Consider the following 72089-nt stretch of genomic DNA (forward strand, 5'->3'; position numbering starts at 1 on the left):
TGCCCTTCACAAAGCCATGCTGACTGTCCCTGATCAGACCATGATTCTCTAAATGCCCACAGATCCTATCACTAAGAATCTTTTCCAACAGCTTTCCCACCACAGACATAAGGCTCACTGGTCTATAATCACCTGGACTATCCCTACTACCTTTTTTGAACAAGGGGACAACATTCGCCTCCCTCCAATCCTCCAGTACCATTCCCGTGGACAACGAGGACATAAAGATCCCAGCCAGAGTCTCAGCAATCTCTTCTCTCGCCTCGTGGAGCAGCCTGGGGAATATTCCATCAGGCCCTGGGGACTAATCCGTCCTAATGTATTTTAACAACTCCAACACCTCCTCTCCCTTAATATCAACATGCTCCAGAACATCAACCTCACTCATATTGTCCTCACCATCATCAAGTTCTCTCTCATTGGTGAATACCAAAGAGAAGTATTTATTGAGGACCTCGTTCACTTCCACAGCCTCCAGGCACATCTTCCCACCTTTATCTCTAATCGGTCCTACCTTCACTCCTGTCATCCTTTTTTTCTTCACATAATTGAAGAATGCCTTGGGGTTTTCCTTTACCCTACTTGCCAAGGCCTTCTCATGCCCCCTTCTTGCTCTTCTCAGCCCCTTATTAAGCTCCTTTCTTGCTTCCCTATACTCCTCAATAGACCCATCTGATCCTTGCTTCCTAAACCTCATGTATGCTGCCTTTTCCATCTGACTAGATTATCCACCTCACTTGTCACCCATGGTTCCTTCACCCTACCATTCTTTATCTTCCTCACCGGGACAAATTTATCCCTAACATCCTGCAAGAGATCTCTAAACATCAACCACATGTCCATAGTGCATTTCCCTGCAAAAACATCATCCCAATTCACACTCACAAGTTCTAGCTTTAAAGCCTCATAATTTGCCCTTCCCCAATTAAAAATTTTCCTGTCCTCTCTGATTCTATCCTTTTCCAAGATAATGCTAAAGGCCAGGGAGCGGTGGTCACTGTCCGCCAGATGCTCACCCACTGAGAGATCTGTGACCTGACCCGGTTCATTACCTAGTACTAGATCTAGTATGGCATTCCCCCTTGTTGGCCTGTCCACATACTGTGACAGGAATCCGTCCTGAACCAACTTAACAAACTCTGCACCATCCAAACCTTTGTAACTAATTTCCTTTCGTAATTTTAAATGCTGTATTTTTGATGTACGAGAACTGAATCTCTTGTTTGGGTATTGTTTAGTCTAGGTTGGAATATGAATAACCTTGAAACTAATTGGCGCAATCACCGGGTTTTTTGGGGGTTGTTCGTAGTATTTAACTGGAGGAGGAGAAGACGGTGGTGCGACGCATCGTGCGGCCTCTCCAGTGATGAATATCTGTTGTCTGTCAAGTAAGATGCCATGCACAATTCTGATTTGATTGAGGCAGACGTGAGAGCACCGAGGAACATCTGGTGAAACTTCTGAAACACCTGTTTCATTGCCGCCACTACTGTGTGATCCGAAATCTCCGGAGGGGAAGGCCCCAAATCCTCGGCTTTGCTTGTTGCTCGGCAGCCGGGGCGGGGTCAAAGCACTCGGCAGAGATGGTGCTCAGTGCTCGGTGTCGGAGGGCTGGTCAGAGGCTCAAAGTTTTCGGACAGACTCAGAGTCGGACGGTGGTCGGGTGCTTCCAGGATGCTGCATCGGCAAGTTTGTGGCACAGGAAGCTCATGGCAGGGAGAGTTTCTCCCTTCTACCATCTGCGTGAGATGTTGGGGCTATCGGGACTTTGATACTTTTTTTAACCGTGCCCATGGTCTGCTCTTATCAAATTATGGTATTGCTTTGCACTGTTGTAACTATATGTTATAATTATGTGGTTTTTGTCAGTTTTAGTCTTGGTCTGTCTTGTGTTTCTGTGATATCATACTAGTGGAACATTGTATCATTTTTAATGCATGAATTTCTAAATGACAATAAACGAGGTCTGAGTGTCCCCATAATTTAATAATCTAATCTAGTTCGTAAATGCCGACTTTCTATTGGTCGGTTTTCTTTCTTTGGGAGGTGGACGGGGGTATGGTTTTTTTTCCCAGAAGTTGTTTTTGAATTTTTTGCCAAATTGTTGCTTGGTTACCATTTCTCAAGGTTTATGGCTTGGTTTTTAACTTACATTTTAACTCACATTTAAATAATATTAAAAATGGACCAAAGTATTAATTCACTCAGTTTTAACGAGAAAGGGTTAAATCACCCCTTTAAACGTAATAAGATTTTTGCTTATATTAAGAACTTTAAGGTCCCTATTATTCTTTTACAAGAAACTCACATACGCAAATGTGATAATCTACGTTTTTTTAGCCATTGGAATGGACTTTGTTTTCACTCTTCTTTTCAGGCCAAATCTAGAGGAGTTTCAATTCTTATAGATAATACACCTCCCTTTGTCCAACATAAAGTAGTGTCTGATACTAATGGACATTTTGTTATAGTTTCAAGAAAAATAGATAATAAATTAATAGGATTTGCCAATGTGTATGCCCCAAATGTAGATGATCCAGGATTCTTTGAATGTTTTTTTTTTCATTTTTACCAGATCTGAATCTTCATTCTTTGGTGATGGGAGGAGACTTCAACTGTTGGCTAGACCCAATTTTAGACCGATCATCTTCTAAACCAGCGTCTCTTAATAAATCAGCTTTGTTTATTCAATCCTTTTTATTGAAGTGTTGTATAGTTGATGTTTGGCGTTTTTTTATATCCTTTAAATAGGGAATATTTGGTTTTTTTCCCATGTTCCTCATACATATTCCAGGATTGATTATTTTTTTATCGATAGTCAAATGATTTCATCAGTTCGTTCCTATGAATATAAAGAGATTGCTGTTTCAGATCATGCTCCTATATTTCTATCTTTAAAACTCCCTGGTCTTCCTCAAACCAACAGATTTTGGCATTTTAATACAACTTTGTTATCTGATAAGGAATTTTTAAAATTTCTAGAGAAGCATATTATTTTGTTTTTTGAAGGGAATAAAAAGGAAGAGACATCTGATCTTATTCATGGGATACTTTCAAGATCTATATTAGAGGACAAATTATTTCTTATGCTGTGAATGTTAAGAATAAAGCTAATAAAGAAAGAATTGAACAAGTGAATCAATTGAAACAATTAGATCAAAAATATGCTATAGTTCCAGATCCTGTTTTATATAAAAGACGAGTTGAAGTTAAAACTAAATATGATCTTCTATTAACACATCCAATTGAAACTCAACTCCTAAAAGATAAAACTCAATTTTACATTCACGGAGATTTAAATCAGGATAGTATTGGCCAACCAATTAAAAACCTCTGTAGCTAAATGACAAATTAAAGAAATTTGCACAATTAATGATGATAGGACAACTGATTACTCTGAAATAAATGATACCATTACAGAATTCTGTTCTAAACTTTACAGTTCTGATTCTCCTACAGATAATACTGTAATGACTAATTTTCCAGATCAATTAAATATCCCTGCACTTTCTGCAGATAATTGCAAACAGATGGATCAACCCATTTCTTATGAGGAAATCGCCGAGGCTAAACATTCATTACAGTCGGGGAAGGCTCCGGGTCCAGATGGGTTTTCTGGAGAATTTTATAAGGCTTTTTCTTCATTAATTATACCGCAGTTATACTTAGTCTTTTTGTATTCTTTCAAATTGGGTAGTTTGCCTCAATCTTTTTATGAAGCTTCTATTTCACTTATCCTAAAAAAGAACAAGGATCCAACTGAATGCTCTTCATATAGGCCAATTTTATTACTCAATGTTGATACTAAAATTCTTTCTAAAGTTCTGGCTCGTAGGATTGAAAATATTTTACCTTCTATTATTTCTGACGATCAGACTGGACTTATTAGAAACCGACATTCCCATTTTAATATACACCATGTATTAAGTGTTACTTACTCTCCTTCTTAGGAGATAGCGGAATGTGTAATATCCTTAGATGCTGAGAAGGCCTTCAAACGGGTTGAATGGAATTATTTATTTAAAACCTTAGAAAATTTTAATTTTGGACCAGATTTTATTCAATGGATTAAATTACTTTATTTATCTCCTTCTACTTGGGTTCTTACTAATTTTCAAAATTCCAAACCATTTAAACTTCACCGCTGAACTAGAAAAGGATGTCCATTGAGTCCCTTGCTTTTTGATCTAGCTTTAGAACCCCTTGCCATTGCTTTTCGAGAATCTAATGATAGAAACATAGAAACATAGAAAATAGGTGCAGGAGTAGGCCATTCGGCCCTTCGAGCCTGCACCGCCATTTATTATGATCATGGCTGATCATCCAACTCAGAACCCAGCCTTCCCTCCATACCCCCTGACCCCTGTAGCCACAAGGGCCATATCTAACTTCCTTTTAAACATAGCTAATGAACTGGCCTCAACAGTTTGCTGTGGCAGAGAATTCCACAGATTCACCACTCTCTGTGTGAAGAAGTTTTTCCTAACCTCGGTCCTAAAAGGCTTCCCCTCTATCCTCAAACTGTGACCCCTCGTTCTACACCTCCCCAACATCGGGAACAATCTTCCTGCATCTAGCCTGTCCAATCCCTTTAGGATCTTATACGTTTCAATACGATAATTACGGTATTTTAAGGAGAGGCATCACCCACAAAATCTCACTTTACGGTGATGATATATTGTCTTTTATCTCTAATGTTGAGACCTCGTTACCTTGCGTACTTTCTTTACTCTCCCGTTTTAGCCAGTTTTCAGGATATAAATTGAACCTACATAAGAGTGAATTATTTCCTTTAAATAATTTGGTATCAATTAATACTAATCTTCCTTTTAAAATTGTAAGGAATCAATTTACTTATTTGGGTGTAACAATCACTAAGAATTACAAACACCTGTTTAAAGAAAACTTTTTTACTTTATTGAACCATGTAAAAAAGATATTATTAAATTGGTCACCTCTTTCAATATTGTTGATTGGACGAATTAATTCTACTAAGATGAATATTCTACCTAAATTTATATATCTTTTTCAGGCATTACCTATTTTAATTCCTAAATCCTTTTTTGACTCTCTTGAATCTATTTTATCCTCCTATATATGGAAAAATAAACGTCCTCGTTTAAATAAAGTTCATCTTTGAAAACCTTAAAAGTCTGGAGGTTTAGCCTTACCTAATTTTAGGTTTTATTACTGGACAGTTAATATACCATATCTTACTTTTTGGCTATATTATATTAATCATGTAAACTGTCCGATATGGGTTTCTTCAGAAGCTAACTCTGTTAATAAATTTTCTATTATTTCTCTTCTTGTATACTCACTTCCTTTATTTGTAAGTAAACTAACTGATAATTTAATAGTTAAACACACTCTGAGGATCTGGATACAATTTAGAAAACATTTTGTTTTATTGAGATTTTCCCTTTCTAGTCCCCTTTATTCTAATTTTTTTAAACCTTCCATTACTGATTTAGTTTTTAAAGAATGAGGCAGGTTGGGTATTAAATATTTTTGGGATCTGTTTTTTGGAGGAAATATTTTTTTCATTTGAGCAATTGTCAGCTAAATATAGCTTACCCAAAACTCACTTTTTTAGATATACAAATCAGAGACTTTCTAAAATCTCAATTATGGACATTTCCTATAAGCTCAGATAAGAACTTCCTAGACATAATTTTTAATTTGACACCTTTTCATAATGGTTCAATATCTAATATTTATGGTATGTTACTGGAGATGAGGAATGTTCCTTTAGACAAAATTAAGAATCTCTGGGAACGCAATTTACAGACATCAATATCTGAGGAAACTTGGAATGAAATTTTTAAACTGGTTAATACTTCATCGTTATGTGCTGGCCACTCCCTCATACAATTTAAGGTGGTACATAGAATCCATATGACTAAAGATAAGCTATCTCATTTTTATTCGGATACATCTCCCTACTGTGACAGATGTAATAATGGAGAAGCTTCATTAATTCATATGTTTTGGACTTGTCCATGTCTTGAAAAATATTGGAAGGAAGTTTTTCAAACTTGTTCTTAACTTTTCAAAGTCAATTTCAAGCCTCATCCTCTGATGGCCCTATTCAGTATTGTTGCAGGACAGGATATCAAGCTGAAGACATCTGATTTACATATTTTGGCCTTTAGCTCTCTTATAGCTAGGAGGGCGCTTTTGTTTAAATGGAAAGATGTTTCTCCTCCTACTCATGCTCAATGGTTATGCGACGTTATGTCATGCTTAGATTTAGAGAAGATTTGTTGTTCAACTTCTGAGTCTCATCAAGACTTTCAAACATTGTGGGGACCCTTTCTGAATTATTTTCAAAACTTTCAAAACCCTCAATTCGTTGTTTAAATTTAGACATTGGCTATTATTAATTTTTATTACACAAGAAGGTATTTTACTTAATAAACAGCTTCAATCTTGGTAGGGGTTAGACTCTTTTTTATAATAAATTAGTATATTTCAATATAACTTTGACTAACCTACATGAATATGGGTTAATGAGATTGTTATTATGAATAGATATAATGTAATTGAAGTTTTTTTTTACCTTTATATATTCCTGTACACTGCATTCTTCTATGTAGAAACTAATAAAAATATTGAAAAAGGAGAGGTTTGTCTGGCCCCAGTATGTAAACTCACCAGGCTGGGCCAAATTGTTGTGGGGCCTAGACTAATAGAAGTAGTTGGTGTTGTAACTAGAGCTTCTGGCATTAAGGGTGCAAAGGTCAGCTAAATGCAGGCATTCTCAGGGAGTTGAGCAAAGGGATAGTGCTGGTGGTAGGGAACCTTTGTCGTAATGACCCTTTGCTGAAAAAATCACCAGTTATTGAAATTCCAGAACAAAAACAAAAGATTCTAGGAATGCTCAGTATTTGCAACCTGATTTGAAAGTAATTGTAACCTTGATTGCTTTGTTCGATGCTACACAGCAAGCATTCACTCCATGCTCTCCACCATCTCCTCTCTGCAATTTAAAGCATGTTGGTACTCTTAATCTTTCCAATTCTGATTGTTGACTCTTTGTCTCCACTGCTGATGCCAGAGCTGCTGGATGCTTTCAATATCCTTGGTATTTATGTGCAGCCAGCAGAAATAAACCTTGTTCTTATTGACTACCCACAGAACAATACTTTTATATTATAATTGGATTTCCAGCAATAACAAGACTAGAAATCTATCAACCCTGTTTTGAGCTCATACATTTAAAGATAATGACAGGTCCAACCGTTGCAGAAAAAAAACTGGACAGGATAAATTGGAATACAGTTGTTAAATTTCATACTCTTGTATTTATGACTGCTGTCTGGACAAAGCCATAATATAACTTCTAAGATGTCTTTATTTACCATAGATTTATTTTAGCAGAACAAAATTCACATCTATGGGTAACGCTGAAGACATTTGACATCTGGATGATGGAATTGAGGCTACATTTGTGGGTGATAGTTGTAGAGGGAGCTTCACTCTGTTTCTGACCCCGGAAGTGTGTGATAGGACGATGTAGAGGGAGATTCTATGGTTGAGGGGCTGATAGTACTGAAGAAGTAGGGAATTTGTAGAAGGACTTGGACAGATTAGGACAATGGGCAAAGAACTGGGAGATGGAATACCGTGTAGGGAAGTGTATGGTCATGTACTTTGGTAGAGGGAATAAAGCTGTGGACTATTCTCTAAACAGGGAGTGAATTCAGAAATTGGAGATGCAGAGACTTGGGAAGCAGAGGTTGATAGGTTCTTGATTAGTAAGGGCATCAAAGTTACAAGGGGAGAACGGAAAAATGGGGGGGAGGTGAAGAAAAATAAATCGGCCCATAGCAGAACAGACCGGATGGGCTGAATGGCCTAATTCTGCTCTTCTATCTTATGAACAGTTTTCATTGATTTCTCATGAATCAGGTTCCCCTACTCATTAAAAGTAGGTCAGATCCCATCAACAGAATGTATATTACCCATTATTAATATTATTCTGTAATACAAGTTATATCTTTGATCAACATTGATTAAAAAATAAACTCCATTTGCAATGTTTATTTGTTTTATTAATTTGAGTTAATAGCTGCTACTGTCTGTATTGTTATCAAATGCTAGGTATAAATACTTATTCCAAATTACAACCTTTATAGAATAGAATGCAGATAAGCCGATAAAATAATCACGGAAAGAAATAATTTTCCATTAATTAATATGGAGTTGATTCTGAGCTAACTACAGCTAGGGGAGCATTCAGTGTAGAGAATTAATTGGAAGCATTGCAGTCAAAGCAATTTCCTTCTGGTTAGACTCGTCACTCCCTGACAGTCAAATGAAAATGATATAGATTCTCTGTGTGGAGCACTTAGTTAAAGTCTGGCATTATTAAGTTAGAGGATGAATATATTTCCCTCCAGTCACTGGAACTGATTTAATTGGTGACTTGAGATGGTTGATCAGGAAGGACAATTACTTTGATTCCTTCCTGAAACTGCACTGTAGCAACAGAAGCTGAAAACTCTTTTCGAAGTCACAAACATTTTTTTTCATGAGGTGCTTCTTCTGCTGCAAGGCAAGTATATTACTCTAAATGCTCTACAATAGTTTGTAAAGCAACTTCAGAGGCAATTCTATCAATCACCTTGTTTTGGGCCTGAGGTCAAAATATAGGAAAAGTCAGGTAAGGATGGTAGATTTCCTTTGGTAAAATATGTTAATAAGCCAAATGGATTTGAAGAAGAAACATGTAGTTTATCATTCAGATACACCTTTTTCTATTCCAGATTTAAGTTCACCAAATTTCAGTTTGCAGCTGCCGAGTTGAGATTTGAACTGGCTACTTTGAATTGATTGACTATGCTTATAGATAGCGCATTCAGCAAATGAACGACTCTGTAAGTGTAAACACAGAATAATCTGCAGATGCTTTAAAAGATCAAAGCAACACCTTCAGTACGCTGGATGAACTCAGCAGGTCGGGCAGCATCAGTCAGAAACGATGAGTCGATATTTCAGGCCGGAACCCTTCGTCAGGACTGAAGAATGACAGATGTGGAATGGATTTGAAGAATGTTTGTAGCGTCAGTTGATAGACCAGTAATTTGAAAGACAAAGGGGTGGGGTAGGGGAAGCATTGACGTCATAGCCCTGAAAACAGTGGGTGGTAGAAGAAGGAGGCAGAACCATGAGGGAGCTGGGGGAGGGGGTAGAGTGAAATAGGGATAGAGGAATGGAGGGGGAGGGAATTACTGGAAGTTGGAGAAAAAATTCTCCCGGTAGCCACCCACTTCAACTCTGCTTCCCATTCCCATTCAGATACGTCCATACATGGCCTCCTTTACTGCCATGATGAGGCTAAACTCAGGTTGGAGGAGCAACACCTCACATACCGTCTAGGTAGTCTCCAGCCCTTGGTATGAACATAGAATTCTCCAACTTCTGGTAATTCCCTCCCCCTCCCTTCCTCTATCCCTATTTCACTCTACCCCCTCCCCCAGCTTCCTCGTGGTTCCGCCTCCTCCCTCTTCCACCCACTGTTTTCAGGGCTATGACGTCAATGCTTCCCCTCCCCCATCCATTTGTCTTTCAAATTACTGGTGTATCAACTGACGCTACAAGCATTCTTCAAATCCATTCCACATCTGTCATTCTTCAGTCCTGACAAAGAGTTCCAGCCTGAAACGTCGACTCATCGTTTCTGACTGATGCTACCCGACCTGCTGAGTTCATCCAGTGTACTGAAAGTGTTGCTTTGACTCTGTAAATGTATTTCTCAAAGTCCTACTGCTTTTTACTCACTTTTCATCAACACAATTACTTTACTTTTCAGAACTCAAATACTCAAATCTGAATAACTGCACAGAGAATAACGTATATGATAACCTGGGATGTGTGTACTGTGTGTCAAAGAGCCAGCTTTTGCAACACCATTCTAAAATACTTTTACCCAAGTTTTCAGTAACTTTTAGAAATACTAAAATCCAGAAGTTGTTTGCATACACAAGATAAAGGTTTGGCTTGGCTCAGGAACTGAAGCCAGGTGCTGGTATGTTTGAAAACTTCTTTCATTTAATAAATTCTCACATTGCAATTATTGAACTTGTATTAATGAGTTGACACAGAAACCAGATAGGAAATTTTTATTCTGTACCTCAAATTTTTGGTAGTTATTTCTGAATTCCTGTAAGGGAAAATTTTTGTTACCAATTGTAAACATACAGGGAAGGGGGAAGGCTCCAGTCCAAATCTATTATCTTGCATTGTTGGTACAGTAGTGTAAGACTACATTACCTATTATAATCATGAATAATAAACTATGTAACTGAGTATACATTGTGTCTGTCTTCAGTGCTGTCTTCTACTACTAAGCTGTGTGCGATTGGAACTTGTGCTTTATACTTTGGGGGATTTGTTTGGGGGAGTTTGCAGTTGATGATGCATGTGTTCCTGGATTCTGGTTACCTTTTTTTTGCTGTTTCTGAGCAGATTGATCAGGGCAATCAATGAGAACTGGGACGCTTCTGTGAAGAATAGCCTTGCAGCCTGCTGCGGCGTGGCACTGTACTAAACTACACTGACTACTTCTGGTTTGATGTTTGATATTCTATGTGTTGTTCGCTCACTTTTTGCCGTTTGCACAATTTGTTCTTTTTTTCACACATTGGGTGTTTGGTGTTTTCTTGAATGGTTTCCATGATGTTTCTTCATTTAGTGTCTGCCTGCAGAAGGTTCCATTCTCAGCATTGTATTCTGTATACATACTTCGATAATAAATATACTTTGAATCTTTGAACATACATCCTATATCATTTATGTATTATTTCCCTTCAAGATACTGCTCTCTCTTAATTCAATCATGCTATCACAACCAAATTCATCACATTTTTTTCCAATTTATGCTTCAATAAATCATATGGTTATATAATTGCATAGCTAATGCATTATTCTAGCTTAGCTTTCTCTCAGAATATGTTCTCCCTGAGTCAAATCCTGCAAAATGATACTGATGTATTTATCAACTAGAGCATAGAACATAGAACAGAGAACAGTACAGCCTGGAACGGGCCCTTTGGCCCATAATGTCATTGTGAACCAGTTAAAAAGTAAATCAAAAAACCCGAAAAGCTAATCCCTCCTACCTACATGATGTCCATATCCCTCTACTTTCCTCATATTCACGTGCTTATCTAAACGTCTCTTCAGCTTCTGGTAAGATGGCAGCGCATATACATGCAGCGGCCTCTTGGAGGCCAATCAAATGTGGTTTTTTTCATTATTAAATGAGTTTTTATACATAGTAAGACTATTCTTGACTCCAATAACTACATGTACAGCAAACCTACCACATCAGTGAGTTGGGCATTGTTTGGAGTAGCCAGCTAGCGGTTCAGAGAAGGCGAGTCCGGCTGTTGGGCCGAGGGGTTTGAGTCAAGCCATCTGGCCGAGGGATTCAAGCTGGGCCAAGGGGCTCGCGGGATCGCATTCGGAAGAACTGATCTGGGTGCAGACCATGCTGCTGCTTGCAACTCAGGGGCACTGAAGTTGGTGCCTTCAAGTTGGTGTGAAGGCAGCGCGTAGTGAAACCGTGAGTGACTATCTTGGACATTTGTTTTTTGCAATTGTAAGATCCTGTTCGTCATTCTTTGCTGCAGGCCTGCTTCCCTTGTTTGGTGCTGAGATAGGGGTGTCGCTTCTGTTGTAGCAAGGACTAGGCCTGAAGCCACTGGCTTGCATTGTACTGTGGAGTCCGGGCTCAACTGGGGCTGCCCTCTCCAGTCAGTGCTGCCCTCCAGTAGTGATTCACATTTATCTGGGTTAAACTCCAACTGCTATTGTCTTGTCTACTGTCTTGTCTCCCTTTCTCTTCACCATTTCCACCTCGGACTTCAACTACTGCACAGAGTCTTGTCATCTTCAGAGGTTTTCGGATGGCTCTGCCATAGTTGGATGCATCAGCAAGGGAGATAAGGCTGAGTACAGGGCTACGGTAGGAAACTTTGTCACATGGTGTGAGCAGAATTATCTGCAGCTTAATGTGAAATAGACTAAGGAGCTGGTGGTGGACCTGAGGAGAGCTAAGGTACCGGTGACCCCTGTTTCCATCCAGGGGGTCAGTGTGGACATGGTGGAGGATTACAAATACCTGGGGATACGAATTGACAATAAACTGGACTGGTCAAAGAACACTGAGGCTGGCTACAAGAAGGGTCAGAGCCGTCTCTATTTCCTGAGGAGACTGAGGTCCTTTAACATCTGCCGGACGATGCTGAGGATGTTCTACAAGTCTGTGGTGGCCAGTGCTATCATGTTTGCTGTTGTGTGCTGGGGCAGCAGGCTGAGGGTAGCAGACACCAACAGAATCAACAAACTCATTCGTAAGGCCAGTGATGTTGTGGGGATGGAACTGGACTCTCTCACGGTGGTGTCTGAAAAGAGGATGCTGGCTAAGTTGCATGCCATCTTGGATAATGTCTCCCATCCACTACATAATGTACTGGGTGGGCACAGAAGTACATTCAGCCAGAGACTCATTCCACCGAGATGCAGCACAGAGCGTCATCGGAAGTCATTCCTGCCTGTGGCCATCAAACTTTACAACTCCTCCCTTTTAGGGTCAGGCACCCTGAGCCAATAGGCTGGTCCTGGACTTATTTCATAATTTACTGGCATAATTTACACATTACTATTTAACTATTTATGGTTCTATTACTATTTATTATTTATGGTGCAACTGTAACAAAAACCAATTTCGCCCGGGATCAATAAAGTATGACTATACTATACTATTCATCTGTCCATATCTGCAACTGATCTAAATCGCACTGTATTCTTTTCCAGTCTTCTACGCTATCCATAACTCACCAATCTTGGTATCATTGGCAAACTTACGATCCCACCCAGCTAACATTTTCATCTAGGTCATTCATATGCATCACAAACAGCAGAGGTCCCAGCACGGATCCCTGGAGAACTCCACTAACTACTCACCTCCAGATCAAGTAAGTCCCTTCAACCATTACCCTGCCTTCTTTGTGCAAGCCAAATTCATCGCAAACCCCATGCATCCTAATCTTCTGGATTAACCTTCCATGAGACACTGTCAAATATCTTACTAAAACCCATGTAAACAACATCCACTGCTCCACCCTCATCAATCTCTCTCATCATTTTGTCAAAAAATGCAATCAAGTTGGAAAGACATGACTTGCACCACACAAAATCATGCTGGCTCTCCCGAATTAGGCTATGGATCCCCAAATGCACATATATCCTATCCCTAAGAATTTTCTCCAGCAATTTCCTTACAATTAATGTAAGACTAACCAGCATATAGTTTCCAGGATTGTCCCTTCTTCCCTTCTTAAATAGAGATACAACATCAGCTCCTCGTCTGTCCTCGGGGACTTCGCCTGTGCCTAGAAAGGGCACAAAGATACTGGTCAAGCCCCCTGCAATCTCATTGTTTGCCTCCCTCAATAACTTGAAATAAATCCCTTAAGACCCTGGGAACATCTACCTTAATACTCATTACGAGACCCAACATGTCTTCGTCCTTGACCTCTAAATGACCTAACATATTTATGCACTCAGCACTGGTCTCCTGATCTTTCACGTCCTTTTCCTTGGAAAATACGGAAGTAAAATACTCATTAAGGACCTCACTCACATTCTCTGCATCCAAGCAAATGTTCCACTCTTTATTCCTGAGTAGACCCACCCTCTCCCCAGTTAACCTCTTGCTCTTGACATATGTATAGAGTGCATTGGAATTCACCTTAATCCAACTTGCCAAGGCTTTCCTAATTCACTTCTTTCGTTCTTTACTGGTTTCTTTATATCCCTCATGTGCTCTATTTGATGCCAAATCCAAAGCTTTACATAACTTTTCCCTTCTCTTCTTGACTAAATTCATCACCTCTCTGGACATCCAAGGTTCTCCTTTCTTTCTATTGCTGTCCTTCCTTCTAACAGGAACATACCTTTCTCATAGATTCACCTTGTTGTCACGCTCAGTGATCCAAGGGTATTTGTAATACTTTAAGTCCTTGTCTAATATTAAAATGAATGAGCTGAAAATCCTCCAGATTAACGCTGCCTTTTTATAACAATACTTTCAGACCCTCAGCAGCACCTATATGCTTCTGGCCTTAGTCTCTTTGATACCAAGAGTTTTTTTTTGTTTGCATTATGGAGCATTGAAAATTCAATATAATTGGTGATTCCTCTGCTTGAGTATCAGTGTTAGGTGCAGAAAACTGATGTTGATTTTGGGAGAAGGTAAATAAAAGAAATACGTTAAATTCTGACTGAAGAAAGAGATCAAAGAGAGCTGCTACAAAGTCTGTTTAAAGATTCAGGATCAAGTTGAAAAGACAGAGCAGGTAAATGGATATGAATAGTGCTTACAACTCAAGAAAATGTTGAATTTGCACAAAATATTCATCAACTACAATTGGATACCTATGTCCTCCCCATTTTAGGAAGGATATTAAGACATCAAAATGGCATTTCTTAGCTTAATAAGAACTAAAGTTTGCAAGTTTGAAAGAAAAATTGAAATGGAACAGGTAAGCATTCAGTAGTTTACAAGTTTGCTAAAATAAAATGATTTAAGACAAAATGTGAAATCAATCCCTATCTGGTATGTTACAATACATATGACAACACCATTATAGTATATTTTGTGACATAACACTTTTGTGCAGGGTCCGTGAGAACAGATGCCTGGAAGTTTACTTCCGGCTGTTATTTCATATTTGATGTTGATGCAACTATCAGCAAATATCCCAGCATTCTCATACCAGACAAGGATAGATTTATCGTCTATGTATAGTTTACAGGTGAGTGTTTTACTCCACTCAGTCTTTGAAAAGTTGTTTACAATTGGATATTACATACTTTCCCATTGATTCAAGATGGGTATACTTAAAGCAGAAGTTGATAGATTCTTGATTAATAAAGATGAAAAAGGTTACAGGGAGACCGGAGAATGGGATTGAGGAGGATAATAAATCAGCCATGAAGGAATAGTGGAACAGACTCAATGGGCTGAATGGCCTAATTCTGCTCCTATGCCTAATGGTGTTATGGATGTTTCTGAGCTGCATTTTAGCATTGCATTACTATTATTTAAATATTTATCTAATTTTTAGGGTTTCAAATGAGATTCAAATCCAATTTTCAAAGGCGAAACATATTTCATGTCTGTAAATAATAGATATGTCCATCTGAATTAAACAACAGCTACACTTGTAAATGTTAATATACACTTCAATGGAATGAGAGTGTTGCACACACCAAAAATAATTAAATACAAAATTTATTGCTATAAAGATGGTTCAGTTTTTCAACTCAGCTCAAAGGGAGTTTTTTTCATTTTGCATACGTTATGTTTTTGAAAGCAAGCATCAATATTTAAACATCTTATAATTGCAAGGCAATTTTTAAGTTGAATAATACATTTATGTTAAATATTAAATATTTTAGATTCTGAATATAGAAATTATGAATATGTTTTACTCATTTAAACTAATTAATTTTATGCAGTAATTCATTAAGTGATTTAATGATATTTAAACGTAACATCTCAATGTTTGTGTTTGTAACTCACAATATAGAAGCAGAAAGATAATGCATGGCAAAATTAGTCCAAATAGCTGGACATTGCTTGAAAGTGTTGCACTTCACAAAACTGATGCAGAAGCTTACAACAATGTACCGCTCATATACCTCAACAAACAATAAATACATTGGATTCCACTGTAGTTGTAAGCTTGCAGTGTCAACATACCACATGCAAAAAGGCCAGGAAAAATTTGGCTGAATATTTGAATGCAGCTTAGTTTAAGCCAGTCATTCTTAACATCAGAACTAATAAACTGATATACACACGTGTAACACATTGCATGAAAATATGCAGCAATGTAGAGGCCCTCAATGAAAATAAACTACATAATTAGACTTTGGACATTGTGCTTACAAATTTTGTCTGAGCTGTAAAACCAAGCAAACAAGATTAAAAAGATAAACAATGAAATAGTGGCTGTGCTGCTATTATTAGAGAGAACTGAACATTAAGATATCTATCTTCCTAGTAAACTCTTGTTCTAATATTGGATTAAATGTTATATGCTAAGTGAGAAAAAAATGCACAGAGCAAGTCTTTGGTCAATGAAAAAACAGCTGATAAAGTGAAAAGGGTAAAGGTTAGACCTGCTATCCTTTTCTCAAACTGAACCTTGATTCCCTAAAAGTTGGAATCCTCTTTTACCCTTTTAGAAAGCATGATATGTATCTTAACTTACTGAAAAGTCATTTTATTTTTGTCATACATTTATATTCTTACATTCAGATAAATATTCATGTAAAAACCTGTCTAACAAAATAAAATCACTAAAAAAGCGTAAACAGTTCTGTGCAAATGAAGCACTGCTTTTCAGTCAAAGTAGCATTTCAGCAGCAACTTTTTTTTATAAACAATGGATTATAATGATAGGATTAACTGGTCATCATTTCTGAGTATACAATAATTAGAAAATGAACATCTTAAAAGTACTTTCTTCCATTGTTCCCTTGAAGACAGTTTGTTCATTACTTTGGATTTCAATTTTATTTGAAGTCATTGTTTAAATGTCTACCCGTGTTGCCTGACCAAACCAGAGAAAGATGGAAAGGCCAAATGTATTCACGACACTGATGACAGTGAACACAGACGGCCAAGATCCTGAAGTCTCTACGATGTAACCTGCAAGGTACACAAAAGCAACGCCTGCAAAGAAGGAAAGTAAAATTAACACTCCTTAGGTCTGTCAAAGTACACTGTCACCCACTCAATCCAAGACTCTTTAACAGTTTGCTCTACATTCTTTGCATCAATAGGATGATGCACTCTTACAAGATTCATCATCAACGTGAAAAGAAAATAGAAGCCGGAGGTAGTTTCCTGGATTCCCAAGACTGCTTCATCATTATCGGGTGAGGGGGGGCAGCATGGTAGTGTAGTGGTAAGCACCAGAGACCACCAGTCTGGGTTCAATTCCCACCACTGTCTGTAAGGAGAATGTAGATTCTTCCTGTGACTGTGGGTTTCCTCCCAGTGCTCTGCTTTCCTCCCACATTCCAAAGATGTGCGGTTAGGGTTAGGGTTAGTGAGTTGTGAGCGTGCTATGTTGGCTGCCGAAGTATGATGACACTTGTGTGCTGCTGCTCGTTGACACAAACAACACATTTCACTCTATGTTTTGATATACATGTGACAAATAAAGCTAAATCTTAAACCTTGTCAAAATAATAACAGTTAATCTACCCCAGGGCTTACCTCTTCTTCTTGACAGATTGCCACAGCTCTCCATTTGTTGATTTCTCAAAACAAACTTGTTCACTTACTTTTTAAATTGCTCCAGTAATCTAGCCTCCACCACCCTCTCGTAATATAAAATTCTATAAATTCAACACTGTGTGAAGAAATTCTTATGCACCTCAGTTACAGATAATTGCCCCCTTATCTTGTAACTGTGGTTCCTCGTTCAAATCTCCTCCAATAGTGAAAAAGTTTCAATATTTGTCCTATTATGCTCCCCACTTAGAATCTTAACTATTTCAAAAAGATTACCCCTCATGCTTCTAAACAAAGGGTACTGAACTAACTTCTTTAGTTACATTTTAATCCCCATATCTATCTTGTATAATTGGCATAAGAGATCCCAAATTAAGGCAAAAATGCCAATTGCTTTCCTAATGCTTTGCTACAACTGCTTGTGAGATGTGAGAAAAACATGTCTGTACTTCACTCATTTCAAATCTCTTTCCATTTAGTTTATAGTCTGCTATTTAATTCCTCCTTCTGAAGTGTACAGTCCCACACTTTCCCACTCACTCTATCTATATTCTGATGGAGAATCAAAATGTCTTTGCCATACCATACTCTTCCACCTATTTTACCATAATTGCCAAACTTTGATTCTTTGCCCCCTATCCTCTCCTCCAGATCATTAATACACAGTTAATTGGGCCATCATTAATCGGGGCAGCTGTTTGTGGAAACTGTTAAAGAACAAAAATCAAAGAAAAAAGAACAAAAATTGATCGAGAAAGTTGATGATATTCCCTTCATTTATTTGGGACACTTTGCCATGTAATCGGGACAGGAGAGTGTTGCTGAACAGTTTATAACTAGCCTTAGTCATGTGCAATTGTGTGACAGTGAGACACTACACTGTGCTGAGAGTGAGCAGTTTTTAAGTAGCATCAGTTGTGTGTGTTGCATTCAAAAAGCAGTGATTTTGTCACTGATGTTAGTGAGAGACATGCAGTAAAATAATTCAGAACTGTTTTGCTCACCATGGTTTCAATCATTCAGGCTTGGTGATACCAGAAACAGCCAGCAGTGAAAATGAAACAATTTTCCTACTTTAACAAGTTTGGAACTATGAAGAATTTGAAAGTATCAGCATTTGGAGTCAGAATCAGAATCAGGTTCATTAACACCGGCATGTGACGTGAAATGTGTCTTGAATATTATAATGAAAACGAAGATTTGGATGATACAATTATTGAAAGAATTGTAGGAAGTCGGTCCATGTAAGATTGTGTTCATTTAGATAGATAGATAGATACTTTATTGATATCAAAGGAAATTACAGTGTCACAGTAGCATTACAAGTGCATAGATATACAAATATACAAACATTGGAAGATAAGTAAGAAAGAATAAAAAATAATTTGCCTCAAACAGTCTAAAAGGAGGGGGTCATCACTTCCCTGACTACAGGCTGACTCATTATAGAGCCGAATAGCCGAGGATAAGAATGACCTCATATAGCACTCTTTGGAGCAGCTCGGTTGCCTTAGTCTTTTGCTAAAGGTGCTCCTCTGTTCAGCCAAGGTGACATGCAGAAGGTGAGAAACATCGTGCAGAATTGTCAGGATTTTCTGTAGGGTCCTTTGTTCTAGTGTGTCCAGTTTGCCTCCTATAACAGAGCCAGCCTTTCTAATCAGTTAATTGAGCCTGTTGGCATCACCTGTGTTGATGCCATTGCCCCAGCATACCACCACATAGAAGATTGTACAGGTGACAACAGACTGCAAGAACATATGGTCAACCAAAAGAACATGGTAGCATACATTGGATAAATTTCTGTCAAGAACTATTAGGAACTAATGCAGTTTTATAGTACTGTAGTAGTATTGATAGTATTGTAATTTGTTCTGTTTCATTGAAATACATAATTTGTTACTCAGCTAAATGGTAGTTTTCCTTTTTCAATCCTTTTTAGCTACAGTGGATTATAGTTAATTGGGACAACATCGGGACCAGTACATTTTGGCCCAATTAAGCAGCTGCACCTATTCCGTGGAAAGTTCCGTGGAAATAGTTAGTGCAAGTTATGAGAAATACCTACTGCTCACAAGTGACCAGAGAAGGAGTCATACATATGAGAAGGAATGAAAAATAGCATCTAAGGGGAATTTTTTTAAAAATCCATCAAGATAATACATATTACATCTCTTGTTTGAATATATTTGCTACTTAGAATGTTTCTTTTAAACTGAGCAGAAAAAAAAACATGTTAAGTAGTTTCACACAGAAATACTGAGTTCATGTGAAGCATGCTTTGTTCAGCAAACTGCAAAATAAAATTTCATACTAACCAAACAAGGCTCCACCAGTGTTCATAATACCTAAGTAATAGAAAAAACAAAAATTCACATTATTGAACTTATTTCTTGAGAAGTGCAATCAACAATGATTCACTAATTAACTAACTACTTTGCAATCATTTTGCTCATTCAGGAGGAAGGCAAATAGGGTCATAGAGAAAGCTTTTGGCACATTGACCTTAATAAATTAAGGTACTGAGTACAGTAGATGGGATGTCATGTTGATGTTGTATAAGACGTTGGTGAGGTCTAATTTGGAGTATTGTGTGCAGTTTTGGTCACCTACCCACTGGAAAGATGCAAGTAAGGTTAAAAAAGTACAGAGAAATTTTACAAAGATGTTGTCGGAACTGAAGAACCTGAATTATAAAGAAAGATTGAATAGGTTAGGACTTTATTCCTTAGAACGTAGAAGATTGAAGGGAGATTTGATATTAAAAAATTATTAGGGGTATAGATAGAGTAAATGCAAGGAGGGTTTTCCACTGAGGTTGGGTGGGACTACAAAAAGAGGCCATGGGTTAGGGATGAAAGATGATAAGTTTAAGGAGAACATGAGGGGAAACTCATGAGCTCGATCTCGGTGTTTAAGAGAAGCTTGGATAACTACACGGATGGTCCTGGTGCAGATCGATAGGAGTAGGCAGCTAAATGGTTTGGTACAGACCAGATGAGCTGAAGGGCCTGTATTTTTCTATGACTCCAACAGGAAATCACAATATTAGTAAAAGATCATAATTTCAGGTACGCGTTGGAGACTGCCATATAAGATGTAATTTAAATAATTTCACATCAGTATTACCACCATTTGGTATCTGTAAAGGTTTTACACTGTACAGGAGTATAAACTGGATTGAAGAAATGTCCAAGCTGGACACATTGAGTTTTGGTGCCAACAGAAGGCAAAACTCCAGAACCAAGTTCACCTGGTGGAGAAAGAAAGATGTTAAATGCCCTTTATTTTGGTTGACAACACTCCTGTGAATGGCTTGGTACGGCTTCTGTATTATTAAAAGGTGTTAAAAGAATGGCTGTTGTTGCTTTGAAAGATTCCACTACCAGATGCAGGCAATCGGATTCTTGTATTGTGTCTGAACGAAGTGATGCAGTGCATCTGTCTACAACACTTTTGTGTCAGTGTGACTGAATGCAAGCTCACCACCCAAAATTTCTTTCAATAGTTCACAGTCTGGATCCAAACCAGCTGTCCGAGGCAAATAAAGCAATGCATTTGCAATACAGGCTGCAGGATCAGCCTCACCATAGTTACAGACGTACAGCACACAGTCAAGCCCTTCAGCCAACACACGCATGCTGATGCTGAGGTGGTCCCGTTTGTCTGTGTTTGGCCCAGATCCTTCGAAACCAGTGATTCCCTGTTAATGATGGATAAATACGTATGGTGCCTACTCTGAGTCTGAAGGCAGTGAAGCCTCAAATTCCAATCCTGCTAAGAAACAGAAACTACAGAAAGTAACATCAATACAATGTCACATACCTGGAGTATGGTTTTAAACTTCAAGGTAAAATTTATTATCGGTGTACATACATACCACCACACACAACCCTGAGATGTTTTATTCCATTTCCATCAGATCAGCAATGCCACATGTATCTTATTTGTAATATGGTACTGTCTAATGAAGCCATGAAACCTTCAAGAATGTAGGAACACCTCTGTAAAAACACCCTGAAAAGGGTACTTATGGTATTACTCAGTTCCAGAAGATGGAAGAAGCATTTGAAAAGCATTGCACACTTCAGTCATTTGCTAAGAAAGCTCAAAATGACTTTGATAGTGGTCTCATTACTTCTTATAACATTTCCAAAATGACAGCAAAGTGTGGAAAATCTCATACAATTGTTGAAAGATTAATCTTACCTGCTGCATTAGAGGTGCTCACCACTGTTCTCAAAATGGATACCAGTATTTTAAAATCAATTCCTCTGAGTAATAACTCTATAGCTCGTCGTAATGATGAAATGAGTGAAGACATTGAGTATCAACTATGCAGAGAGCTACAAAAACTGAATTTGTGATATAACTGGATGAGTCAACTGTTCAAGACCATGAGGCATTGCTCATGGCATATGTAAGCTTTATCGAAAATGGAAAAGTTTATGCAGAGTTTTTTTTGTAAAACATTAAAAACAAATATCATGGAGAATCAATCTATGATAAGCTCAAAACATAATTTGAGGATAAATGTATTCCGATTAGGAACATGATTTCTTGTACAACAGGCATCATATATGATAGGTTGCCACGCTGGTTTAGTGGCATTTATGAAAACAGAAATTCCAGGTCTGTTTACAATCCATTGCTTAATTCATCGTCAACATCATGCAGTCAAAAGCTTTAGCCAGTGACTTTTTTCAAGCATGAATCTTGTAATATCTGGTATCAACAAAATTAAACCTCATCCATTAATTAGCAGAATATTTCTCCAGTTATGCCAAGATAACGGTGAAGAGTTTGAACACTTGCTTCTTCTCACTAAAGTGCATTGCTGTCAAAAGGCTGCTGTTTAAAACATTTCTTTGATCTTTATGAAACTGTGGTTGAATTATTGCTCAAAATCGACATGAGTTTGGGAAACACGTTTGAACCCCTATGTGGAGATATGGCATACCTAGCCGATCCGAATGGCAAAATGAACATTCTAAATATGAATCTGCAGGGTGAGAATTTCAATTTAATCCAGGCAAAATATGCAGTGTCCACTTTTATTGGAAAATTAGAAATATATAAGCAAAACATTGGCAGAAGAATGTTCTCAAAGTTCTTCTGCATGGAAAGTATGACACTCTCTTTCACAGATGGTGATCTGTAAGAGTATTGCTTACACCTGCAGTCACTGAAGAAGGATTTTCAGAATCAATTCAATGGTGTGAATGATCTGGAAATTCTAGACTGGGTAATTAACCCATTTCTTTGCAGGGTGGAAGAACAAGAAGAAATTATCGAAATTCAGTGGTGAAGCAACAATGCTTTTCAAAAATGTTGGCTTTTGTGGTATGTGGCTACATTGTCACACAAACTTTCCTGATCTTTGGAAATGAGCCAAACTGCTCTTCTTCGCATTTCCATCCTCCTACCTTGTTGAATGAGGCTTCACTGCAGTGAACCACATACTCACAAAAAACAGAAGCCACTTGGACATTGTTATGTGTGGGGACTTAAAGCTTTTGCTGTCACAACTTGAACAGACATTTCAACTCTTGCTAAAAACCATCAAGCTCAACGATCACATCGATATTAAAGCTGCTGTATAGAGCACAGGTACAGTGTAAGCTCAGTTTAAAAACAAATAAAAATTTAAAGCAGTACCATTTTTCTCATGTTAGAATATGGTAGACATGTCTTAATACTATGGGGACGCCAAAAAGTATATTGTGCCTAAGAGGGGCATTGGCAAGTATGAAGGTACTTTGGGGGGGGGGGGCATTGGGTTAAAAGAGTTTGGGAAACACTGTTCTAAACCTTTCCTATCCATGTACCTGTCTAAATATCTTTTAAATGTTGTAATTGTACCTGCCTCTACCACTTCCTCTGGTAAGTCAAGCTATCAAGCTTAGGTACTTTATCATTTGTTGATAATAGTTGTACGTAAACTCTTGCATTTCTACCAACCTTCTTGCGTAATAAAGAATTTATTTTGCCTGTGAAAATACATTTCTACTCACTACTTACCAAATAGAGAGCCTGCACATGACGGTGCCAAATCTTGAACATTTACAGAGACACCACTATTAAAACAATCAGAAGGAAAATTGTTTAACTTTTATCTGGAATAAGTATTACTTCTGTACAATACTAAAACAGATTAGATAAATACAGCTTGCAACAGAATTTCATAGAATGTTTTATTTGGTCAACATTTCAAACTTAGAAAAACAATTTAAGATTTTAACTTTTCTGTGAATACAAGTTGATATACAAAAGATGGGGTAATATATTTATGCACAGCCTTATTAGAACTTCAGAAGCTTTAAAGTATTTTTTACAAAAACTGAATATATACTATAATAGGCAACTCAAGACCTGCAAATCTAACACAACAAATCTCAGCTTACCTGTGACTGAAGGTCTGAAGTCCTAAACTAGCAGACAAGAATATTAAGGCTTGGTAATAGTTGCCTGAGTAACTCAATAATTTGGTAAAGACACTGGATAATCCCATGGCCATCACCTACACAAAAAGAAACAAGTTACTTTTACTTCTATTCTCTTGTGCAGCTGAACTCTTTGCAAAATTACTTACTGTAAAAGTTTTCAGTCATCATACCTGCATTAATTTACGCACCTTAGCGGTGTCAAACCCTGAAAAATATAACAAAAGGAAATACTAAAGCATCAGTATTGACAAATTATTGTACAAATTTCTCAATTGCACAGATGATTTGTTAGTCCAAAGTACTTGTTTAGCTAACATTAACAAGGGATTAAATTACAACTTGTTTTCTTCTGATTTTTCACTTCAGATTTTTTGTACTTGCAATGTTGTATTTTTATTCAGTGATTTGTATTCCCAATAACTTGAAGCATTTCAGAAACAAACATTGCCATAAGCAATTCCAACATTTGCAAATGTAGTTAATTAAGGAAGCTACAAAATGATTTACACACAGTCATTTTATCATCTTTCCAAGGTAAGTTAGAATGAATCATAATTATTTATTAAAATAATAAGTAACAAAACCTGCCTATCAAATTGTGCTTTTGAAATAAGCAATATAGGGTGATTTAAAATGCTTGCATTTTATTAAAATACATATTAATAATTTGAAACAAAGAGAATTTTCAAAATACAACAGAAGTGACATTTTGCAATCCTTGTTTTGTATCTAATTGCACCCTCTTGTCAAATCACTTCAGAAGTGAAGAAAGGTATATTGTCTGCAATGATCCAAATTACAATTTTACTGGTGATATTGTGCACAGCCTGAGGTGGTGTGTCAGAGAGGACAGGTACTGTGGCTAAGGAGCAGAGTGAAAGAGTAGCTAGCAAGTTCAGGTTCAGACTTGTGATGTGAGATTACTGGCACTGTCAGATGGGAAAGTTATTAGGAGATAAATAATTTAAAACCACAGTACTTTACAATCACAGGTCTATACAGTTAACCTCTGCTACCAAAGACACATTATCCAATGATTTTGAAATTAGCTGCATCTATCAAGATGCTGTGGAATTAAATACACTGATTTAAAATTAAGCCTGCGGATTATTTTTATATCCAATTGGAAGATCACATCCTACAATTCTAATATGCCATGAGAATTCATATGTATGGTCTTTCAGTTTTCTGCAATTGAAGACGACGGCTTTCTTTTACACTTCGTTGTTTTAAACAGTACTATAAATCAATGTAAACTCATTCCTCACCAAGTTTGATCAGATGATCAGTCAGAAAGCCACCAAACAAGGAAAAAGGAATGGCAACAGCCCATGGGACTACATTAAAAACCCAACCCTATATGAAAGAAAAGAAAGACAACTCTTAGCATGCAAATCCTTCAAATTCCTATCCTTCTTCAAATTAAACTCACAAAACTTAGTTGGAGTCTTAACTATAAGAATATTCAGAATATTTATTGAAGTAAAACTGTCACCAGCTCAACTGTTTATAATATATTCTCTTTATCAATTGTAAAATAAGTGGAAAGACTATATAAAATTAATGTTCATCTCGGGATCAAAAAGAAATCTAACGTATTCCAAACATACTTAATTAGGCATCTGGCAGCTGAAAATCTCTACTGCACGGTCAGGGATAATTTTCCTGATGAAGCCTCGACAATTGGTGATGTACATTGGAAATTTAATGCACACTATAAGAAATGTTTTTACCCTCATGCACAAAGGATGCATCTAATGCCATGTAGATAATATCACATGGGAAAGTTTATAAATATAGAAACAAGAGTAGGCTATTTCGTCCCTCATGCTTATTACATTACTTGGTAAAATCATGGCTGATCGCTTTCCTTCAATATCCAAAACACTAAATTTTGACAAATACCTCTGTCCCCTGGATGTTATTTGACCCAATTAGTACCTCCAGTAGATTGTTAATTGTCCTAAATTCTAACATCTGCAGCCTCTTGTGCCTCTCTTGAAAGATTAATATTTTTATTTAAATGAGTGAGAGTTTTAGGTCGTGCACACGTCTGTATTCATTGATGCCTTTCTGTTTTGCTCTTGGTTTCACTATCATTTTCTACAAACTGTCTAATATTCTCCAACTGAGTCAAATCATCGCTTTTGCCACTATAAATCCACTAAAGCGCTTCCCAAGAGCAACCCAGGGTTTTACCCTCTCTGTGGGGCAGCTGCCAAGGCTCTAGTGACCACTACCTTTTGATGTCATAATTCAGAATGGAATCAAATCACCATGCCTCGGATTTAGAGTTGACATATGTCATTCAATAGAAACACAACATTTGGTTTTGCTTAGATATTCATTCAAAAATTGCATCTTGAAGACCTTACTGTCACTGAGAGCCTTATTTGTTGCCAGATGGATACACAAGAGTTCTGAAAAGATTTTGCTAACATAAATATGAATGGTATTTCATAAAGTACTTGATTAAGATTCACAGAGTTTGCTTTTCTCATTAAATATGCAAGTTCCAATTTATAGACAACCACCATTTAGATTAGTTACTGATTATTTTACTTATTTGGGTGTTAAAATTGCTAAGAAACATAAGGATCTATTTAAAGCTAATTTTTTATCCTTAATTGATCATGTTAAACAACTGTTTACTAAATGGTCCCAATTGTCCTTATCTTTGATTGGTAAAATTAATACTATTAAGATTATTATTTCACCTAAATTTCTGTATCTATTTCAGGCTGTATCAATTTTTATCCCTAAATCTTTTTTTGATACTATGGATTCTAAAATTTCTTCATATACAAACCCCATTTCTAGAAAAGTTGAGATATTTTCCAAAATGCAATAAAAACAAAAATCTGTGATATGTTAATTCACATGAACCTTTATTTAACTGACAAAAGTACAAAAACATTTTCAATAGTTTTACTGAACAATTTAATTGTATTTTGTAAACATACACAAATTTAGAATTTGATGGCTGCAACACTCAACAAAAGTTGGGACAGAATTAAAATAAGATTGAAAAGTGCAAAGAATATTCAAGTAACACCGGTTTGGAAGACTCCACATTAAGCAGGCTAATTGGTAGCAGGTGAGGTATCATGACTGGGTATAAAAGTAGCGTCCATCAAAGGCTCAGTCTTTGCAAGCAAGGATGGGTTGTGGCTCACCCCTTTGTGCCAAAATTTGTGAGTGAATTGTTGGTCAGTTCAAAAGGGACATTTCTCAATGCAAGATTGCAGAGAATTTAGGTCTTTCAACATCTACAGTACATAATATTGTGAAAAGATTCAGAGAATTCAGAGACATCTCAGTGCGTAAAGGGCAAGGTCGGAAACCACTGTTGAATGCGTGTGATCTTCGAGCCCTCAGGCGGCACTGCCTAAGAAACTGTCATGCTACTGCGACAATTATAGCCACCTAGGCTCGGGAGTACTTCGGAAAACCATTGTCACTCAACACAGTCTGTCGCTGCAACCAGAAATGCAACTTGAAACTGTATTACGCAAGGAGGAAGCCATACATCAACTCTATGCAGAAACGCCGGTGAGTTCTCTGGGCCCGAGCTCATCTCAGATGGACCGAAAGACTGTGGAACCGTGTGCTGTGGTCAGATGAGTCCACATTGCAGCTAGTTTTCGGAAAAAACGGGCGTCGAGTTCTCTGTGCCAAAGATGAAAACGACCATCCAGATCGTTATCAGCAAAAGGTGCAAAAGCCAGCATCTGTGATGGTATGGGGGTGCATCAGTGCCCACGGCATGGGCAAGTTGCATGTATGTGAAGGTACCATTGACTCTGAGGCATATATTAGGATTTTAGAGAGACATATGTTGCCATCAAGGTGATGCCTCTTCCCGGGACGTCCATGCTTATTTCAGAACAATGCCAGACCACATTCTGCACGGGCTACAACAGCGTGGCTTTGTAGACACACAGTGCGTGCGCTGGACTGGCCTGCTGCCAGTCCAGATCTATCTCCTATTGAAAATGTATGGCGCATCATGAAGAAGTGAATCGGACAACGGAGACCACGGACTGTTGAGCAGCTGAAGTCTTATATCAAGAAAGAATGGACAAAATTTCCAATTGCAAATCTACTACAATTAGTATCCTCAGTTCCAAAACAATTAAAAAGTGTTATTAAAAGGAAAGGTGATGTAACACAATGGTAAACATGCCTCTGTCCCAACTTTTGTTGAGTGTGTTGCAGCCATCAAATTCTAAATTTGTGTATGTTTACAAAATACAATTAAGTTGGTTAGTAAAACTATTGAAAATCTTTTCTTTGTACTTTTGTCAGTTAAATAAAGGTTCATGTGAATTAACATATCACAGATTTTTGTTTTTATTGCATTTTGGAAAATATCCCAACTTTTCTGGAAATGGGGTTTGTATATGACAGAATAGAAATCCCAGGTTATGTAAGAAATATTTACAGAAATCAAAAAAAGGTGGTTTGGCTTTGCCGAATATTTAACGTTTTGTACACAAGAATTGGATGAAACTCAATGTCCACGATGGATGAACCTCGAGCGGGAATCTGTACAAGGAATTTTGCTGACTTCTATTCTAGGAGCTGTGCTTCCCTTTGCACTTACTAAATTGAATAAACAAATGATAAATCCAATAATTAAACATACAATATGAATATGGTTTAAATTTTGTAAATTCTTTGGATTGAACAAATTTATCCAGTCAAGTTCTATTATATCTAATTTTTTCTTTCAACCATCTAGAATTGATCAAGTTTCTTCTATGGAAAACAAAGAGAATAACATGTTTTTGTGATTTATTTATGGATGATTGTTTTATATCTTTTGAACAGTTGTCTAATAAATATATTTGCCTAGATCACACTTTTTCAGATATTTACAGATTAGAAACTTTTTGAACGCTACTTTATCTACCTTTCTGAAATTGCATCAAATTGAAGTTACAGAAATACATTTTAGGTTTGCAAACATATCAGAAGAGTTTAATAGCCATTATTTATGATCTGATTATGAAAATACATTTAGGTACATCTGATAAAATTAAGAACGAGTGAGAAAGAGAACTTCAAATATATTTATCTACAGAGAACTGGGAGAAAATTCTACAATTAGTCAATACTTCCTCAGTGTGTGCCAGACACGCCTTGTTACAATTTAAGGTGGTTCATAGAGCTCATATACCTAAGGCTAAGTTAGCTCGTTTTTATTGCCACATAAATACTGTTTGTGATAGATGTAATTCTGACGTAGCTTCCTTGACACATATGTTCTGGTCTTGTCCTCTTCTAGAAAACTATTGGAAAGATTTTTTATATTATTTCAGTAGTTCTGTGTATCGATTTACAACCTCATCCAATCACTGCAGTTTTTGGACTACCAGTGATGGACTCTAGTTGTTTATTCTTGTCAGCTTGTCATCTAAATGCTTTTGTTACCTTAATAGCCAGAAGATCAATTTTATTTAAATGGAAAGATTCTAATCCCTCCCACTGCATTTCAATGGTTTTCCCAAATGATAGCATGCCTAAACTTGAAAAAAATTAGGAGTGGTACAATGGATCCTTCGGTTAAATTTGAAGAAACTTGGAGGCCATTTATTCAATATTTTCACATGATGCAAGTTGACCCTTTGTAGTAATTTTTTGTTCATGTATAGAGGAACCGAGTTAATGACAAATAATAATTTTAACTGATGTAATATGACAGCCCAAGCTTTATTTCTCTTTTTTAGTTTACTTGTTTTTTTTTTAAGTTTTAGGGGGTTTCTTTTTCCTCTCTTTATAAAATATCTTTTTCATGGTCGGTTGCTATGAGATTGGGAGGTTAAACTACATTTGTTACTTGGAATCTATGCTTGTACATGTTAACTGTTATTATTGTAATCCCAATCTCTATGTATCATTACTATTATTGTTATGTTTATTAATCTTGAAACTTAATAAAAAGATGGAAAAAGAAAAAAAAAGATTCACAGAGTAGAGGCAACATACCTTAGATTCAGGAAATAAATCATGGAAGAAGGTTGGCATCCATGACAAAAGGCAGAAAAAAGTCCCGCCCAAGCAAACATGAGCTACAATGACAGCCCTGTAGAAGAAGAAAACAAATATCAAAAGGATTACATGTTGTAGACCAATTAGTATAAATAAAAAGATAGGAGCAATGAAGAAGCCAAGAATGTTTAGATAACCGATACTGTGTAGGAAAAGCCTTATTAAAAATAATATTAAGGAATCTTTGCAGACAATCTGGTTACAACAGGGCATTCCGAGTTAGTTGTGGTGAGGAAAGAATAATTTTCCTAGCAGGGCAGTGGAAAGATAACGTCAAAGACTTTTGCTTTCAATTGTTGATACCTTTTCTAATTGCATTAGGATGATTGAAGTCATGACTGAAGTCACAAAGATTTGACAAAGTAGATTGATTTTTTTTATTATAAATAGAGAACTCCAAGTCATAAGCATAATGTAAACAAGTGCTCTCAGGAATTGGGTAAAACACCTCCAATTCAACATTCTAGATTTGTGAAAGGGGCAACCAGTTGCTTTGTTGATGAATGTTGAAGATGGATAAATAGCTTTGAGAAAAATTGGAAGATTATAAAATAGACATCTGATATTACAACGTTACCTGGCTAACTATCTGTGAAGATTAACTAGCCAGGGAATGAAAAATTTAGAAGTTACAATGGATAGATACAGGTCCTCTCCACGTCATGACAGGATTCCACTCACGTAAACTGTTCGTAACCCAAACAATTCAAAAGTTGAGAGTGTAATACAGGTAGACAATAAGGTGCAAGATCATAATAGGGTCAATTGTGAGCTTGGGGGTCTATTTTATCATAATAGAGAATAGCCAACATTTTTATATCAGTGGGATGGAAGTTGTTTTTGAGCCTGATGCTTTCAGGGTTTTGCATCTGTTATCCAATGGAAAAGGGAAGAAGAGAGAATATCCATGGTGGGTGAGGTCTTATGCTGGCTACTCTACCTGGGCAGCAAGAAATGTAGAAAAAGTACACGGAGGGGAGACTGCTTTCTGTGATGTGTCTACAACTCACAGCAGTTTCTTATGTTCATGGGTGCAGCTTGCCTCAGTGAACCATGGTGAATCCAGATACAATACTTTTCGATGGTGCATTCATAAAATATTGGTGAGGGTCAGCAGAGACATGCAAAATTCCTTCAGCCTCCTGAGGAAGCAGAGGTGCTGGTGAGCTTTATTGGTCATGACATCTACTCAGTTGGATCCAGAAATGCTTTGGTGATATTCATTCCTAAAAACTTGAAGCTCCCAACCCACTGGACCCCAGCACCAATGATGTAATAAGGAGCAAGTGCATCACCCCCCCCCCACCCGCTTCCCAAAGTCAATAACCATCTCTTTTGTATTGCTGACATTAAGGGAAAGGTTGTTGTCATGACACCTTGTCACTGAGCTCTCTATATCCTTCCTGTACTCTGGCCCATCATTATTTGGCCTAAGGTCCATAACAGTGATCATCTGCAAACTTACAGATGGAGTTACAGAAGAATCTAGCCACGCAGTTGTGAGTGTACAGAGAGTGTTGTAGGGTGCCGAGGATCCAGCCTCAAGGAGCACCAGTGTTGAGAACAACTATGGCAAAGGGATTGCTGCCTATCTTTACTAATTGTGAACTGTTGGTCAGCACTGTGGAATTTAATAAAATTAGGGGAGCTCATGTATATTGTGGGTGTTTGTAACCCAGGGTTAGCTGTATTTCCACAGAGGCTTTTGTGAGGAAAATATTAGGATATAGTGGATTACCCTGTGACATACAGTACTGTGCAAAATTCTTAGGTTTTATATATTTAAGGTACCTAGGACTTTTGCACAGTACTCTATATTGGTTAAATTAGGCTAGGTTTAAATCACGGGTTGCTGGAGTAGAACAGCTCAGAAGGCCAGAAGGGCCTATTTCATGCTGTATCTCTAAGTACAAAATAAAATAAGAATTAAGTTACCACTGTTAATAAAACTTTTCATATAGGAGTTTCAATCTAAAGCTATCTTTCAGACTCATTGTTGCTTAGTAATGAATCAGAATCAGGTTTATTATCACTGGCATATGTCATGAAAATCACTTTGCAGCAGTGGTACAGTGCAATACATGACAGTAAAAATACTATAAATAACAAAAAGTACTGTATATGTTTTAAAAAGATAAATGAGTAGTGCAAAAAGAGAGGGGAAAATAGTGAATTGGTGTTTGTGGATTTATTGTTCATTCAGAAATCTGATGCTGGAGGGAAAGAATCTGTTCCTGAAATGTTGAGTGGGTGTCTTCAGTCTCCAGTACCTTCTCCTTGACAGTAGCAATGAGAAGAGTGTCCTTGATGCTGGGGAGATTAGTGCCCATGATGGAGCTGGCTGAGTTTACAACTTTCTGTGGCTTTTTCCAACCCTGTGCATTGGCACTTCCGTATCAGATGGTGATGCAGCCAGTTAGAATGCTTTCCATGGTCAATCTGTAGAAATTTGTGAGTATCTTTCATGACATACCAAGTTTCCTTAAGCTCCTAATGAAATATCGCCACTGTCAATCCTTCTTTGTAATTGCATCAATATATTGGGCCCAGGATAGATCTTCAGAGATATCTTCAGCCAGGACCTTGAAACTTCTCACCCTTTCCACTGCTGATCCCTCGACGAGGACTGGTGTGTGTTCCCTCGACTTCCCCTTCCTGAAGTCCACAATCAACTCCTTGGCCTTACTGATGTTGCGTGTAGGGTTGCTGATCTAACTCACTCCTATACACCTCATTGTCACCATCTGAAATTCTGCCAACAGTAGTTGTATTGTCGGCAAACTTATAGGTGGTATTTGAGCTGTGCCTAGCCACACAGTCATGGGTGTAGAGAGAGAAGAGCAGTGGGTTCAGCACACATCATTGAGGTGCGCAAGTGTTGATTGTCAATGAGGAGGGGATGTTATTTCCATTCTGAACAGACTGTGGTTTCCCAGTGAGGATGTCAAGGACCCAGTTGTAGATGGAGATACAGAGACCCAGGTTTTGTTGATTAGAACAGAGGATATGATTGTGTTGAACGCTGAGTCGTAATCAATAAACAGGAGTAGATGTGATTGTCACCGGGTGACAGTCATTGAAGCAGCACACACTGCTCTTCCTGGGCACTCGTATGATTATCACCCTTTTGAATCAGGTGGTAACCTCTAACGGCAACAGTGAGAGATTGAAGATGTCCTTAAACATTTCTGCCAATTGGTTGGCACAGGTTTTCAGAGCCCTACCAGGTACACCATCAGGACCTGACACTTTGTAAGGGTTCACCTTCTTGAAAGATGTTCTGACGTTGGCTTCCAAGAACAGAGCCAACAGGTGCTGCAGGTATTCTCACAGGTGTAGTTTTATTCTCCCTTTAAAAGCATGCATAAAAAGCATTGAGCTCCTCTGGGAGTAAATCACCACAGCGATTCATAATATTAGGTTTTACTTTGTAGGAAGTAGTGGCCTGCAAACCCTACCAGAGATGACCTATATCCAATTCTGTCTCTAACCTCAATTACAATTGTTTTTTTGCTCTTAAGATGGCCTTCCATAGGTCATACCTGGACTCCTTGTATAGTTCTGGATCACCAGTCCTGAATCCCACAGATCTAGCCCTCAACTGACTACGAATCTCCCAGTTCTTCCATGGCTTTTAGCTTGGGTATGTCCAGTATGTTCTCAAAGACACACACTCATCCACACAGGTCTCGATGAAGTTGGTGACAACTGTGGCTTATTCATTCAGATCTGAGATGAATTCCTGAATATTGCCCAGTCCATTGACTCAAAGCAGTCTTCTAAGCACCCATCTGCCTCCTTTGACCATACCTTTGTGGTCCTCACCACTGGTGCTGCGGTCTTTAGTCTCTGCCTATAGGCTGGAAGTAGACGTACAGCCACGTGATCACACTTTCCAAGTGTGAGCATGGGATGGCAGGCTAAGCATCTTTGATGATGGTATGACAGTAGTCAAGCAGGTTAGCTCCGCTGGTTCCACAGGTGATATGCTGGAGGTAGTTGTATTGGCCATGAAGGAATTAAAATATGGAAGGAAACATCAAACTCAAATGGACAAGGACAGTGGACATAGACAAACCAGATGTCTTTTTTCTTGCCAAGTGCTTGAAGGAATGAAGGCTGCCATTTTATGAAGCTGCTCTGTAACATCCATTTTGTTTGAAGAACAGATTCTTGCTCTGAGATAAATTAATCAGAGCAGTTGAGCGTGGACAAAGGAGTTTCTGCTATTGATCTGCTAAAGCTGGGATCGCTCTCAGATAAACTGCTTATTGTGTACAATGGCAGGTTTGCAGAAGTAATCTCATTATCTTGGCCTAGGGTCTAGGTGATCATGTTTGACTGGTTTGAACCAGAGTCAAACGGAACAAAAGAAGTCACCTAAAGCACAAAGTTGTGTCGCCCTTGGACTACATCCAATGCGAATCTGACACAGATTTGTCAGATGACCTAGAGCGAACAAGATTGAAGCACAACATTTGAACCAATAAGGAAGACTTTAAGAATGAAGGGCTTCAAATGCAAATGACAAGAACCCCAGAAACAAACTATTGGAATGAAGACAATCACAAACAAGACAAAATCAGCTGCCGCTGGAAATCCAAGCAACACACACAAAATGCTGGAGGAACTCAGCAGGCCAGGCCCCATCTATGGTAAAGAGTAGAGTTGACATTTCGGGCCAAAACCCTTCAGCAGCAATCATAATTAATAAACATTTATTTTCCTTTTTGAGGAAATATTTTTACATGCAATAGGCCCATGATATAGAAGGAAGGCCAGAGAAGTAGAAAACACTCTCCTAGCTATATCTGTGTAATAAGGGTTTTAGCTCGAAATGTCGACTGTACTCTTGTCCATAGATGCTGCCTGGCCTGTTGAGTTCCTCCAACATTCTCTGTGTGTTTTTGCAAGGAAGAACAGAGACTAGCCACACCAGTTACTGGGAGAAGAAACGATCAATAGTCTGGCTAATGGGAGATCTTTATTTCAGTATTATTGTTTGGAGAAGTGGTCTGAGTGAGTATTGGTACAGAGGAAACAGTAGCATTCACGTTTTAAGTTGTTGGCCTGCAGTCAACACAGTTACATTGTTGTTTGTGCAGAGACAATAAAGAGTGAGCTTTGATGAATTAAGAGTTGCGTAGTGAGTTGCCTAACCTAAACCTGTTTATGAACAGTCAACAGCTGTTCAGACTTGTTCAAGTGGCCTGGTTGAAATCTCCCACAATGATAGGGAAGGCATCAGGATGCTCTTTTTCATGCCTCCTCCAGTGCCTGCCTGATGTTGGCCCAAGGTGAAGCATACACTGCAAACAGAATGATGGTGGAAAACTCCCCTGGCAGATAAAAAAAGGATAATATTTGACTGCTAGATGTTCCAGATCAGGTGATCAGGACTGAGACAGAACTGCCATGTCTGTGCACCACAAAGAGTTCATCATAAAGCATAGTCCACTTCCTCTGCTTTTAAAAGACACAGCTGACCTGTCTTTATGGTGAATGGTGAAGTCATCAGGCTGCAGTGCTACACTAGAAATGGCACCAAAGAGCCATGTTTCCATGAAGCAAAGTACACAGCAGTCCTTGATGTCCTTCTTGGTACGACAATCTTGCTCTGAGGCCTTCAGTTTTATTTTCCTGACACTGTACCAGCAGCATAGTTAGGAGTGGAGGTCTAAAGCCTCTGCATTTTAATCATATCTGTAGCCTAGAGTGCTTCCCTTTTTTAAAGGGGAACTGCACTTGCAAACTAAGCCTGCTAACCAGGGTCCACTGACTTTGCGTATCAAGATTTTTTTGAACACCTTGAAGTGATGCTTCTTACTTAAATACCCACTACTGCGACTGGGTTTCAGCTGTAGTAGTCCTAAAGGGGAATATGTGATGATTCCCATCAGAGCTGCACACAAAGCTTTACCACTTATTGGTGCCATCCTTAGAAAGCAATGGTTAGATTTAATATTTTTCTAATTATTCTCTTGATATGAATTAGTCCAAATTAGCACTATTTCTAGCTTCTCGACACATCTCAAGATCGTTTACCTGAAATGCTAACTTTGTTTATCTCTCTATAGTTACTGCCTTACTGACTGGTAATTTCCTTCATTTTCTAATTTTATTTCCGAATTCTGTCATTTGCTTTGCTCTCTGCCAGAAAGGAGTTGATTAATAAAACACTTGTGATATATGGCAAAGATTATCAATATGCATTAAGTAATTTTCCTTTTTATAAACAACAGTTACTTTTCATGTCTAAAAATGTCTCAAGACAAGTCTTTACACAGTTTAAAACCAATTAAAGCATTTCCCCTGACAACAGAGCAACCAATGTTACTAAACTAACTATTCCTAAATCAATTCCAAAACTATAAAACCTACTAAGAAAAGAAAGTCATATTTTATAAAATATATTTTAGGCACTTCCAGCTCTTGTTGCACAGGTCGTATATGTGGCAAATTTGGGTTCAACCCCCATTCCAAGGGAAGGCCATATAATCCAGGTTGATACTTCAGTGAGGAAGTGAGGGAGAGTTCTTTTGCAGAGGGTGAACAATGACTTTTGATATCATCCAATCTTTTAAGTGGACATAAAAGAATCCAAGACACTACTTAAAGAAGAGCAGGGGAGAACTTCTGATGTTCTCAAGTAATTAAAGGAGCAACATAAAATTCTCTCTTTCTTAAACCTCTATAAAGAATTCTGCAGCTACTTACCAGACAGGAGCGCTTCTAAGCAATTTTGTCCATGGCACTTTATTGTTCTTTGAATTCACTAGTCTGTTGCCCAAACTTTCCAAAGATATTATCTGGTCTACATGACATAAATTGTTGTTATATTATCTGATCTAAATGAAATAAATATAATTGCATAAAGGAGTAGTAAATCTCACTGAGGAGAAAAATTGAAAATGGTGATCATAATTAATGTATATTTACCTTCCCCTTTAAGGAAATATTTCCACATGCAGTAGGCCCATAATATGGAAGGAAGGCCAGAGAAGTAAAAAACAGTCTCCCAGCTATATCTGTGTAATAATATGGATCCTGCAGCTCCGATTAATAATGTTCTATAGAAATAAAAATGTTTGAGTTCATTACATTACATCGTCAATCAATCACATAATACAAAAAAGATCACATCTGCTGTCAGAACACTGCACCCTATTCAATAGATCATGCAATATAACAGCTAAGTAATGCTTTGTAAATAATTATCAATCATAGATTTTTTTTCCCCACTTGAGCAATATATTTCCTACAATTTTGTTGACACAAATGGCACATTTCACTCTGTCACAAACAAGAGAAAATCTGTAAATGCTGGAAATCCGAGCAACAGGCACAAAATGCTGGAGGAACTCAGCAGGCCAGGCAGCATCTATGGAAAAAAGATACAGTCAACGTTTTGGGCCGAAACCCTTCAGGAGGACTGGTGGTTTCACTAAGTGTTTTGATGTACACGTGATAAATGAATAAATCTGAATCTGAAGCCGAATCAGTTGAAAATATGGTTTCCTTGCAGCTCACTCTCTGGATATCCATCCCATAGGATGATGATGGTTCCTTTCAGTCAGTTAGTGGGACCCCACTCCCCAGAAAGGACAGCATGTGTGTGAATGGATTTTAGGTGAGTTGGGGGTTGTACAGGTCCAGACCCACCCTCTCGACATCCCCTCCCTCTCGACATCCCCTCCCAGATCCAGTGGCATGGTGGGTTCCAAGATGGCTGGGGGAAGTTCTGTTGCAGTGAATGGCCAGACCAAGCTTCGCACATATGTCCAAAGATAAGTTAGCGCGTTTTTACTCGCATATTAATCCTTTCTGTGATAGATGTTCGGGGCAGATAGCCTCTTTAACTCATATGTTTTGGTCTTGCCCTACTTTGGAAACTTTTTGGAGAGATATTTTCAATATTATTTCTAAGGTATTAAATATAGATATCTCTCCTCACCCTATTACTGCTATCTTTGGACTACCTAAAATTTCTAGTAATCTTTCCCCTTCAGCCCGTAGAATGATTGCATTTCTTACTTTAATGGCGAAAAGATGTATTTTACAACATTGGAAAGAGCTTAATGCTCCAACTACCTTTTTTTGGTTTTCTCAGACGATTTTATGTTTGAATTTGGAGAAAATTAGAAGTAACCTTTATGATTCTTCATTTAAATTTGAACAGATTTGGGGACCTTTTATTCGATATTTTCATTTAATGTAATATTTACCCTTCTTGTTTTTTTTCACTGTTTTTAATGGAGGTCGGGATTGAGGACGTGATTTTAAGTTTAACTCTGTTTGGTTTCAAGTTAGCCCATTGCTTTGCTTTGCTTTTAGTTAGCTGCACGGTGGGTTTTTTTTTGGGGTTTTTTTTTTCTTTTTTTTCCATTGATATATATAAAATTTAGTATACTATTATGTTATCTTGGTTTCTTATGCTTAAATTACATTGTTTGTAGTATTTTCTTTTTGGTATTGTTATCTTTTGGAATTTTATTATACTTTAACATTGTATTAATGTTTATATGGCTTACCTTTTTTGTATACTTACTCAATAAAAAGATTTAAAAAAGGCCAGACCAAGCTTCGATGCAAGGGATACCCTTTCCGCACTTCACGGCACGTGTTTGCTAGACGGCTGTTGACCCTACGAGAAGGTTCATCCGCCCTTTGACAGGTCTTGTTTTTTTGTCCTGCAGGGTGTCTAGCCACCCTCCTCACCAGGCAAGCCTGGTGGGAGAGCCGGCTTACTCGCCGACCACCTGACCATGCGACAGGTAGCACTGGGTTGCATGGTACCAGTAGCACTCAGACGAGTGACCTGACCAAATTGCAGCTCACTATTAACCTGAAAATAACTATGGCTTATATTTGTGTAGTGCCTTTTGAGTGGTAAGACATTGCAGAAGCATGAATGAGTGAAATTTTTCATTGAGCTAAAGGAGAAATTCAGACCAATGAAATAAAAAGACGTAAGAAGATTAAGAATAATATTTTAACTTAATTGGTAGCATCTAAGGACCTTAAAAGAAGAAAAGATTAAGAAATCTGGAGCTAACAGCACTTAATATTTAAAGACCCATGGTGCGATGAAGAGAATAGGGTATGATCAAGTGACTGTGAATGCATAGAAGCCTTCAGAGTTTAAGGAGGTTAGAAAATTATGCAGTAAGAGAGAGAAAGTAAAAAGCAATAAATTGATTTAACAATCTTAAAATTTGGCCTGGGGCAGTGAATGCATATGTGAAACTTGGAATGAGTTAAAAGACAGTTGTTGGCTGAGTTTTTTTTTAATAGGAATGTGAGAGGTCATTTAGGAGAGCACAGGAATAATCAAATCTACATTTGATGAAGTATCTGTGTCGATTTCTCGAACTTCTGGTAATGCCCCCCCCCATCCTCTCCTTCACCAGTCTCCATCCCCCTTTCCCTCTCTCACCTTATCTCCTTTCCTGCCCATCACCTCCCTCTGGTGCTCCTCCCCCCTTTTCTTTCTTCCATGGCCTTCCATCCTCACCTATCAGACTCCCCCTTCTCCAGCCCTGCATCTCTTTCATCAATCAACTTCCCAGCTATTTATTTCATCCCTCCCCCTCCCAGTTTCACCTATCACCTTGTGTTTTTCTCTCTCCCTTTCTACCTTTTAAATATACTCCCACCTTTGTTCCCCCAGACCTGACAAAGGCTTTCAGCCCGAAACGACGACTGTATTTTTTTCCATAGGTGCTTCCTGGCCTGCTGAGTTCCTCCAGCATTCTGTGTGCGTTGCTTGGATTTCCAGCATCTGCAGATTCTCTCTTGTTTGTGTCACTCAGATACCTCCTTATATCTTTACTCCACCTCTGCACTGAATGGCTTCAGTGAGTGATCCATGCAAGTAGTTATTCTGAATGAATTCTACCAAAATAGAACCTTCAAATACATGTTCATTTAGTAAATAGCTTTATTCCAAAGTAAGGAGAAAGCAAAGAAAACATCTACAACTCCAGATAAAGGCATATGTATAAAAATAAACAGAATCTGACAGGAATCCATTATTGAATGTGTAGCTTGATTGCTTACCCAAGGATTTCCATCCAATGAGTTAAACTTTAGCCCAGTATTAATCCAGTGCCAGATATAACATTAATGATATAACTTTACTACAGTAACATTTCCTCCTTTATCATACTAAATGCTGCATACCATTTACTTCTCCGACTGTACCCATTCTTACTGCATGTCCAGAGCTCTTAAGTACATGTAGGTCATGTGTTATGATGTGCCATACAAAAGCCAAGCAATTTGAAAAATTTTAGCTAGCAGAAACACTCTGAACTATATTCAATACAAATCAAGTGTAATCTTCCTGGGCCATATCTTAAAAATAAATAGGTTTAATACAAATGTAACATAACAATTAAGGATGCAAACTCAAGTTTGTCGATTAAAAGTTGTAGAAATTAAGACCAAACTGCCTCAACACCACCAGTTAAGGGAACAGTAGCGGGAATTTGCCTGTTGTTACTTTATTCATTATATTGGTAGATCTATTAAGGAACCATATTTATCTCCATTTACAAAAAAGTCATTAAGAGAAATCACCAAACAAAATTTTCAGTTCAATAGACAATTGGGAATGCACAATAAAAGTAGCTCATCCACCTTTATTGTTCATTACCAATTGCAATGTCAAGATTCCTCAAATGAAACAAAAATGCAACAATACTTTCACAAATATTAGTCACAGTAATTTCAAGCCTGCAAATGTTTAAAACACGTGTCTGCTAAGTTTATGCCTTGTATTCTCAGTTGCTGGTAAAACACATAGTATTTTCAACGATTAGTATGACAAGGTATTTTTATCTTGGTCCCAACTTCTTGCAATTTGCCTTTAAGTTACAACTTACCCAACTTGAGCACCTGTGCAGACAGTACTGGAGGTAAATGCTCGATCACATTCTCGCACTTTACTGGAGAATAAACTTGTTAGGGATGGATAAAACACACCTAGAATCCACACAGAAAAAGAGAGAGGTTATCGTCTATTGTCATTTCATTTACCTGAAGGCAATTACCACTTTGAAGGTGTTAAAATTGTTCTCAGCTTTAAAAGTATTTCAAATTTTATTTAAAGTTTTGTGGTCTAAAATATCAAATAGTGGTACTTTGACAAGAGGATATTGTGAAACACTACACCCATGAAGAATACTGTGGCTGTCATGTAAAATGAGTTATTTCTGTGATCTGAGATTTGTCAGTTCTGTGGCAAACCATAATCTTGTTAATATCCACAAGCAAAATACACACCATGCCATAATTTATTTGTCCTTTTAAACATTCCGTAACTCTGCCCTTTTTCCACTGGGAAAAAAAAATTATTTTAATAATGTGCATATAGAAAGTGATTAAATGCCCCATTAGGTGATAATTCACATTAGTTCTCTTTTGCAGCTATGGCTGGATTCTGAAGTATGGGAGGGGCCTGCCATCAAGATTTTAAAATGGAGAATAAAAAATAGAACCAAAACAAGGAGGACATTAGTACGATACTAACCACAGCTTTGCAAAATACTGACAAATGCAGATTTTTTTAATACTAGAAAATGAATAAATGCTAGATGCAAAAGCAGTTCTCCATTTACTCAGTAGAAGTATGCATCTTGCATTATGTTACTGGACCTTAGGATAATGTAATTTAAAAGTAAGTTTATATTCTGTTCAAAATGAACAGAATATAAACTTATCAAAACCTATCAACTCTACCTTTAATTAGACCATAATAGATTTAAACTATGAAACCTAATTATTTGTTGGTGCATTTTCAGAACAGTTACTATCTTGTTTTCAGCTGATTATCATATTAGATAGTCTGTTTATAGGTAATAATAAAAGCTCCCGCATGTGGTATTTTAAAAAGCAGCCTTTACTTCACACAGTCACTGATATTTTCAAGCTTTTCGATAAGGCAATCTGCAACTAATAGAATCCCTGCAAAGGACACTATCCTTAGTTGTGAAATATGGTTGCAGTAGCAAATTACTGTGAATACTGAAAATATTAAGTAAGGACTGTGAATATTGGAAATATGAAGAGGGTTAGGCAGCTGTTGAGAAAGAAATAAGTAATCATCAAAAATAGAGAGGAGGAGATCCCATTGTAAGTTGTAAAGTGCTGACAATATCTTCCAAGTTCACCGGAGGGAGGATATTTTCCCTGACTGAGGAATTAGACGGTAAGGACTTAAAGTTGGGGAGTGCAGGATAGGACATTTAGTACTGAGATGAGAAAGCAATTCTTCACTCAAAAGTGTGGCAAATTTATGGAATTCTCTACCTCAGATGGCTGTGTAGACTCAGTCCATTCAAACTAATGTTGAAGCATTTCTAACTAGAATCAGAGGTTATGGCAATAAGACAGCAAAATGGTACAGGGTTTGAAGATAAGTCAGTATATTGATGAAAGGCAAGACACACAGGGCTAGAGGTATACTTCTACCTTTGTTTCTATATGAGAAAACAAGAAATAGAGTTAACGTTTCATAGTCTGTAACATCAGAACCAGAAAAAAAAGGTAAATTTTAAAATGCAAATAAAGGCAAAAAGAAAGAACAAAAGCAAAGTCTGTGAAAGACTTAAAGCTAGCGGAGATTAAATGATACACAATGATAATACATGGTGTTGTTAGCGAATACAAGGTTTGTTGTATAATATGTAAATACAGAATATTTATTCAAATTTATAGAGATATGTGGAGTGTGCTGGAATTTTGCACTTAGAATGCCAATTGTCAGGAACTGTTGAATTCATGTTGACTAGAAGGTTGTGATGTGCCTAGATGGAAGATAAGGGTCTGATCCTCAAGCTTCACTAGAACGGCATGTGTGGCTGAGGACAGAGAGGTCAGAGTGGAAGTTAGGTGAATGATTCAAGTTATAAGCAAATAGAAGGCATGGAGTCATGCTTGCAGAATGAACTGTGTAATGAAAAGCTGAAGCTGAAAGGTCAAACAAGCTAAGTTAGCCAAAGATCGGTTGAAGATAAATGAAGTAGTTAATTAACTGGAAGCATGCACAATGAATCAACATTCCACAAATCACGATCAAGTCCCGACCTGTGGAAAAAATAATATTGGCTTAATACTGTTGTGATAAGATAATGGACAGAAAGACAGGAAACACAAGAACAGCATTTCAGCGAACAAGCAAAATGAGTAAGTGACCCTAATGGGGACACAAATGAACTTGATACTTCTGAGAGATAAATGCTGTCAGTTTGCCTTACCTGATATGGCATGAGAAGAATATGAATGGGACTTTCCAAGTGGATCTGGCAATATTGTATCTAGTTTTAATTTAATACTCTCGGATAAGTGTGCCTTTGCCACAGGCTTTGAATAAACCTGACTGCACTTCAGAAAAGTGCTGTCACACAGAATCAATTTGAAACCAGAAACAACTTCTAGGATCCTCTAGCAACTAGTAAACACTTCCCCTGTCCAGTAAGACCCTTCACTATATCTAACCAGGTTAATCATCAATCCTTATCAGAATCTACTCTTCTACTATCTTTGACAACATTTCCATTAAGACATTTTTTCCACGCAATCATATTGTCAATTTCATTCATTCTTACCATATATCTTCAGAGACTGTTACAAGAGAATTGTTTAACACTGAAGTAACTATGACACTCACATAACAAATAAAATTAAATGAGAAAAATCCTTACCAACATCAGTCTTTTATTTATTTATATTTTTTGAACACATTAAATGTTGAATGTTTAGGAGAGCTGAATTCAAATTGAAGGATCCATCACGAGCAAAACACCAACAGTGCCTTGGTAAAAGACAAGCTCAGGCTTGTTGTTAAGAAGTTTCGTACTGCATGTGATAGTTACCTGGAGTAGGGCTTTGATGGGCTACTGAAGGAAAAGATCTGCAACTGTTCAACAAAAAAGAGGCAGCATAGAGTTGCGACTGAATTGTTAGGATTTCTACAAATCCCATTTCAACCATTTCTTCATCTCAAATTACTGACTTCAATTCCCATGTTTTGTTGCTAAAATTCTATAAATTACTTGATAGACAATATGACTTCATTAATCCTGCCTGATTTTTGGAAGGTATTTAATTATTGTGCACTATATATTTAACAGTTCCTGATCCTGGGAGCTGTTTGTGTAGAACCTACCTGTGGATTTCAGTTTCCACCCATACCCCACAGACATGCCGGTCGGTAAGATAACTGGCTGCTGTAAATTATTCCTTGTGTAGACAGCTGGCAGAAGCATCAAGAGTGCTGACGGCATGGCAATGTGAGAAAGTGTTTCTGTGAAGGAAGTGGGGGAATGGGATTGATGGGTTTGACAATGGGATTGTCAAGTAAACTAAATGGCCTCCTTCTATGTAGCAAGGAATTATGGAAACATTTTTTCTCTCTCTTCTGGTATTCTATACTGTGAAAGCAGCTTTCTTTGCTTATTCTTAATGTTCCTTTGTGTTTATCCCATACCTCGGGAAGTTTGGATGTTTAAAACTTGTTTTACATTTCTATCTATACTTCCTACTCAGACTTTGCCATCAGTCTAGTTCATACATTTCATCCAAACATTGCAGCACCTTCCTCTGACCTACTAGTGTCAGATCCCAAGAATTGGACTGCCACATCTACACTTACCAATATTGTTTTGAAAGCTTTCTTTGAAGATCTTTTTTACATGAATGGGTACAAAACAAAATATCTTAAGAGTGCTAAAAAAACAGTAACTAAGACTTTTTTGTGATGAAAAACAGTAACTACGACTTCTAATTTATGGTTACATTGCATGTCCATAGGTGAGTACATTAAGGTTGAAGTTTCAGGAAGAGAAACTCAGCAGTAGTCTGTTTCAATATGCTTTAAATAATATTACCAGATCTAGTGATCATTGCAAATAGCACTCCCTGCTCACCTTCAGGAACCTGCATAGAAAAGGTTAAGACAAGAGGCTGATTTGCCACTTTCCAAATTGATCTACAATTAGGCACCACTCACTCCACATCTACAGGACTCAAGAAAAAGTTCCATCAACCTGGCTGAAGAATTCTGAGAGAGAGCAAACCAGGAAATAAAAATAACAGAGGTATTATTTAACCAGCAAAAGAAAGACTGAACACACAGGTGTGGCTGATAAGATAAAATATTAGAAACTATTAGAAACTATGGAACAGTTAATCACAAAATGGAAGGAATAATTAAGTTGTCAGGTCCCATAGCAATAATTCTGGGTTACTTTAATATTAAAAGCTCAAGTTCACATCATTCCACAACTGAGCACTTTCAATGTTTATTTAGAGTGAGAACAGTTTGCAAAACCCTAGACCATACCTATATAAAGTCTAATGTTGTTTAGAGAGGAAGCACGCCAACAGGCCCTTCCAGACCAATAAGCCCATGCCACACAATTACACTCTTGTAAGCAATTAACTTTCTAACCTGTGCATCCTTGGAATGTGGGAGAAAACGGGAGTGCCTGAAGGAAACCCGCACGGTCAGGGTGGGAGCATACGAACTCTTTACAGAAAGCAGAGGAAATTGAATCCCCGCCGCTGGCACTCTAATAGCATCACACTAACCCCTATGCTAATGTGCAATCGCCTGGCAGCCAGCCTAATGTTTGGATGAACACAGAGTCATGAAACCAACTCATAAAACTCAAATGTATAGAAGACAGAAGTTGCTGGGGTAGTTTTACAGGGAAGTGTCAACAATCGTCTGCTGCTGCTACCACAAGCTCTGTGACAACAAAAAGAAAGACAACTTCCCCCTTTCCACCACTGTTGAAACTCACCCTGTAACAAGCCCATAAGGAATCTGGATGCTGTCAAAAGAACAATCGGTGCAGAGCTCCTGTACACGAGAAGTGGAGTCAACAAGATTACTGATCCCCAGGCACAAGTTGAAAGCATAAGAATTTTGTCTCCACCCAATCTGTTTTTAAAAAATGGATAGGTCTAAGTAGAAATTCACATTATATATGTTTAAATATCAGTGTTCACTGAAAAAGCAAGTTGCATTCTTATTGGTCATCTTTATTACTTATGCAATACATTATAAAAGGGGATATAATTATATGTAACATAAAAGTAACTTTAACTTTTACAGTAACAATAGTAGGTATATGGTTCAAGTTCTTTCTCATAAAAAATGCACTATGAAAATGAGAAAGTTGTTAATCGGCCAATTCTGCAATCAGCTGATTTAAGTGAATGCAATGAATTTTTGTTTAATTTTATTCTGTGATGTGGTAGATTGTATAGGATTTGTGGAAACTAAATACGCAGTAGGTTTATGTTCAAAGACATCATTCTGCTCAGTGCCTCTACTCTTATAATTATAAGAGCTTGTATACCTCCAGTGTAGAGCATCATTAGCATTACAACTAAAAATGAGCTGGCATTTATGAAATTGATGTGTGTGTGTGTGTGTGTGTGTGTGTGTGTGTGTGTGTGTGTGTGTGTTTTATCCTCCAAGAGGGGCCACAACCTTGTTGTAGGGTATGGAGGCTTGTGTGCCTCAATGTCCAAGAGAACCATGTTGGCTAGAGTCAGGGCCCTGTGCCTTAACTTTTGGTGGGGTCACCCATGCCAAGCAGATCCATGGGTAGAGGCCAGACTAACATCCACTGGTCCTCCAGGTTCAGTTGTTCAGCTCAGGGCCTACAACCCTGAGTGGTCAAAAAATAGTTTCAGAAACAGCAATAAAGAATCCTTCTATTTCTGTGTGTGACAGTATGGACAGACAGAGAGGGAGGACTTTCATTGCTGACCTAAACACGAGTAGTGTAAAGGGAAATAAATATATTTATATATTATGAAGAAAAGCAATAAAATCGTATTAAATAGGCACTGAATACATCTTAGAAAGTTATAAAACACATAATTAAAACAAAATACTTTTCTAATATGTACATTGATTATTTAATTAAGCTTCCCATTCATTCCTTCTCCACCAAATCCCAGCAGATGACATATCTACTGCTCATATACATGTAATACCATTTTTATAAATATCCCTGGATTTCTTCTATTAATAAATATAAAGGAATTGCATTAAAATTCAAAATGAAATGTAAAGAATCAATAAACATATGTGCAAAACGTGTCTATGAACTTAGTGAAAAATAGATTGACTATTAAAAACTAGTACCAACAGATGGCCAGACCAGAAAAGAATATCTTATTCTTCATATGTTTGAATTCTAAAACTTTTCACTACATGTAGAACAAGAGGTTCAAGCCTCTATGTAGTTGTTGTCAACTACATTTAGAAATTAAAGTTTTGTAATTAATGACCCATAGTATGTACATCTTTGTCTCATTCTCTAAAACCAAGCATGCAGGGATCCAAGGCACAATGAAATGCTATGCTCAGATCTTACTTGACTGTGTTCAACCCATTTTTTTTTCCTTCCGCAGTTTAATTGCTTGTGGCTCTACAGTTCCAATGAAGAGTAACACCTGCTCAAACAAGGTTCAACAAAAGCTTAAGCAAGAGATGGTGGTAAATATTCGAATATATGCTACTTAAAATTTCCATCTCACCTGTCACTAATGTAGCCACCTAATATTTGTGTCAGACAGTAGCCCCAAAAGAAACTTCCAAGTACAATTCCAGACTGTTTCTTGTCCCAGTCGAATTGTTCGGCCATGGCAGATACACAGATGGGCAGTGTTACTCTGGCACAGTAGAGGAGGCATGTGCCACAGAACAAAAAGGGAATCCATGATCTGGCATCTAACCTGTAGGAATTAAGAAAGACCATGTGATTTCTCTGTGGCGGAGGCCCCGCAAAATGCAACGAGCGCAATTGTGCAAGCTACGTCAATTGTGTTGCAAAGAACACAAGCATGAACAGTTAACTTGTGAGAAATTAAGTGGATTTACTCTGAAAATAGAACTGACGTTGTTTATGCTATAGTGTGCAGTGACAAATACAGGAGCATCTCAAGGGAAAAAGCTTCCAGTCTGTGCTCATAACAGTCACACTGCTTTCATTTTCCCTGCTCCCACTTTAACTTCCACAGGGCGGTGTTCAATTCAATGTCATCTTTTTATTTCAAATTCCTTCAAGCGATCTGCTCTTTGCAGCCTGAGCCATATTTAATGGGCCATCCCTCACTGCCCTTGAGAAGATGATTGTGAGCTGCCCTCATGAAATACTGCAGTCCTTGAGATGTGGACAAACCCACAATGCTGTTAAGGAGAGAGTGCCAGGATCTTGACCTGCTGACAGTGGTACACTTGACTGATAAAGTTACAGCTGTGGATGTTGTCTGCATAGATTTTAGTAAGGTGTTTGACAAGAATGTGGCAAATTTATCAAGAAGATTAAGATGCATTCAAGCCAGTGTGACTTAGCTGTTTCGATTTATAATTAAAACAGAGGGCAGTGTGGGATTTATTCTTGCTGAAGTTGTTCTTCAGGGATCTGTACTGGAACCTCTGCTTTTCTGATATATATAACTGACCTAGATGAACATAGGGATGGGAGGGTTGGTAAGTTTGCAAGCAATACAAAGATTGGGGGTGGGGTGGATGACGTAGAAGATTGTAAAGCAAACAGCAACAGAATATAGAACAGTTTCAAATATGGTTTGAGTAATGGCAGATGAAGCTTAATCTGACCAAATGTGAATTGTTGCACTTTGGGGAATCAAATGTAAATGCACAATATACTGTTAAAGGCAAGATCCTTACCAGGACTGATGTACAGTGGAATCTAGGGGTCCAACTCCATAGCTCTCTGAAAGTGACTGCAGGGGTTGATAGCGTGGTAAAGATGATTGCTTTTATTAGTTGAAGCACTGAGTTCTAGTATTAGGTAGTTGGAGGGGTACAATAGAATGCACTGAGGATATAGTCCAAGTTTTTCTATACTGAAACACCATCAATGTGGTCAGTGTGAACAGCAGCAGAAGTGAAGCACCTCATAAAGGGGTGATTAAAGTCTAAAATTTATGAATGAGTAAAGGCCACACACACTGAAGATTCTCAGTAACACAAACAATGAGAGAAAAAAGGACTTTACTGAAACACTAATGGGATGCTTCTTACAGAATGCCTATAACGGTGTTTTTTATTTTTAAGAAACTCAGTAAGTGGTATTCAGGAAGGGCAGGAAAAGCAGGTTACCCTTGTCAAACCCCATATCAGAAACATGTGTGATATTTGATATTGCTTTTAAGTTTGACAAGCAAGTTAATGCAGTAGTAAAAGCCAGTTTTTTCCAGCTTCATACTATCGCCAAAATCAAGTTGTTTCTCTCTTTCAAAGATCTCGAGAAAGTCATCCACACCCTTATATCCTCCTGCTTGGACTACTGCAACTCCCTGTATACTGAGATTAGTCAGAAGTCCCTGTCCCGCCTGCAACTGGTCCAGAACACCACAGCCAGGCTCCTGACAGGTGCCCAGAAGAGGGACCATATTACTTCTCTCCTGGCCTCTCTCCACTGGCTTCCAGTACAGTTTAGAATTGATTTTAAGGTTCTCCTGTTTGCTTATAAAGCCCTAAATGGGCTGGCCCCCTCCTATATCGCAGACCTTCTAACCCCTTAATCTACTTCCAGGTCCCTCAAGTCGGCTGACTTGGGGCTCCTGGCTGCCCCGCAATCTAAATTTAAGTTCAGGGGTGACCATGCCTTTGCTGTTGTAGCCCCTAGACTGTGGAACAGCATTCCCCTCCCTTTCAGATCTGCCCCCCCTCCCTTGACTCTTTTAAGTCCAGGCTCAAAACTTACCTTTATTCACTAGCATTTGAATCTTCCTGATGTGGCTGATTTTTGGCTTGTGCCTAGGCTGATGTGTTGTTTATTTTGTGCCTATAAGCTGTGTGCCTTGTTGTTTATATCTGTGTTTCTTGTATTTGTGATTTTAGCTACCTGTTACGGTTTGTACAGCACTTTGGTCAACATGGGTTGTTTTAAAATGTGTTTTATAAATAAATTTGACTTCACTTGACTTGACAAATGAGTGTACCAGGAAGGAAATGTGATTTACACCATTTTTCATTTCATGAAAATATGACTGATGGGCACAGTGGGCCAAAGCACTAGTTTCTGTGGCTGTGTATCTCAAAGTTCAATGTAAACTTATTATCAAAGTACATACTGTATATGTCACCATATACAAACCTGATATTCATTTGCAAGTGGACATACTTGGTTAATCCAGGAAGCATAACAGAAAGGATGAAAGCCTGTACCCAACAGAGCGGACAAAAACCAATGTACAAATACGAACATGAGAAAAAATAATAAATAAATAAATAAGCAAGCAAGCAATAAATATTAAGAACATGAGATGAAGACTCCTTGAAAGTGACTCCAGAGGTTATGAGAACATTTCAATGCTGGGGCAAGAAGCTGAGTAAAGTTACGTTCCTGAACCTGGTGGTGAGAGTCCTGAGGTGCCTGTACCTACTTCCTGATGCCAGCACTGAGAAGAGAGCATGAGCTGGGTGGTGGGTGTCCCTGATGATGGATGCGGCTTTCCTGTGAGCCTGCTCCATTTAGATCTGTTCAATGGTGGGGAAGGCTTTACCCAAGGTGGACTGGGCCATTTTCCTTTCAATGGCATTGGTGGTTCTCTAAAATATGAACTCAGAAAATAGTTTAGAAGATCTATTTCGAAGTTAAGATTTGGAGATGTCGCTTTGTGTAAAGTAGTAGAGACTCATTACCTTCGCATGATCACAAGTTCTGTTTTAGAATTGTTGGTGAAAGTAGGTTTTGATAAGTGAGCTTCTGAAACAGTTTCATTCTGATCCCAATTCACACTGAGAATCCAAGTTCAGAGCTTTAGACCATAAGGCTATAAGACATAGAAGTCGAATGAGGCCATTCGGCCTATCGAGTCTACTCCACCATTCCATCATGGCTGATCTAATATCCCTCTCAACCCCATTCTCCTGCCTTCTCCTAGTAATCCTTGACACCCTGACTAATCAAGAATATATCAGACTCTACTAAATATACCCAATGACCTGGCCTCCAAAACCATCTGTTTCCACAGATTCACTACCCTCCTGCTAAATAAGTTCTTCCTCATCTCTGTTCTAAATCCCTCAATTCTGAGTCTGTGCCCTCCGGTCCTAGACTCCTCCATTACAGGGAACATCCCATGCACATCCACTCTATCTAGGCCTTTCAATATTCGATAGGTTTCAATTAGATCACCCCTTATTCTTCTAAACTCCAGCAAGTACAGGTCCAGAGCCATCCAATGCTCTTCATACATTAACCCTTTCATTCCCAGAATCATTCTCGTGAACTTCCTCTAGACCCTCCTTCAATGCTAGTACATCTTTTCTTTGATAAGAGCTCAAAACTGCTCATACTACTCAAAGTGTAGTCTGACCAAAGCTTTATAAAGCCTCTGCATTATATCCTTGCTCTTATATTCTAGTCCTCTCAAAATTAATGTTAACATTGCAGCTGCCTTCCTTACCATTGACTCAACCCGCACAAATCCTGCAGAAAGACTCCCTTGTGCAAGATTCCCTTTGCATCTCCAATTTCTGAATTTGCTCCCTTTTAGAAAAGCCTACACCTTTATTCCTTCTACCAAAGTGCATGATCATACAAATCCCTACACTATATTCCATCTTAAACAACAGGAATTCTGCAGATGCTGGAAATTCAAGCAACACACATAAAAGTTGCTGGTGAACGCAGCAGGCCAAGCAGCATCTATAGGAAGAGGCGCAGTCGACGTTTCAGGCCGAGACCCTTCGTCAGGACTAACTGAAGGGGTCTCGGCCTGAAACGTCAACTGCGCCTCTTCCTATAGATGCTGCTTGGCCTGCTGCGTTCACCAGCAACTTTTATGTGTGTTACTATATTCCATCTGCCACTTCTTTCCTCATTCTCACAATCTGTCTATGTCCTTCTGCAGACTTCCTGCTTCCTCAATAATACCTGCTCTTCCACCTATCTTTGTATCATCCCTAAACTTGGTCACAAAGCCAGCATTTCCATCATCCAAATCATTGACATATAACATGAAAAGAAGCAGTCCTAACACCAATGGAACACCACTAGTCACTGGCAGTCAACCAGAAAAGGCTCCCTTTATTCGCACTCTCTGCCTCCTGCCAGTCAACCAATGCCCTATCCATGCTAGTATGTCTCCATGGGGTCTTAGCTTGTGAAAGAGCTTCATGTGTGGCACCTTGTCAAAAGCCTTCTGAAAATCCAAGTAAACAACTGTTATTTCCTAGAAGAATTCCAACAGATTTGTCAGGCAAGATTTCCCATTAAGAAAACTATGCTGCCGTTGGCCTACTTTATCATGTGCCTCCAAGTACCAGGAAACCTTAGCCTTAACAATGGACTCCAACATCTCCCAAACCACTTAAGTCAAGCTATCAGGCTTATAATTTTCTCTCTTCTGCCTCCCTCCCTTCTTAAAGAGTCCTCTCTTTCCCACAATACTCCCTAGTATTTGCTATCTATATCTGGTCCTCTAGATTTTAAGGAAATAACTATTTATTATCATCATGGCTTGGTTACATTTTAAAAAGATAACTTTTTTATCAAAAATTCTAAAATGTCATTTCAACTACTTAAAAAGGTAACTATTGTCAGATGCTAAAATTCGTCATCCATGTCTGAACAAACAGTTCAATTTAGTTGTTAAAGAAATTGAGTAAAATATTGACATTCTAGTAAGTTGAGTCATGAAAAGTAATTTCTGTCATGACAGAGTTTAAACCCCACTTTATGGATTAAAAATGGAACAAACTTTGTCTTATGAGGATAGGTTGAGCAGGCTAGCGCTTTTCTCTTTGGAGCAAAGGATGATAAGGTGACATGGTGGAGGTGTACAAAAAGATAGAATGGATAGCTAAAGACCTTTTCCCAGGGCATAAATTGCAAATATAATAGGCATAATCTAAAGGTGATTGGAAGAAAGCATGGCGGGGGGGGGGGGGGATGTCAGGGTTTTTTTTATACAGAGAGTTTGGGTGTGTGGAATGCCCAGCCAGGAGTGGTGGTAGAGGCAGATATATTTAAGAAACTTGCACATGGATGATTGAAAAATGGCAAGCTATGTAGGAGGGAAGGGTTAGATTGATCGTAGAGAGGGTTAAAAGTTGTCACAATATTGTGGGCTGAAGGGTCAGTACTGTGCTGTACTGTTCTATGTAAATGGCAAAGCCAAGATTCAGAAAAAAATAAACAAACAAGAAAATTGTTAACCTAGATTTGACATGTTTCCCATTTGAGTCAAAACAGAACCTGCATTAAAGAAACAGCTTTTTCAGGTCAATACATCCACACCACAAACATGGCTCTTCACAAGTATCTCCCACTCCACTGTATCTATTCCTTTCTCCTTTATGCAGCTCAAACATATTCACTTCCAACAGCTCCCTAGTCTAGTGCGTTCCACACTCTTACCACTCTTAACTAAGACTTTCTCCCGAACTTGGCATTTAATTTAATGGTATCTGATTCATTTTTATGACCTGAATATCAGTCCACATCTGACCAGAACACTTTCTTAATTCTTAAGATCTCTATCAAGTCACTCCTCAAGACTCTTTTTGCCACAGTCTCAACAGCTCAGCTTCTCCTGATGGGTATATAGTATATTCTCGGTTCAGGTACAAACCTCGCCAACCTTTCATTTTACATTTCACAACCCTATAATCCTTCGCATTGTACGGGGATCAGACTTCAGGCAATGGCGTTTTCTTGTGACTTTTAACTCATTGGCCAATCAGCAAAATAGCCATTACCTGCTACTTACCGATAACTTTCTGAATAAATAAACATTTAGTTTTCAGCTACGTAAGTACCTTACTTACTTTGACCAATACGTCCCATTGGAGTGAATCCTGTTGGCTGGTAACTCAATTTGAGAGTTCCCTGGATGCTTGGAGCCCATGCTGGCAGTCTTCTCCCGATTAACATACACAGCAAAAGCCATCAATTAAACTTTTCAAACAAAACCATCACAGATTTTGTTCCGTAGGAAGCTAACTATTGAACATCGGCCACGAAGTCGCTTTCGCTTGAGTGATTTTTTTCATTGAAATTCAGTTCAACTTAGATTAAATATTTCGTGTCCCATCTGAAAACAAACATGCCTGTTCTTCCTCCGATCCGGATCTGTTTGTCATACGTGTCATTTTACACAGAAATCTATTTCAGGACTTCCGGGTACACCTATTTCAGTTTCACGATTTCCGGGTAGTTATTTCTTGCGGGCAGGAAATCAGAGAGAAGGCGAATGCGGAAGAGATCCTCATTTTCAGGCGCAGTTTCGGGGCACCAAATCGTTGCTCACAGTTGCTCTGTCTTATTCAACGTATTCAGGCATCAGCAGAATCCAAGCCCTAGCTGGTGCAATTTCCTTATTTATTTATTCCAATAGGCGACGCCACAGTGTTTTTCATGAGTTAATAAGTAACTCAATCACGAGTGTATCAAATATTGCATCTATACAGACCGTAGAATTTTCGGCATCGCTCACTGTGCGGTGGCGTCCATACAGCTACATACAAAGGACAAAGCTGTTTTCTTCTCTTCCTGCTGCACCGGGAAGTTTCTGTCACATGCAGATAATGCAGTGTCCAGCAAATCCATGAAAATGTGTTTTTGATTCTTGGAATGCAAAGCGTTGAAAGGTTATAAAAAGGAAAACAAAATAATTTTCCCCTTGGTTTTAAGTGTATCATTTAATCAGACACTGCACATCTAAACCAATCGTAAACTTCCGGGGAAGATAGAGACTTTATGTGTGGCTGCATTAAGCTGTGTAGACAAAGCCTGTGCAAATACCAAGTGTCACTCTGTGCTAAGGTCTGCCTCTGAAAGTGTGGAAGATGAATTAGGTCATCCTGCCACAGAAACTTTCATTCAAATTGAAATTGTTACACCAACTATCCCTTGTAGTAAAGTTTGTGCAGAAGAGCAGTCCTGAACACAGCGCTCAGGCAGATATCGCACAGAACATCTATAAGATCCTGTGGATAAAGGAGATCAGGGATCACCCTTCTGTTGCCAAGAAATCTTGGAATGGGATTTTGGATATGTCTGAATGTAACTGTGTTCCTGCGTACTTAAAAATAAATATCAGATGTTCTGTTTAACGATAAGCATCATTTTTATTCTAAATTCTGCCTTTTTTAAAATTAGGGATCAGAGAAGCATGATTGAACGGAATAAAATCAACAGCAGTACCATTAATAGCAAGGAGTAACTGCAATAAAGTTTATTCATAAGTGCGAATATAGCAATTTATTATTGCGGTGAAGAAAAATGCAAAAACAAAAACACAATTTTTAGACAGGAAAAAGCAGACTATTTTCATATGAAAATTAAAGAATCCGTAGTTGCTGGATATCAAATAAAAACAGTAAATGCTGGGGAGGGGGTGGAATTTAACAGGTCATGCAGCATCAATGGATGACTGCAGTTTACCTCAGCAGTCAGCACGGCCCTGCATCCTAGAAAGGGTCCCGGCCCTGTGTCCCAGGGAGGAGTCCTGGTTCCGTACCCAAGAGCCTAAACAAGCCGAGTCCAAGAACCGAGCCAAACCTAGTCCAAGAGTCTTGTCCTGCCCTGGAGGTTCCTCGTCCTGCCCTTGCCGAGATTTAGATCCCAGTCCTAGCCTAGACCCGTTCGGTTCTGCGTCAAGACCCAGGTTCCAAGTCCCAACCAAGACCCAGGTTCTGGATCCTTGTCCAGACTCTGGTTCTGGAGTTCCAAGTTCCTAGTCCAGGCTCCTTGTTCCTAGTTCCATGTCCGGGTCCCGTGCTTCTAGCCCAAATCCTAGCCCAGGCCCTGAACCTAGTCTCATCCAGGGCCTGTGTCAATGTTCACCACCGTTTCTTCCTGACTCCCATTGCTTTCTTGACAAACCTAGTCCTGTTCCTAGAACTGCAGCGTCTGTGTCTTGCTTTTGGGCCACCATCAGTGCCCCCTTGTAGCAGGAGGACTCAGCAACTCAGGCAGCATCTATGGATGGGAATAAGCAGCCAATATTTTGGGCTGAAACCCTTCATCAGGAATGGGAAGAAAGAAGCCAGAATAAGAAGCTGGGGATAGGTGAAGGCATACAAAGCTGGCAGGTGATAGGTGAAACTAAGTAAGGGAGAAGGTGGGTGGGGGGGGCGGATGAAGAAAGAAGCTGGGAGGGGATAAGTGGAAGAAATAAAGGTCTAAAGATAAAAGGAATCTAATAGGAGAGATCAATGGACAATGAAGAAAGAGACGGAGGAGGGGGACCAAAGGAAGTAAATGGGCAGGAGAAGTGAGAGGGTAACCAGAATGAGGAATGGAAAAAGAGAGAGGAGGCTGAGGGAAATAATTACTGGAAGTTACACAAGTTAGATAATGACTTCATTCATCCCTCAATGCCTGGCAAGAGATAACTTTCCAGACTGTTCCATAGGAAGAGTTAAAGTAGGGCTTAAGGAGTTGCAAGGTTGCTTCACTTATTGAAACCAGTTACAACTAATGAAGCAAAAACTCAGATGAGTTCAGAGAGACATCACAGGGAAACAACAAAAGTTACAAAAAGCAAAACTGGAAGTGCCAGAAACAGAAGGAATTTGGAAAGCAGGAGATGGTTATTTTATTATCTACAAACAGAAGCTTAGATCATTTCTGAAGTAATTTACACAAGTAAATAAACAAGATTAGAGGGATATGAGCCTAATGCAGGCTAATAGGTTTAGCATATATATAGGTGTCAAGGTGTCATGTTTAGCATGGACAAGGTTGGCCAGAAGGCCTGTTTCTGTATTATATGATTCTGTGATTCTATGAATCAGTGGGAATAATACAGGACTGAGTTTTACATTGCAACCAAACCAACTGTAATTCAAAACTCTGCAAGGTCAGATTATGAAGTACTTCATTGTTTTGCTTTTGAAAGCTTGATGTAAATAACTAGGAACCTCCAATCAATAAAGATAGGCAGCAGAACCTCTGCTATGATTATTCTAAACGCCAGTGCTCCACAAGGTTGTGTCCTCAGGCCCCTACTCTACTCCCTGTATCCTCACATCTGTGTGCCTAGATTCCACTCTAAATCCATCTACAGATTGGGCTGATACCACTATAGTGAGCTGCATCTCAAATAACAATGAGTAGGAGTACAGGAAGGAACAAAGGTTAGTGACCTGGTATCATCACAACAATCTTTCCTTCAATGTCAATGAAATAAAACAGGTGTCCAATGCCTTTGGAAAGAGGAACTGTACACATGCTAATCTCTACATGAACGGTGTTGAAGTTGGGAGGGTTGAGAGCTTCAAGTTTCTAGGTGTGAACATCTCCAATTGCCTGTTGTGGCCCAACCATATTGACGTCACAGGCAAGAAAGCTCACCAACACCTCTACTTCTTCAGTGGGCTAAAGAAATTTGGCCTGTCGCTGTTGATCCTTACCAGTTTTTAATCAATGCACCATTGAAAGCATTATGTCTGATGCTTTATAGCTCTACACATGACCATAAGAAACTGCAGAGAACTGTGGACACAGCTCAGCACATCACAAGAACCAGCCTCTCCTCCATGGACTCTGTCTATAATTCTTGCTACCTCAGTAAAGCAGCCAGCCTAATCAAAGACCCCAACCACCCTGGACACTGTCTTCTCCCTGATCCCACTGGGCAGAAGATACAAAATTCTGAAAGCATGTACTGTACGACCAGGCTCAAAGACTGTTTATATACTACCGTTAACAGACTCTTGTTTGGGTCTCTTGTACAATAAATTGGCTCTTAGTCTCACAACCTACCTCGTTATGATCTTGCACTTTATTGTTTACCTGCACTGCACTTTCTCCGATAGCTTTTACACTTTATTCTTCATTGATTCTGTTACACCTTTTTCTGCTCAATGCACTGTGTAATGATTTGATCTTCACAAACAAGTTGCAAGACAGGTTTTTCCATTGTATCTTGGTACATGTGACAATAATAAACAAATACCAATATCAATACCAAAATGGAGTCAATCAATGTGAAAAACTATCAGCTACATGCCTTTAGTACAGCAGCCTCTGAGTGCAGCATCTATGCAGTTCAGTGAATAGGGTCTTCAGTGAGGCTAATGGGGATAGCATTACATAGATTGATTACATTAAGTAAATATTTAAATACAGACAAGGCTGGGCACGTATTGCAATGCAGCAGTGCTATGTGATAACTGATTTAAAAAACTATTGGGAATGACATCAACCACATTTTCCATGAGTGTTCACAGTGTCAGAAATCTCTGCTTAAAGTTGATGTGTTAGAACCTAAGATTCAGATACTATAGGGAAGGGGATAGAAACCTGGATACTTTATTCCAGCAGACAGTTAAATTACCTGAAGTACTATAGAACTGGAGTATATGACAGAAGGTGAAGCAGGCCTAAGGATCTTGGGAGATAATGTTGTAAGCCTTGACTTCTGTGCAGTCCAACAACTACAATGTTCTCCCGGTCTCTGCAAAATAAGAACAGAGACTCCTGGGGCTGCTCATTTTGCTGAAGTGAAAAGAAATGAAATGTTCTAGTTAAGTGGACCAATACTATTCTGTGCAGTCTTGAGTGTGTATCCTATAGACTATGTTGCCTGACCTTTGACATGATTGACTGAACTACACATGTGCTAAATAGCAAAAGCAGCAATGCAATGGACAGGATTAAGTGATCTAATGGCCAAAAATCAGTTTGAAGCTTTGGAATCGACATCCATATCTTTAACGATGATGGAAATTAGCATGAGTGTGCTAAATATAAGGATGTATTGTTTGCAATCATGTTTAGCCAGAAATGTTAAATAGATGATCCACCTTGCCCTCCGGCTTCCTCCTGAGAGAGTCCTATCACGGGTGTCAAATTTCAGCCAAGTTTATTCACTCCATGCAATATCAAAAAATGGCCAAGAAAACTGGATACAACAAAGGCAATGAGGCAACATCCTGGTCTAGCTGAAGAACCTGTGCTCCAGAACTGACTGCACCTCTAGCCATTGTTATAACAATACCTATCAATGCAGACAATTGCTTAATAATATCCTGTTCACAAAATGCAAGATAAATCCTACCTAATTAATTACTACCCAATGTCTATTATATGTTGTTCGTCCATCATTGACGTCGATAAGGACCTCGACACCATTATGATGGTGTTGAGACTAGCGCGTGATTTGGATTTAAGTGAGGGAGAGCTGCACAGCGTCAGCCTGACTCTCTCTTCCCAATTCCCATCTGGATCCAGTGGCAAGACAGAGTCTAGACGGCTAGGGATGGGACTAGGCGCAATGGATGACCAGGACGTCTTCTGTGTCTTGTCCTGCTCTACATGTTCCACGACGCTTGCAGAGACCCACTTCTTGACTGTTGGACCTTCCATTGGTCTTGTCCGCTCAATCCACCGGAGTCTGTCTTCACATGCTGGGAAAGACAACTCCCTATCGCACCAAGGGTTTGAAACCCGTCAGCTACCCTCACCTGGTTTAGCCGGCTTCTCGAAGCCGTTGCCCGGGGTGTGGCCACTGTCGCATGCAAACAGCTACGGGGAGCCACAGGTGACAGCTGAGTGCCAGGTGGGGACCAATGTCTGTTATTAGCAAAGTGATTGACAATGTCATTAATAGTGCTATCAAGCAGCTCCTATTCACCAATAGCTCCCCAAAAATGCAGGGAATTAATCAAAGCAACACACAGAAAATGCTGGAGGAACTCAGCAGGCCAGGCAGCACCTATTTTGTTTACAAAATTATGAGGAGTATAGACAGAGTAAATGCGAGTACGCTCTTTCCACTTAGATTAAGAGAAATACGAGAGGACATGGCTTTAGGGTGAAAGGGGAAAGGTTTAGGCTCAGAGCGTGGTGGGAGTGTGGAACAAACTGCCATCTGATGTGGTAAATGCGGGCTCACTCTTAAGTTTTAAGAATAAATTGGATAGATACATGGATGGGAGAGGTCTGGAGGGTTATGGACTGGGTGCAGGTCAATGGGACTAGCAGAATAAAGCTTTGGCACAGACTAGAAGGGCCGAATGGCCTGTTTTCCGTGCCGTAGTGTTCTATGGTTCTATGCTCTATGGAAAAGAGTAAGTAGTCAAGGTTTTCATGTTTGGAATTAATAAAAGATAGCTCTGTGAAGGACAGATCCTGCCTGAGCAGTCTGACAGCATATTCTGAAGAAGCGTCAAGGCATATTAATGAGGTTAGTGCAGTAGGTGTGGCTTACATGGTCTTCAGTATGTCCATATCCCTTATAGAACAGAGAACACAGGACATAGAATAGTACAGCACATTACAGGCCCTTCAGCCCACAATGCTGTGCCAACCCTCAAACCCTGCCTCCCATATAACCCCCCACCTTAAATTCCTCCATATACCTGTCTAGTAGTCTCTAAAACTTCACTCGTGTATCTGCCTCCACCACTGACTCAGGCAGTGCATTCCACACACCAGCCACTCTCTAAGTAAAAAAACCTTCCTCTGATATCTCCCTTGAACCTCCCACCCCTTACCTTAAAGCCATGTCCTCTTGTATTGAGCAGTGGTGCCCTGGGGAAGAGGCGCTGACAATCCACTCTATCTATTCCTATTATCTTATACACCTCTATCATGTCTCCTCTCATCCTCCTTCTCTTCAAAGAGTAAAGCCCTAGCTCCCTTAATCTCTGATCATAATGCATACTCTCTAAACCAGGCAGCATCCTGGTAAATCTCCTCTGTACCCTTTCTAATGCTTCCACATCCTTCCTATAGTGAGATGACCAGAACTGGACACAGTACTCCAATTGTGGCCTAACCAGAATTTTATAGAGCTACATCATTACATCATGACTCTTAAACTCTATCCCCCGACTTATAAAAGCTAACATCCTATAAGCTTTCTTAACTACCCTATCTACCTGTAAGGCAACTTTCAGGGATCTGTGGACATGTACCCCCAGATCCCTCTGCTCCTCCACACTGCCAAGTATCCTGCCATTTACTTTGTACTCTGCCTTGGAGTTTGTCCTTCCAAAGTGTACCACCTCACACTTCTTCGGGTTGAACTCCATCTGCCACTTCTCAGTCCACTTCTGCATCCTATCAATGTCTCTCTGCAATCTTTGACAATCCTCTGCACTACCTACAACACCACCAACATTTGTGTTGTCTGCAAACTTGCCAACTCACCCTTCTACCCCGACATCCAGGTTGTTCATAAAAATCACGAAAAATAGAAGTCTCAGAACAGATCCTTGTGGGACACCAGTAGTCACAATCCTCCAATCTGAATGTACTCCCTCCACCATGACCCTCTGTCTTCTGCAGGTAAACCAATTCTGAATCCACCTGACCTAACTTCCCTGGATCCCATGCCTTCTGACTTTCTGAATAAGCCTACCATGTGGAACCTTGTCAAATGCCTTACTAAAATCCATGTAGATCACATCCACTGCACTACCCTCATCTATATGCCTGGTCACCTCCTCAAAGAACTCCATCAGGCTTGTTAGACACGCCCTTCACAAAGCCATGCTGACTGTCCCTGATCAGACCATGATTCTCTAAATGCCCAGAGATCCTATCTCTAAGAATCTTTTCCAACAGCTTTCCCACCACAGACGTAAGGCTCACTGGTCTATAATTACCCAGACTATCCCTACTACCTTTTATGAAGAAGGGAACAACATTCACCTCCCTCCAATCCTCCGGTACCATTCCCATGGACAACGAGGACATAAAGATCCTAGCCAGAGGCTCAGCAATCTCTTCTCTCGCCTCGTGGAGCAGCCTGGGGAATATTCCGTCAGGCCCCAGGGACTTATCCATCATAATGTATTTTAACAACTCCAACACCTCCTCTGCCTGAATATCAACATGCTCCAGAACATCAACCTCACTCATATTGTCCTCACCATCATCAAGTTCCCTCTCATTGGTGAATACTGAAGAGAAGTATTCATTGAGGACCTCGCTCACTTCCACAGCCTCCAGGCATATCTTCCCACCTTTATCTCTAATCGGTCCTACCTTCACTCCCGTCATCCTTTTGTTCTTCACATAATTGAAGAATGCCTTGGGGTTTTCCTTTACCCTACTCGCCAAGGCCTTCTCATGCCCTCTTCTTGCTTTTCTCAGCCCCTTCTTAAGCTCCTTTCTTGCTTCCCTATATTCCTCAATAGACTCATCTGATCCTTGCTTCCTAAACCTCATGTATGCTGCCTTCTTCCACCTGACTAGATTTTCCACCTCACTTGTCACCCATGGTTCCTTCACCCTACCATTCTTTATCTTCCTCACTGGGACAAATTTATCCCTAACATCCTGCAAGAGATCTCTAAATATTGACCACATATCCATAGTACATTTCCCTGCAAAAACATCATCCCAATTCGCACCTGCAAGTTCTAGCCTTATAGCCTCATAATTTGCCCTTCCCCAATTAAATATTTTCCTGTCCTCCCTGATTCTATCCTTTTCCATGATAATGCTAAAGGCCAGGGAGCGGTGGACACTGTCCCCCAGATGCTCACCCACTGAGAGATCTGTGACCTGACCCGGTTCATTACCTAGTACTAGATCTAGTATGGCATTCCCCCTAGTCGGCCTGTCCACACACTGTGACAGGAATCCGTCTTGGACACACTTAACAAACTCTGCCCCATCTAAATCCTTGGAACTAATCAGGTGCCAATCAACATTAGGGAAGTTAAAGTCACCCATGATAACAACCCTGTTATTTTTGCACCTTTCCAAAATCTGCATCCCAATCTGCTCCTCTGTATCTCTGCTGCTACCAGGGGGCCTATAGAATACCCCCAATAGAGTAACTGCTCCCTTCCTGTTCCTGACTTCCACCCATTTTGACTCAAAAGAGGATCCTGCTACATTACCCACCCTTTTTGTAGCTGTAATAGTATCCCTGACCAGTAATGCCACCCCTCCTCCCCTTTTCCCCCCTCTCTATCCCTTTTAAAGCACTGAAATCCAGGAATATTGAGAATCCATTCCTGCCCTTGTGCCAGCCAAGTCTCTGTAATGGCCACTACATCATAATTCCATGTATGTATCCAAGCTCTCAGTTCATCACCTTTGTTCCTGATGCTTCTTGCATTGAGGTACACACATTTCAGCCCTTCTACCTTACTGTCTTTACACCGTTTATTCTGCTTTTCTTTCCTGAAAGCCTCTCTGTATGTTAGATCTGGCTTTACTCCATGCACTTCTTTCACTGCTCTATCGCTCCGGGTCCCATCCCCCTTGCAAATTAGTTTAAACCCTCCCAAACCATGCTAGCAAACCTACCTGCAAGGATATTGCTCCCTCTCGAGTTCAGGTGCAACCCATCCAATCTGTACAGGTCCCACATTCCCCAGAAGAGATCCCAATGATCCAAAAATCTAAAACCCTGCTCCCTGCACCAATTCCTCAGCCATGCATTCAACTGCCATCTCCTCCAATTCTTACCATCACTGTCCCTTGTGGGAGAATGGTCCAACAGGTTAGGACCCGTAGGATCTAGGGCATTGGTAAATTGAATCCCAAAGTTGTTTGGCAATAGGAGTTGTAGAGAGTTGTTTTTGTAGAGTGTAGAGGATGATTGTACAGTGTTGTTTTTGTGACTGCACGCCTGCGATTAGTGACATTCCATAGGGATCAGTATCGGGAGCTTTGCTGTTTATAATATACGTGAATGAGTTTGATGTGGATGTGGGCAGCCTGATCACTAAGTTGACAGATGACATGAATATTAGTGGAGTTTTTGATGGAGGATATTCTCAGATGACCGAGCGATATTGATAAGTTGGTGAAATCACCTGAGAAAAGCTCAGTTGGGGTTTAAGCTTGATAAACATTAGGTGATGTATTTTGAGAGTAGCAATGTGGTTAGACACATATCATGAATGGTAGGGTCCTAGTGAGTAACGTGGAACAACAAAACCTTGGTGAACAAGTCCAGTGATCCTTGATAATGGCAGCACAGGAAGGTAACTTGATTAAGAAGCCATATCTAATGCTGGCCTTCATTATCTGGACCATTGAATACAAGAGCAAATGAATTATTGTCCAACTTTACAAAGCATCGGTCAGACCTCAGCCACAGTAATGTGTGCAATACAGTCCATATATGCATTCTGCGCAGCACTGCAACATTCAGGTATGAGCTAATAATTGGCAAGTAATATTCACAATAATAACCACTTCCAATGAGAAGTATTAGGCCACTTGGCTCATTTAGTTTGCTCTGGCATTTGATTATGGATAATTTATTTTCCTTCTCAACCCTATTCTCCTGTCTTTTTCCTTTAACTTTTGATGCCCAAAGACTTATCAACCTCAGATTTAAATATACCCAATGAATTGGTCTCCACAGCCTTCTGTCGCAATGAATGCATTCCAAATTCACCATGACCCAGCTAAAAAAAAATTCTTCCTCATCTCTGTTCTAAAGTGACATTCTTCCATTCTGAGGCTGTATCCTCTGGTCTTAGACTTTACCATTAATGGAAACATCCTGTCCACATCCACTCTATCTAGGCCTTGCATTATTCGGTAGATTTCAATGAGATCTCCCTTCATTCTTCTAAGCTCTAGTGAGTGCCTGCCTAGAACCATCAAATGCTCCTCTTATGTTAACCCTTTCATTCCCAGGATTATTCTTGTAAATCTCCTCTGTACCCTCTCCAGTGCCAGCACATTCTTTCTTAAATATGGAGTTTCAAACTGCTCACAATATTCCTAATGTAAACTGATCAAAGCTCATAATGCCTCAGGATTACATCCTTGCTTTTATATTTTAGTCCTCTCAAAATGAATGCTAACATTGTAAAAGAAGAGAGAAAGTCTAACTCCTAACTTTAACATTCAATTGCATTACCATTGCTGAGTCCTCCACCAGCAACAATCTGGGAAGGTCACCGTTGGCCAACAAATACAAATGGAGCATTCACAGATATATTATAAATACAAGAAGTTTGCAATTGGGTATCTTGCAACAAATGACTCACCTTCTGTCACCACCATCTACGAAGCAAAAGAGTGTGATGGAAAACTTACCACATGCCTGGAGGTGCATAGCACCAATTCCCAACACCATCAACACCAATCAAGACAAAGCACTCCTCCATCATTCTAAATATTTATTCCCTTCACTGTCAACACACAGCAGCTTAAGTGTGTACCATCCATGAAAGAAATTGCAGTTACTCATCTTGGTTACTCTCTTCGCCTTCAAACCCACAGCCAATATCACCAAGACAAAGGCAGTAGCTGCCTGGGAACACTATCTTGTGCAGGTTCTCTTCTAAGTTGTACACCAATCTGACTTGGATATATTTTGATAACTTTTCAAAAATTGTTTAGTCTAGATCCGCGTACTCCTTCGCTAACAACAAAAATTCAAGGTGGTGGTCCATCAGTACCATTATTCACAGGCAATTTGGGAATAACAGTAAGCACATCTTGCCAATGATGCTCAGATCCTATGAATGAAAAAAAAATTCACGTTGTTCAAGTTACCTTCATTTATTTGTAGCCAAGAAGGTTGCAAATGGTCTATGATGAAGTACTGAAACACAAGCAGCAACTTTCCATGCCTGAATAGGAATTTGTGGAACTTTCTAAAAGTTTCATGGTAATTGCCAAGACTACCATTGCACCATTCAAACCATTATCTTCTCTTAAAGGTATATAAAGTTTGTCCCATTGGAAGTTGGTACTCAATATTGAAAGATATTCAGGTCCTGGTTAAGAAAAAGGAGGAGGTGCATGATAGGTATGAGAGGCAGGAGCAAATAAGGTAATTAAGGAGTATAAGAAATGCAAGTGAACACTTAACGAAATTAGGAGGGCTAAAAGAAGATATGCTGAAGGAGAATCCTAGGGACTTCTACAGATACAGTATTAGATTCAGGTGCCTTGCCGTTCGGCGTGGGCAAACATGTCTCTCCATCCATCGCAGTCCCTGACCCTCCGAATTGTAGTTGTTGCCTCCCGTTTCTAACCATGATGTTATTCCATCTATCATTTTCATTCTCTGTACGCCTCTGCTTCTTTTTCCTTCCAGCTTTCCAGTTGTAACTAAATGTTCTAATGTCTCTCTTCACATGACTTGTCCAAACAATTTTGATTGCTGTTTTCTGATTTTTTTTTTAAAGTAATGTACGTTTTGTTTTCATTCTCTGTAGAACTTCTTCGTTGGTTATCCTGCCTGTATATGATATGCATAGCATTCTTCTGAGGAACCACATCTCTGCTGCATTGATTCTTTTTTCCATTGCGTTTGTGATGGTCCATGACTCGCAGCCATACATCAATATAGGAAGAATGCAGCAGCTGAGAGTTCTAAGGCAGATGCCAATTGCTATTTTCTTGTTCATTTGGATGTTTCTCATTTCTGTAAATGCTGTTCTTGCCATTGCTATTCTTGCTTTTACGTCTGTTTCGCATTTGCCATCAGATGTTACCCATGATCCATGGTACTTGAAGTTGTGAACTTGTTTCAGGATTTCATTTTGCAATACGATCCTGCAGTTTCGGATATCAGGTTTCTTTGATATTACCATTAATTCATATACAACATAGAAACATAGAAAACCTACAGCACAATACAGGCCCTTCGGCCCACAAAGTTCTGCCGAACATGTCCCTACCTTAGAAATTACTAGGCTTACCTATAGCCCTCTATTTTTCTAAGCTCCATGAACCCATCCAAAAGTCTCTTAAAAGACCCTATCATGACAGATGTTGGTCATTTATCGTTTTCAGCTTGCAGTTTGATTGCATTTGTTACACTAATAGCTAAAAGGTCCATCTTACTTAAATGGAAAGATTCTGATCCTCCTACTACTTTTCAATGGTTTTCTCAAGCTATATTAAGTTTAAACCTGGAAAAAATTAGGTATGGTATGGTTGATTCTTCAGTTAAATTTGAAGAAACCTGGAGACCATTTATTCAACATTTCCATATGATGTAAGCTGTCCCTTTCAGAACTCTTTTGTAAAATAATCTTTTGTTTATCTATGGAGGAGCGGAGTTAATGACAACTAATGTTCTTACCCGAGGGAATAGGACATCGCAGTTTTTGCTTTTTTTTAAGTTTGAGTCTTTATAAAACTCTTTTCATGTTCAATTACTCAGAGATTGGGAGGCCTGAATTATATATTTTACTCGAATTATGTTTGTATATCTTAACCATTTTCAATGTTACACCGATCTTTGTATCATTGGTATTGTTATGAATATTAATCTGAAATTTAATAAAAAGATTGAAAAAGAAAAAAAAACTCTATCGTATCTGCCTCCATCACCGTTGCTGGCATTCCATGCACTCACCACTCTCTGCATAAAAAAAACTTACCCCTGACATCTCCTCTGTACCTACTCCCCAGCACCTTAAACCTGTGTCCTCTTGTGGCAACCATTTCATCCCTGAGAAAAAGCCTCTGACTGTCCACACGATCAATGCCTCTCATCATCTTATACACCTCTATCAGGTCACCTCTCACCCTCCTCCACTCCAAGGAGAAAAGGCCGTGTTCACTCAACCTGTTTTCATAAGGCATGCTCCCAATCCTGGCAACATCATTGTAAATCTCCTCTGCACCCTTTCGATGACTTCCACATCCTTCCTGTAGTGAGGCGACCAGAACTGAGCACAGTACTCCAAGTGATGTCTGACTAGGAACCTATATAGCTGCAACATTACCTCTCGGCTCCTAAATTCAATTCCACAATTAATGAAGGCCAATACACTGTATGCCTTCTTCACAGAACTTATACATATTATGGACAATGAACATCCTTTTCTGCTATATCCCTCTTGCTCCCATGCTTGGCCAATAAATATGTAAAATATTTTTGCCTAGCCCACTAAGAAGCAGTCAAGTGATGAAATTAAAACCATACTCTTAACCACAGAGTCAACCTGCGCTGCTGCTTTGAGCATCTTATGGACTCAGACCCTAAGATCCCTCTGATCCTCCACACTGCCAAGAGTCTTACCATTAATACTATATTCTGCCATTATATTTGACCTACCAAAATGAACCACTTCACACTTATCTGGGTTGAATTCCATCTGCCACTTCTCAGCCCAGTTTTGCGTCCTATCAATGTCCCACTGTAACCTCTGACAGCCCTCCACACTATCCACAACACCTCCAAACTTTGTGTCATCAGCAAACTTACTAACCCATCCCTCCACTTCCTCATCCAGGTCATTTATAAAAATCCAATCCCGAGGAATCTATTCCTGCCTTGCTAAAATTATTTAATGCATTTGGAGCTTTTTCAGGGTATAAAATAAATTTTAGTATAAGTGAACTGTTTCCTTTAAATGAATCTGTTTCTATATATGATAATAGTCCTTTCAAAGTCACAGATTCCTTTAGATAGTTAGGTATTATAATCACTAAAAAATATAAGGATCTTTATAAAGCTAATTTTGTTCCCTTGGTAGATTCTATGAAGTATTTATTTAGTAGATGGAACCCACTTACATTTTCACTTGTTGGTCGCATCTATATAGTCAAAATGATGATTTTACCAAAATATTTTATATTTATTTCAGAATATCCCTGTTTTTCTGACTAAGAAGCTTTTTGATCAGATTGATTCTATTATTTTATCTTTTATTTGGAATAATAAAAGAGCAAGAATTAGTAAATGTCACTTACAAAAGTTGAAAAAGGATGGAGATCTCACTTTGCCTGTCATAGTCCCTTCTGGCAATCCCCCACCTTGCTATTTACCACAGGAATTGGGCCTCAGTTGCCTCATTTAATTTCCAATCATTCCCAGGTTCCACTAACTACACACACCTGCTTCCCATCAGAAACTGCAGGATAAAGACCCTGTGATCACAACAAGGAACTGCCAGTTTGTTGGCTGACCTGTGTATGAGTAACTTTGTTCTATGGTTCTTAGGACTATCAGTTCTAAGTCTAGCATTGTTCCTGAATTTGCTACTAAAACCAAGACTCCTGGTAAAGACTCTCTTGGACACCAATTCCATGCTTGCTATGACTGTAACGCCTCCAGACTCTGCCTCAGTGCCTGTGTTCAGCACTTGGGTTCATTCCATTGCCACGTCCCTGCAACAGAATGAACTGGCCACGATGAAGCCAGTGGACACTAATCCCATACAGCAGACCCTGGCCAGCCAGAGCTACCTGTTGGGTGCCCACGATCAACTACTTTGGGAGATCATGGAAAAACTTCGGACACTATCCACGAATGTGCAGAAGGTTAGTGAACAAGTGGACCGGGTCTCTGCTTCCTTTTCTCCGTCCCCTCCTAGAACCCCGGCTACCCAAACCGCACCGCTCGGGACGGCCTTGCCCCTGGACTCAGCAACACCATCCCCTCGAGAGCTGTATGTACCCAAGCCTGAACCCTACGCTGGGGACCTAGGTAGGTGCTGGGCCTTCCTGTTACAATGCTCCCTAATCTTTGAGCTGCAGCCACGTACCTACCTTCTGATAAATCAAATATTGCATACATCATGGGGCTGCTACGAGGGGATGCCTTGGCTTGGACAACTGCGATATGGGATAACCGACCAGAGGTTTGTTCCTCCTACTCCTCCTTTGTCACTGAAATGAGGAAAGTCTTTGAACAATCCATTCGTGGTAATGATGCTGTGAAACGATTGCTTACTCTTCGTCAGGCTTCATGAAGTGTAGCTAGTATTCCATTGAGTTCCGGACCTTAGCCACAGACTCTGGGTGGAATGACGAGGCCCTACGGGAGGTGTTTTGACAGGGCCTCTCGGACAACATAAAGAATGAGTTAGCCACGAGGGATGACATGGACTGTCTGGACTCTCTGATCTTGCTAGCCATTCGATTAGATTATCAACTTCAGGAGCATCAGAGAGAGAGAGAACCAGTCGCCCCGCTCCTCACGGAAGCCCACAGTCCACCCTACCAGTCTCAGCGAGCCCCCCTTCCCCAGCCGCTCCGTGTGGCTCCTGCTCCAACTGTCTCCACCCCCCTGGGGGAGGAACCAGTGCAGCTGGGACGGAACCGTCTCTCCCTAGCCGAACGAATTTGGAGGTGGAGAGCTGGCGATTGCTACTATTGTGGCCAGCCAGGACAGTTCCGGGATACCTGCCTTCAGCGGCCAAAAGGGAGGGCTCACCAGTGAGAAAGGGAGCTCTGGTGAGCCGAATGATACTCCCTTCAGCACCCCAGACCCGGATGCAGATCCTGGCAACCGTGAATTACCAACTACAGTCTGTGTCCCCATCCGCTTTGGTGGATTCCAGTGCTGAGGGCAATCTGCTGGATGAAGAGAGCCACCCAGGCCAGAGTACCTCATGAGCCGCTAACCTCCCCCCTGGAGGCCCAGGCCCTGGATGGAAAACTGCTGGCTCAGGTGACCCACTGTACGCCGCCCTGACCTTGATCCTATCTGGCAACCATCGGGAGGAGGTACGATTCAGTCTCACTCATTCACCTCAAGCCCCGGTAGTTCTAGGGTATCCATGGCTGACCCAACACAATCCCCACATCGACTGGTCTACCGGAAAGATAGCCGAATGGAGCCCATCTTGCCATGCCAACCGTCTGCAGTCAGCCCCATCTCCCAGAGAAGCTACCATGACCCTGCATGTTTTGGAACCCCCTCGACTTGTCCTGCATCCCCACAGAGTACCATGACTTGGGAGAGATGTTCAGTAAACAACAGGCCCTTTCCCTGCCTCTACATCACCCATACGATTGTGCCATCGACCTTCTCCCCAGGGCCCCGCTACCCACCAGTTGCTTTTTTAACCTATCCTGACCGGAGAGAGAGAGGTAATGGAGAAATACATTAGCGAGTCCCTTGCGGCGGGCATAATCAGGCCTTCATCCTCCCCGGTAGGTGCCCATTTCTTCTTTGTAGAAAAGAAGGACGGGTCGCTTTGCCCTTGAATCGACTACCGAGGCCTAAATAATATAACAGTTAAGAATAATTACCCTCTACCCCTCATTAGTTCGGCATTTGAACCACTGCATGGAGCCACCATCTTCTCAAAGCTGGACCTTCACAACGCCTACCATTTAGTCAGGATGGGGGAGGGGGACGAATGGAAGATGGCCTTCAATACACCTCTGGGCCACTTTGAATATTTGGTCATGCCGTTTGGCCTCACCAATGCTCCCGCCATTTTCCAAAACCTGATCAATGATGTACTGAGGGATACAGATAAGCGAGTTTTGCTATCCACTCCTAAGTCACTGAAGTGTGCTTCCAGTGGTGACTTTTTTCCTGAAAGAAATCACTGTAGCTGCGCTCTTAACTCAAAATCCCTGGCCAGGGCTCTTTCCCCCTTGATAGCCACCTGACTTCAGTGTGTAAGAGAAGGCGTTTGTGCTCTGTATCCACTTCCTCGCAAAGCTGCACATATCAAAGTTGCTGGTGAACGCAGCAGGCCAGGCAGCATCTCTAGGAAGCGGTACAGTCGATGTTTCAGGCCGAGACACTTCGTCAGGACTAACTGAAGAGCTAGTAAGTGATTTAAAAGTGGGAGGGGAAGGGGGAGATCCACTTTTAAATCACTTACTAGCTCTTCCTTTAGTTAGTCCTGACGAAGGGTCTCTGCCTGAAACATCGACTGTACCTCTTCCTAGAGATGCTGCCTGGCCTGCTGCGTTCACCAGCAACTTTGTGTGTTGCTTGAATTTCCAGCATCTGCAGAATTCCTCGTGTCTTCGCAAAGCTGCTCAGACAGATGTGAGTTGAGGGCTTTTACTTTGTGATTGATAACTTCAACAACATCACTCAATACACTGTTAAAATCAGGTGACATTTTTCAGCGAGCCAGCATTTCCTTGTGTATGACAGTGTGTAGACTAGCGTTCAGGAGCAACCTCTTTGACTCTGGTAGTGAAACCAGACAGCCGTCCAGTCATAGCTGCAGCCCTGTCTGTGCATATTTCAACACAGAATGACCAGTCCAGTTTGCCTGACATGTAGTCATTCAAAGACTTAAATAGTTCTGCCCCAGTTGTGTTAGTTGGCAGCGGCAGTGCACACAATATATCCTCGTGCACATCGTCTTGAAGTATATATCACACGTAAACCAGCAGTATTACCTTGTTGTCGACATTGGTAGACTCGTTGACCTGGATAGCATACCATGGTGACTCATTAAGCCGTTCCAACAGCTGTGCTTCGATGTCCTCCGCTATGTCATCGATTCTCCTTGAAACTGTGGTAGCTGAAAGAGAAACCTGTGCCACCTTGTTAGCTGCAGCTTCTCCCAACAGTTCACGGCACATGTCCTTGGCAGCAGGCAGAAT

At 39.5% G+C, this 72089-nt stretch overlaps 1 protein-coding gene across 1 annotated transcript; it reads right to left on the bottom strand.

Annotated features, from left to right (window-relative positions):
* Positions 1-15327: 15327 nt before the first annotated feature.
* slc17a9b (solute carrier family 17 member 9b) lies at positions 15328-54149 on the bottom strand. The gene is made up of 13 exons (XM_063041363.1): positions 53654-54149; positions 47383-47580; positions 45630-45769; positions 40707-40806; positions 36760-36890; positions 36538-36634; positions 29758-29854; positions 25035-25122; positions 23937-23971; positions 23725-23840; positions 23342-23397; positions 19639-19668; positions 15328-16756 (listed from the first exon to the last, which is right to left on the bottom strand). Exons 1-13 carry the CDS (start codon positions 53773-53775, stop codon positions 16614-16616), a joined length of 1353 nt encoding a protein of 450 aa, XP_062897433.1. The 5' UTR covers positions 53776-54149; the 3' UTR covers positions 15328-16613.
* Between the last annotated feature and the right edge of the window lie 17940 nt (positions 54150-72089).

This window comes from Mobula hypostoma, chromosome 2 (assembly GCF_963921235.1).
Source record: "Mobula hypostoma chromosome 2, sMobHyp1.1, whole genome shotgun sequence".
Lineage (NCBI taxonomy): Eukaryota > Metazoa > Chordata > Chondrichthyes > Myliobatiformes > Myliobatidae > Mobula > Mobula hypostoma.

Excerpts from the sequence above, each read along its gene's own strand:
- slc17a9b (XM_063041363.1), bottom strand. The coding sequence starts at position 53,775 with ATGGCTTTTGCTGTGTATGTTAATCGGGAGAAGACTGCCAGCATGGGC. Across the intron at positions 36,891-40,706 it reads TGCACAGGTGCTCAAGTTGG|AACATTATTAATCGGAGCTG; the intron begins GTAAGTTGTAAC and ends TTATTTCTATAG. Across the intron at positions 36,635-36,759 it reads ATATTTCCTTAAAGGGGAAG|ACCAGATAATATCTTTGGAA; the intron begins GTAAATATACAT and ends TATGTCATGTAG.